This window comes from Pristiophorus japonicus, unplaced genomic scaffold, assembly GCF_044704955.1.
Source record: "Pristiophorus japonicus isolate sPriJap1 unplaced genomic scaffold, sPriJap1.hap1 HAP1_SCAFFOLD_1519, whole genome shotgun sequence".
Lineage (NCBI taxonomy): Eukaryota > Metazoa > Chordata > Chondrichthyes > Pristiophoridae > Pristiophorus > Pristiophorus japonicus.
Genome location: NW_027251195.1, coordinates 1 through 60,668, shown reverse-complemented (window position 1 = coordinate 60,668; position 60,668 = coordinate 1). Strand labels below are relative to the sequence as shown.

Here is a 60,668-nt window from a genome sequence, read left to right as displayed (position 1 = left end):
TGGAAGCGGGGGGTCACGGCCCTAGTGAACGTGGAGATCGGTGATTCCAGTCTGTGTGGCCTCGGTGTGGTCAGTGGGAGAGAGGACGCGGGTAGGCGAGGGTCCCTCAATACGTGGATGGATATCGTGTACCCAGGCCTCATGTCCCTCCGGCCTTGTTCAGCTCCCAGCCTCAACATGCGCGAGCCCAGACACTGGGAGCTGGCGAGCTATTCGACCGTGGGAAGCATCGCATCCTCACCCTACCTGCTGCCCATCGGCCCGCCCAATCGCATCCCAGCAGGGAGTCGCTGGCCTGCGGGCTGGAGCAGGGACCACTCACCAACGCCCCAACGTCCCGGGATAGTCGTGGGTGCCACGTACAGGCCCAGGGACTGCCCCTCGACTCACAGGCTCAGGAAATGGGTTGGCCATTCGGCACAGAGGAGAATTTCTTCAATCGGAGAGGCAGTACTGAGGGAGCGCCGTACTGTCGGAGGGGCAGTACTGAGGGAGTGCCGCACTGTCGGAGGGGCAGTACTGAGGGAGCGCCGCACTGTCGGAGGGGCAGTACTGAGGCAGCGCCGCACTGTCGGAGGGGCGGTACTGAGGGAGCGCCACACTGTCAGAGGGGCAGTACTGAGGGAGCGCCGCACTGTCGGAGGGGCGGTACTGAGGGAGCGCCGCACTGTCGGAGGGGCGGTACTGAGGGAGCGCCGCACTGTCGGAGGGGCGGTACTGAGGGAGCGCCGCACTGTCGGAGGGGCGGTACTGAGGGAGCGCCGCACTGTCGGAGGGGCAGTACTGAGGGAGCGCCGCACTGTCGGAGGGGCAGTACTGAGGGACCGCCGCACTGTCGGAGGGGCAGTGCTGAGGGACCGCCGCACTGTCGGAGGGGCAGTACTGAGGGACCGCCGCACTGTCGGAGGGGCAGTGCTGAGGGACCGCCGCACTGTCGGAGGGGCAGTGCTGAGGGACCGCCGCACTGTCGGAGGGGCAGTGCTGAGGGAGTGCCGCACTGTCGGAGGTGCCGTCTTTCGGTGAGATGTTAAACCGAGGCCCCGTCTGCCCTCTCAGGTGGATGTAAAAGATCCCGGGGCCACTATTGGAAGAAGAGCAGGGGGAGTTCTCCCCGGTGTCCTGGGGTCAATATTTTTCCCTCAACCAACATCACAAACAGATGATCTGTGCTATTATCACATTGCTGTGTGTGGGAGCTTGCTGTGCGCAAATTGGCGTTTCCCACATTACAACAGTGACCACACTCCAAAAGTACTTCATTGGCTGTAAAGCGCTTTGAGACGTCCGGTGGTGGTGAAAGGTGCTATATAAATGCAAGTCTTTCTTTGGAATTCTCTGCCCCGGAGGGCTGTGGAGACTCAGACGTTGAGCATATTCGATATGCGATATGTGTGCGAACTGAGACCCGGGAGAGGCGCGAGTTCGGGGGCCCAGGAGAGGCGAGGGCCCTGGGGCAGCACGGGCCCAGCCCACACTGTGCGATATGTGTGCGCACTGGGTCCGTGCAGCAGAGCTGGTCTCCAGTCGTCCTGGTTAACCCTTGCCCCTGGACCGAGGCCTCGCTCTGTCAAGCCCCGTGTGGTGGCTGGTGTACAACGGTCACCCCACGTTAAAAAAATCCACCCACAGGCATCTCCCACCCTTCAGGATGTAGTTCGGGATCCGGAATATTAGGTCCTTCATTGGAACACGGTGAACTTTTTGGCGTGGAAACAAGTTATCCTCGACTCGAGGGACTGCCTATGATGATGACATTCAAGGCCCGGATCGATAGATTTTTGGACTTGGGTGGGAATCAAGCGATTTGGGGATGTTGTAAAAGACTTGTATTTATACATCATCATCATCGGCAGTCCCTCGGAATCGAGGAAGACTTGCTCCCACTCTGAACATGAGTCCTCAGGCGGCTGAACAGTCCAATACGAGAGCCACAGTCCCTGTCACAGGTGGGACAGACAGTGGTTGAGGGAAGGGGAGGGTGGGACTGGTTTGCCGCACGCTCCTTCCGCTGCCTGCGCTTGGTTTCTGCACGCTCTCGGCGACGAGACTCGAGGTGCTCAGCGCCCTCCCGGATGCACTTCCTCCACTCAGGGCGGACTGGTCTTTGGGCCCAGGGACTCCCAGGTGTCGGTGGGGGATGTTGCACTTTATCAGGGAGGCTTTGAGGGTGGTCCTTTGTAACGTCTCTGCCCACCTTTGGCTCGTTTGCCGTGAAGGAGTTCCGAGTAGAGCGCTTGCTTTGGGAGTCTCGTGTCTGGGGACATGCGGACAATGTGGCCCTGCCCAGCGGAGCTGGTCGAGTGTGGTCAGTGCTTCGATGCTGGGGATGTTGGCCTGGTCGAGGACGCTAACGTTGGTGCGTCTGTCCTCCGGGGGGATTTGCAGGATCTTGCGGAGACATCGTTGGTGGTATTTCTCCAGCGATTTGAGGTGTCTACTGTACATGGTCCATGTCTCTGAGCCATACAGGAGGGCGGGTATCACTACAGCCCTGTAGACCGTGAGCCTGGTGGTGGATTTGAGGCCCTGGTCTTCAAACACACTGTTATATAGCGACTTTCACGACCACCGGACGTCCCAAAGCGCTTTACAGCCAATGAAGTACTTCTTGGAGTGTGGGCACTGTTGTATTGTGGGAAACGCAGCAGCCAATTTGCGCACAGCAAGCTCCCACAAACAGCAATGTGGTAGTGACCGAGATAACCTGTATTTTCTTAGTGATGTGGGGTTGAGGGATAAATATTTTGGCCCGGGACACCGGGGAGATCAGCCGTGATCCCTTTGAATGGCGGAGCAGGCTCGAGGGGCCGAGTGGGCCTCCTCCTGCTCTGATTGGTTGTGTGGTTGCCGGGCTGGCCCGTGTGGCCCGGCGACCGGAGGGGTTGGGAACAGTCGGGGGGGGTGATAGGTACTTGCCTCTCCTGGGCCGTGTGCCCCTCCCTCAGCCGGTGGTCCCGATCGATGGCCATCCTCTCCAGCTGGTGTCGCAGGTTGTCGGCCTCGTTGCTCAATTGTTGGGCCTTCAGCTTCTCGTTCATCAGCTCCTGCGGGGGGGGGGGGGGGGGGAGGGACAAGACGGGTCAGGGGAGGGGGCTCGGGGGTGGGGGGGGGTGTCAGCTGTGGGGTGTACAGTGCCCTCTGACCCCCGGGTCCCTAACCCCCCCTCCCCTGTCACAGAGCTGCCCGCAGTGCCCTCTGACCTCCGGGTCAGTGACCCCCCCCCTTCCTCGTCACAGAGCCCCCCCGCACTGCCCTCTGACCTCCAGGTCCCTGACCCCCCCATCCCCCTGTCACAGAGCCCCCCCGCACTGCCCTCTGGGTCCGTGACCCCTGACTCAGAGCACCCCCCCCCACCCCCGGCAGTGCCCTCTGACCTCCGGGTCCGTGACCCCCCCCGCCCTCCCCCGTCATAGAACTGCCCGCAGTGCCCTCTGACCTCTGGGTCCGTGACCGCCCCCTTCCCCTGACAGAGTCCCCTGCACTGCCCTCTGACCCCTGGGTGTGTGACCCTCCCCCCCGACACAGTGACTCCCCTCTGACCCCTGATACTGTGACCCCCCCCCCCACCACCCACCCTGACACACTGCCCCCCGCACCCCCCAAGTCCCGGGTCCTCCCAACCCCCTCCCCCCAACACACTACCCCCCCACACCAGTCCCCTGTATAAAACATTGGTTACACCACAGCTGGAGTACTGCGTGTAGTTCTGGTCACCACATCACAGGAAGGATGTGATTGCACTGGAGAGGGTGTGGAGGAGATTTACCAGGATGTTGCCTGGACTGGAGAATTTTAGCGATGAGGAAAGATTGGATAGGCTGGGGTTGTTTTCTTTGGAACAGGGGAGGCTGAGGGGAGACCTGATTGAGGTGTATAAAATGATGAGGGGCCTGGATAGAGTGGATAGGACGGACCTGTTTCCCTTGGCAGAGGGGTCAACAACCAGGGGGGGCACAGATTTAAAGTAATTGGGGGGAGGTTTAGAGGGGATTTGAGGGGAAATTTCTTCACCCAGAGGGCGGTGGGGGTCTGGGGCATAACTCACTGCTTGAAAGGGGGGGTAAGAGGCATGCAATACCGTCAGGGCGCGCGCCCCGGCAGGAAGCCTTGATTTCACTCTCCGCTTCCTCCCGGGCGTGCGAGAGCGAATTCTTTGGGACGGGTGGGATGTGGAGTAAACGTTAGGGCCTAACCCTGACCACCGCAGCCCCCCACCCCGCCCGCAAAACGGGCGCGGTTAACCGGCATTCCGCGGCACATACCTCGCGCAGAGCGGCCAAGGCCTTCTTGTCGGCGCTCAGCTGTTGCAGCAGCTCCCTGCTCTCCGCTTCCAGCTCCTGCAGGCTTTCCTGGGCCTGCTGGGCCCGGCCGGCCTCCAGGCCCAGCTGCCGGTTCTCCTGCTCCAGCCTGGCCAGCTGGAAGTTGCGTTCGTCCAGCGCGCAGTCCCGCTCCACGGCCTGCTGTCTGAGCCGCCGGGCCTCCTTCTCCAGCCGCCGGTGCTCCTTCTCGGCCTGGCCCAGCCGGCCCTCCAGGGCCTCCTTGTCCTGCTCCAGCCGCTCCTCGCCCGCCTTGCGCTGCGCGAGCTGCCCGCGCTGGGCCTCGAGCCGGGCCTCCCGCTCGCCCGCCTCCCGCTCCAGCTCCTGGGCCTTGCGCAGGGCCCCCTCCAGCCTCTGGCCCAGCGCCCGGCTCTCCGCCCGCAGGCCCTGGTGGGCCGCCTCCAGCTCCTCCGCCCGCTGGGCCGCCCCCCGCTGCCGCTCGGCCCCCCGCTGCCGCTCGGCGGACAGCTCCCGGTTCTCCCGCTCCAGCTGACACATCAGCGCCCCCTCCGTCTCCTGCAGCTCCACCGCCCGCCGCAGCTGCAAGTTCTCCTGGTCCAGCCGGGCGTTCTCCCGCTCCAGCTCTTCGGCCGCGGCAGCCCTCGCCCGGCACCGCTCCAGCGCCTCCAGGGCCAGCTGCCGCTCCGCCTCCAGCGCGCCCTGCCTCTGGCTGGTCTCCGCCACGGCCTGGTGCAGCATCCTGTTCTCCATCTCCACGTCCTTCACCCGCAGCTCCGTTCCGGCCTGAGAGCGCCGCCGCCAGGAGGCCAGGCTCTGGCTCAGGTGCTCGTTTTCCAGCTTCAGCGCTGCCACCTGCAACAGAGGGAGCCATCGGTCAAGCAGCCGGACAAAGATGCGAGGAACAGCAGCGTGCGAGGAGGACACATAAAATCGGCAAAGGGACACAGACAGGCTAAGTGAACGGACAAGCATTTAGCAGATGGAGTACAATGTCGGAAAGTGCGAGGTCATGCACTTGGGCAGAAAAAAAACTCAAAGGGCAAGTTATTATTTAAATGGAGAGAGATTGCAAAGTGCCGCAGTACAGCGGGACCTGGGGGTACTTGTGCCTGAAACACAAAAGGATAGTATGCAGGTACAGCAAGTGATCAGGAAGGCCAATGGTATCTTGGCCTTTATTGCAAAGGGGATGGAGTATAAAAGCAGGGAAGTCTTGCTCCAGTTATACAGGGTATTGGTGAGGCCACACCTGGAGTACTGCGTGCAGTTTTGCTCTCCGTATTTACGAAAGGCTATACTTGCTTTGGAGGCAGTTCAGAGAAGGTTCACTCGGTTGATTCCAGGGATGAGGAAAGGTTGAGGAGGTTGGGCCTCTACTCATTGGAGTTCAGAAGAATGAGAGGTGATCTTATCGAAAGGTAAAAGATTATGAGGGGGCTCGACAAGGTGGATGCAGAGAGGATGTTTCCACTGATGGGGGAGACTAGAACTAGAGGGCATGGTCTTAGAATAAGGGGCCGCCCATTTAAAACTGAGATGAGGAGGAATTTCTTCTCTGAGGGTTGTAAATCTGTGGAATTCACAGCCTCAGAGAGCTGTGGAGGCCGGGACATTGAATATATTTAAGGTGGAGATAGACAGTTTCTTGAACGATAAGGGGATAAGGGGTTATGGGGAGCGGGCGGGGAAGTGGACCTGAGTCCATGATCGGATCAGCCATGTTCGTATTGAATGGCAGAGCAGGCTCGAGGGGCTGTATGGCCAACTCCTGCTCCTGCTCCTATTTCTTATGTTCTCAACACTTTCCCGCCTGATCCCCATATCCCTCGATTCCCTTAACATCCAAAAATCTATCGATCCCAGCCTTGAATATACTCAGAGACTGAGCCTCCACAGCCCTTAGGGGCAGAGAATTCCAAAGATTCACACCCCTCTGAGTGAAGAAATTCCTCCTCATCTCAGTCCTAAATGGCCGACCCCTTATCCTGAGACTGTGTGACCCCTGGTTCTAGACTCCCCAGCCCCGGGGGGAAACACCCTCCCGGCATCTACCGTCAAGCCCTGTAAGAATTGTGTGTGTTTCAATGAGATCACCTCTCATTCTTCTAAACTCCAGAGAATATCGGCCCAGTCTGCTCAATCTCTCCTCATAGGACAATGCCCCCATCCCAGGAATCAGTCTGGTGAACCTTCGCTGTACTCCCTCAATGGCAAGTGTATCCTTCCTTAGGTAAGGAGACCCAAACTGTACACAATACTCCAGGTGCGGTCTCACCAGGGCCCGATATAATCGCAGGAAGACGTTTTTACTCTGATACTCAACTCCTCCCGTAATAAAGGCCAACATACCATTTGCTTTCTGAATCACTTGCTGTACCTGCAGGTTAACTTTCAGTGATTGGTGTACAAGGACACACAGGCCCTCTGAACACCAACACTTCACAGTCCCTCGCCGTTTATACAATACTCTTCATCAGCGCAGTGACCACTTCGAGAGTGGCATCAGTGTGTGTCGCTCTCTCTCTCTCGCCTCCGAGCCATAAGGTCATGGGTTCAAGTCCCATTCCAGAGACTTGAGCACACAATCCAGACCGACACTCAGTGCAGTGCTGAGGGAGCGCCATACTGTCGGAGGGGCAGTACTGAGGGAGTGCCGCACTGTCGGAGGGGCAGTACTGAGGGAGCGCCGCATGTCGGAGGGGCGGTACTGAGGGAGCGCCGCACTGTCGGAGGGGCGGTACTGAGGGAGCGCCGCACTGTCGGAGGGGCGGTACTGAGGGAGCGCCGCACTGTTGGAGGGGCAGTACTGAGGGAGCGCCACACTGTTGGAGGAGCAGTACTGAGGGAGCGCCGCACTGTCGGAGGGACAGTACTGAAGGAGCCCCGCACTGTCAGAGGGGCAGTACTGAGGGAGCCCTGCACTGTTGGAGGGGCAGTACTGAGGGAGCGCCGCACTGTCGGAGGGGCAGTACTGAGGGAGCACCACACTGTTGGAGGGGCAGTACTGAGGGAGCGCCGCACTGTCGGAGGGGCAGTACTGAGGGAGCGCCGCACTGTCGGAGGGGCAGTACTGAGGGAGCGCCGCACTGTTGGAGGGGCAGTACTGAGGGAGCGCCACACTGTCGGAGGGGCAGTACTGAGGGAGCCCCGCACTGTCAGAGGGGCAGTACTGAGGGAGCCCTGCACTGTTGGAGGGGCAGTACTGAGGGAGCCCCGCACTGTCAGAGGGGCAGTACTGAGGGAGCCCCGCACTGTTGGAGGGGCAGTACTGAGGGAGCGCCGCACTGTCGGAGGGGCAGTACTGAGGGAGCGCCGCACTGTCGGAGTTCTCCGCAGTGTCCTGGGGCCAATATTTCACTCTCGACCGAGATCCCGAAAACAGGCGATCTGGGTCATTGCCACAATGCTGTTTGTGGGAGGTTTGCTGTGCGCCGATTGGCTGCCCCGCCTTGCCCACGTTACAACAGCGACCACACTTCGAAAAAAAGTGGCTGCGAAGCTCTATGGGGACGTCCCGAAGGGAGCTAAATAAATGCAAGTCTTTCCATTGAGCAATGGGGGAGGGGGCGGCCGCTGACCTCTGACCCGCCGAGGGCTCCGGCGCGGAGGTCCCCCTCGTGTAGATCAAGACACGAGACCCCGACGGCCCCCCGAGGGGGGGGGAACGCAGTGGGCCGGGTCTGGCTGGGGTTACGGGGACACAGCAGAGCAGGCCCAGCCAGCGGAGCCTCCGAGACCCCGGGGGAGGGGGGCTGCACTCTAACCACCCCCCCCCGACCCCCCCCGACCCACCCCTCCCCCGCCCGTACTTCTCGCTCGTAGTTCTCCCGAACTGTGCGCACGGTGCACTCCAGTCTCTCCTTCTCCTTCATCAGGTCGGTGCTGAGACCTTCCACACTCCGAGAATTCTGTTCCTCATCGTCAATCCGTGTTCGCAGTCTCTCCAGCTACAGCGACAGGCAGCAAGTCAGCGCGTATTTAGTAACGTACAACCGTACCCCAGTGAGAGTCAATGTGTGTGGGACCCGTACCCCAGTGAGAGTCAGTGTGTGTGGGACCCGTACCCCAGTGAGGGTCAATGTGTGTGGGACCCATACCCCAGTGAGAGTCAGTGTGTGTGGGACACGTACCCCAGTGAGAGTCAGTGTGTGTGGGACCCGTACCCCAGTGAGAGTCAGTGTGTGTGGGACACGTACCCCAGTGAGAGTCAGTGTGTGTGGGACCCGTACCCCAGTGAGAGTCAGTGTGTGTGGGACCCGTACCCCAGTGAGAGTCAGTGTGTGTGGGACTGTACCCCAGTGAGAGTCAGTGTGTGTGGGACCCGTACCCCAGTGAGAGTCAGTGTGTGTGTGGGACCCGTACCCCAGTGAGAGTCAGTGTGTGTGGGACCCGTACCCCAGTGAGAGTCAGTGTGTGTGTGGGACCCGTACCCCAGTGAGAGTCAGTGTGTGTGGAACCTGTACCCCAGTGAGAGTCAGTGTGTATGGGACCCGTACCCCAGTGAGAGTCAGTGTGTGTGGGACCCGTACCCCAGTGAGAGTCAGTGTGTGTGGAACCTGTACCCCAGTGAGAGTCAGTGTGTATGGGACCCGTACCCCAGTGAGAGTCAGTGTGTGTGGGACCCGTACCCCAGTGAGAGTCAGTGTGTGTGGGACCCGTACCCCAGTGAGAGTCAGTGTGTGTGGGACCCGTACCCCAGTGAGAGTCAGTGTGTGTGGGACCCGTACCCCAGTGAGAGTCAGTGTGTGTGGAACCTGTACCCCAGTGAGAGTCAGTGTGTGTGGGACCCGTACCCCAGTGAGAGTCAGTGTGTGTGGGACCCGTACCCCAGTGAGAGTCAGTGTGTGTGGGACCCGTACCCCAGTGAGAGTCAGTGTGTGTGGGACCCGTACCCCAGTGAGAGTCAGTGTGTGTGGGACCCGTACCCCAGTGAGAGTCAGTGTGTGTGGGACTGTACCCCAGTGAGAGTCAGTGTGTGTGGGACCCGTACCCCAGTGAGAGTCAGTGTGTGTGGGACCCGTACCCCAGTGAGAGTCAGTGTGTGTGGGACCCGTACCCCAGTGAGAGTCAGTGTGTGTGGGACCCGTACCCCAGTGAGAGTCAGTGTGTGTGGGACTGTACCCCAGTGAGAGTCAGTGTGTGTGGGACTGTACCCCAGTGAGAGTCAGTGTGTGTGGGACCCGTACCCCAGTGAGAGTCAGTGTGTGTGGGACCCGTACCCCAGTGAGAGTCAGTGTGTGTGGGACCCGTACCCCAGTGAGAGTCAGTGTGTGTGGGACCCGTACCCCAGTGAGAGTCAGTGTGTGTGGGACTGTACCCCAGTGAGAGTCAGTGTGTGTGGGACCCGTACCCCAGTGAGAGTCAGTGTGTGTGGGACCCGTACCCCAGTGAGAGTCAGTGTGTGTGGGACCCGTACCCCAGTGAGAGTCAGTGTGTGTGGGACCCGTACCCCAGTGAGAGTCATTGTGTGTGGGACCCGTACCCCAGTGAGAGTCAGTGTGTGTGGGACCCGTACCCCGGTGAGAGTCAGTGTGTGTGGGACTGTACCCCAGTGAGAGTCAGTGTGTGTGGGACCCATACCCCAGTGAGAGTCAGTGTGTGTGGGACCCGTACCCCAGTGAGAGTCAGTGTGTGTGGGACCTGTACCCCAGTGAGAGTCAGTGTGTGTGGGACTGTACCCCAGTGAGAGTCAGTGTGTGTGGGACTGTACCCCAGTGAGAGTCAGTGTGTGTGGGACTGTACCCCAGTGATGGTGCAGAGGGTTGTGGATTGAGATTGGCGTCTAGCGCTTACAGCCCTCTGTAGCTGATGGTTCTCCTGCTCCAGGCCGAGGATTTTGCCGGTGGTGCTGGTGTCTGCCTCCGCACTACTGCACCGCAGCTGTTCCTCCTTCCGCCTCAGCTCCTGGTTCTCCCGCTCGAGTTTCAGGAGTTGACCTGACGTCACCTCATGCACTTCGTAGCTCAGAGGCTTCTGGGTAACTGCGGAAACAGCGCACAGATCGTTAACCGCACGGTCCGGGAGCCTCACCCCGAGGGGAAAGAAACAAAATATATCCATACAGCCGCTCTCGCCCTGCAGGCCCCTGAATCGAGAGGCCTAACTGTAGGCCCCAGGCCCACGAGGAGAGCGAACCGCACTCCGTGTCTCACCCCGTGCTGTATCTGCCCTGGGAGTGTTTGATGGGACGGTGTAGAGGGAGCTTTACTCTGTATCTAACCCCGTGCTGTACCTGCCCTGGGAGTGTTTGATGGGGACAGTGTAGAGGGAGCTTTACTCTGTATCTAACCCCCTGTACCTGCCCTGGGAGTGTGTGATGGGACAGTGTAGAGGGAGCTTTACTCTGTATCTAACCACGTGCTGTACCTGCCCTGGGAGTGTTTGATGGGGACAGTGTAGAGGGAGCTTTACTCTGTATCTAACCCCGTGCTGTACCTGCCCTGGGAGTGTTTGATGGGACAGTGTAGAGGGAGCTTTACTCTGTATCTAACCACGTGCTGTACCTGCCCTGGGAGTGTTTGATGGGGACAGTGTAGAGGGAGCTTTACTCTGTATCTAACCCCGTGCTGTACCTGCCCTGGGAGTGTTTGATGGGACAGTGTAGAGGGAGCTTTACTCTGTATCTAACCCCCTGTACCTGCCCTGGGAGTGTTTGATGGGACAGTGTAGAGGGAGCTTTACTCTGTATCTAACCCCGTGCTGTACCTGCCCTGGGAGTGTTTGATGGGACAGTATAGAGGGAGCTTTACTCTGTATCTAACCCAGTGTTGTACCTGCCCTGGGAGTGTTTGATGGGACAGTGTAGAGGGAGCTTTACTCTGTATCTAACCCCATGCTGTACCTGCCCTGGGAGTGTTTGATGGGACAGTGTAGAGAGAGCTTTACTCTGTATCTAACCCCCTGTACCTGCCCTGGGAGTGTTTGATGGGACAGTGTAGAGGGAGCTTTACTCTGTATCTAACCCCGTGCTGTACCTGCCCTGGGAGTGTTTGATGGGACAGTATAGAGGGAGCTTTACTCTGTATCTAACCACGTGCTGTACCTGCCCTGGGAGTGTTTGATGGGACAGTGTAGAGGGAGCTTTACTCTGTATCTAACCCCTTGCTGTACCTGCCCTGGGAGTGTTTGATGGGACAGTGCAGAGGGAGCATTACTCTGTATCTAACCCCGTGCTGTACCTGCCCTGGGAGTGTTTGATGGGACAGTGTAGAGAGAGCTTTACTCTGTATCTAACCCCCTGTACCTGCCCTGGGAGTATTTGATGGGACAGTGTAGAGGGAGCTTTACTCTGTATCTAACCCTGTGCTGTACCTGCCCTGGGAGTGTTTGATGGGACAGTGTAGAGGGAGCTTTACTCTGTATCTAACCCCATGCTGTACCTGCTCTGGGAGTGTTTGATGGGACAGTGTAGAGAGAGCTTTACTCTGTATCTAACCCCCTGTACCTGCCCTGGGAGTGTTTGATGGGACAGTGTAGAGGGAGCTTTACTTTGTATCTAACCCCGTGCTGTACCTGCCCTGGGAGTGTTTGATGGAACAGTGTAGAGGGAGCATTACTCTGTATCTAACCCCGTGCTGTACCTGCCCTGGGAGTGTTTGATGGGACAGTGTAGAGGGAGCTTTACTCTGTATCTAACCCCATGCTGTACCTGCTCTGGGAGTGTTTGATGGGACAGTGTAGAGAGAGCTTTACTCTGTATCTAACCACGTGCTGTACCTGCCCTGGGAGTGTTTGATGGGACAGTGTAGAGGGAGCTTTACTCTGTATCTAACCCCCTGTACCTGCCCTGGGAGTGTTTGATGGGACAGTGTAGAGGGAGCTTTACTCTGTATCTAACCCCGTGCTGTACCTGCCCTGGGAGTGTTTGATGGGACAGTGTAGAGGGAGCTTTACTCTGTATCTAACCCCCTGTACCTGCCCTGGGAGTGTGTGATGGGACAGTGTAGAGGGAGCTTTACTCTGTATCTAACCCCCTGTACCTGCCCTGGGAGTGTTTGATGGGACAGTGTAGAGGAAGCTTTACTCTGTATCTAACCCCCTGTACCTGCCCTGGGAGTGTGTGATGGGACAGTGTAGAGAGAGCTTTACTCTGCATCTAACCCCCTGTACCTGCCCTGGGAGTGTTTGATGGGACAGTGTAGAGGAAGCTTTACTCTGTATCTAACCCCCTGTACTTGCCCTGGGAGTGTTTGATGGGACAGTGTAGAGGGAGCTTTACTCTGTATCTAACCCCCTGTACCTGCCCTGGGAGTGTTTGATGGGACAGTGTAGAGGATAAGTCCGATGTGTCGCTTACGTTCGAAGTGTGGAATCTCCTCCGATATCGGCTCCATATTCCAGTCGAGTTTCTCCGACTCGCTCAGACTCTGCTTGAGCTCAGATTCCAGGCTCAAGTTCTCCTCCAGAAGCTCCTCAACCCTTTGTCTGTCCGCCTCTCGCTCCTGTTGCGGGGAGTAAATCGCTCATCAGCAAGACACAGTTGATCAAAGGAGGATGAGGAGACTGTTAATCCGCCACAAGAGTCACACCTTCATCCTCAATCTGCCCCTGCGCCAACATGCTGGGGGTCACCATTGACCAGAAACTCAACTGGACCAGCCACATAAATACTGTGGCCACAAGAGCGGGTCAGAGGCTGGGTATTCTGCGAGTGTCTCACCTCCTGACTCCCCAAAGCCTTCCCATCATCTACAAGGCACAAGTCAGGAGTGCGATGGAACACTCCCCACTTGCCTGGATGAGTTGCAGCTCCAACAACACTCGAGAAGCTCGACACCATCCGGGACAAAGCGGCCCGCTCGATGGGCCATGCTACCCACCACCTTCAACACTCACTCCCTCCATCACCGGCGCCCCCTGGCTGCAGTGTGCACCGTCTACAAGATGCACTGCAGCAACTCGCCATGGCTTCTTCAGCAGCACCTCCCAAACCCGCGGCCTCTACCCGCCTAGAAGGAAACTGGGGAATGGTGGAAGAGAGAGACTGGGGAATGGAGGGAGAGAGAGAGAGAGAGACAGAGAGAGACTGGGGAAAGGAGGAGAGAGAGAGAAAGAGAGACTGTGGAATGGGGGGGAGAGAGAGAGAGAGAGAGAGACTGGGGAAAGGAGGAGAGAGAGAGAGAGAGAGAGACTGGGGAATGGGGGAGAGAGAGAGAGAGAGAGAGAGAGAGAGACTGGGGAATGAGAGGGAGAGAGCGAGAGAGAGAGAGAGAGACTGGGGAAAGGAGGAGAGAGAGAGAGAGAGAGAGAGAGAGACTGTGGAATGGGGGAGAGAGAGAGAGAGAGAGAGAGACTGGGGAATGGGGAAGAGAGAGAGAGAGAGAGAGAGAGACTGGGGAATGGAGGGAGGGAGAGAGAGAGAGAAAGAGAGAAAGAGAGAGAGAGAGACTGGGTAATGGGGGAGAGAGAGAGAGAAAGAGACTGGGTAATGGGGAGAGAGAGAGACTGGGTAATGGGGGAGAGAGAGACTGGGTAATGGGGGAGAGAGAGAGAGAGAGAGAGAGAGAGAGAGACTGGGTAATGGGGGAGAGAGAGAGAGAGAGAGACTGGGTAATGGGGAGAGAGAGAGAGAGAGAGAGAGAGAGACTGGGTAATGGGGGGAGAGAGAGAGAGAATGGGGAATGGAGGGAGGGAGAGAGAGGGAGAGAGAGAGAGAGACTGAGGAATGGGGGGGGGAGAGAGAGAGAGAGAGACTGGGGAAAGAGAGAGAGATAGAGACAGAGAGGGAGAGAGAGAGAGAGAGACAGAGAGGGAGAGACAGAGAGGGAGAGACAGAGAGGGAGGGGGGGAGAGAGAGAGAGAGAGAGAGAGAGAGAGGGAGAGACAGAGAGAGAGGGAGACTGAGGAATGGGGGGGAGAGTGGAGAGAGAGAGAGAGACTGAGGATAGAGACAGAGAGGGAGACAGAGAGGGAGAGAGAGAGAGAGAGAGAGAGAGAGAGAGAGAGAGAGAGAGGGAGAGAGAGAGAGGGAGAGACAGAGACGAGGGAGAGACAGAGAGGGAGAGACAGAGAGAGAGAGAGAGAGAGAGAGAGGGAGAGACAGAGAGAGAGGAAGACTGAGGAATGGGGGAGAGTGGAGAGAGAGAGAGAGGCTGAGGATCGAGACAGAGAGGGAGAGAGAGAGGGAGAGAGAGAGGGAGAGAGAGAGAGGGAGAGAGAGAGAGAGAGAGAGAGAGAGAGAGAGGGAGAGACAGAGAGAGAGGGAGACTGAGAAATGGGGGGGAGAGTGGAGAGAGAGAGAGAGACTGAGGATAGAGACAGAGAGGGAGACAGAGAGGGAGAGAGAGGGAGAGACAGAGAGAGAGATAGAGACAGAGAGAGAGAGAGACAGAGAGGGAGAGACAGAGAGGGAGACAGAGAGAGAGAGAGGGAGAGACAGAGAGGGAGAGACAGAGACAGAGAGAGAGAGAGAGAGGCAGAGAGGGAGAGACAGAGAGAGAGAGGGAGAGGGAGACTGGGGGACGGGGGTTCGGGGGACAGAGAGGGAGACGGGGCGATGGGGGCTCACTGACACATGATGAAACCAGGAGGTCCCGGGGGGGGGGGTGGATTGTGGGGGCACAGACACAGGATATAATCACACCCCGGACCCCGGGTCGAGCAGCGATTGAGACGGAGTTTGATGCTTGGGGCCGTCGCTCGCTAAGCGAAGGCTGTCTACCCCCAACGCCCCCCCCCGACCCCACCCAACCCCCGCCCCTCGCTCCCCCCCCTTGATATCACACCTCCCCCCGTGCGGGTGACATTGTTCACACGTGGACCTCAGTCTCTCGCTCACACACACACACCGAGCGGCAGCAACACATGGGGTGCGAAGGGGTTGTTCTATTTCTGTCGTTCCCCCCCCTCCGCCCCCCACAAAGCCTCGCTTACCATCTCGAGCTCCTGCAGCGCTGATCGCAGCAGCAGATTCTCCTTCTCCAGCTCGTGCAGCTTATCGCAGCGGCCTCGAGCGGCCTCCAGCTGCCCCTCCAGCAGGGCCTTGGTCTCCAGCAGGGCCTGGCTGTACTCCCGCTCCTCCTACAGGGCAAACCAGGGGGGGGGGCAAGGGGGCAAGGGGAGCAGGTTACAGGCAGGGTCACTGATCGGGCTATTCCCCCCCCCCCATCCCCTGATCCCCACTCCACCCCCACACCACTCCCCTCCCCAAGACCAACCCCTCCCCCCTCGCACCCCAGCCCCCCTCCCCCCTCCCCCTCTGGCCGCTCTTCCTGCGTCATTCCACACCGTGCAGCCATTCGGCCATGAAGGCCGTCAACACCCAGGTCCGTGCGGTGCTCCCTCAGTACTTCCCCTCCGACAGTGCGGCGCTCCCTCAGTACCGCCCCTCCGACAGTACAGCGCTCCCTCAGTACCGCCCCTCCGACAGCGCAGTACGGCGCTCCCTCAGTACAGCCCCTCCGACAGTACGGCGCTCCCTCAGTACAGCCCCTCCGACAGTACGGCGTTCCCTCAGTACCGCCCCTCCGACAGTACGGCGTTCCCTCAGTACTGCCCCTCCGACAGTGCGGCACTCCCTCAGTACTGCCCCTCCGACAGCGCAGTACGGCGCTCCCTCAGTACTGCCCCTCCGACAGTGCGGCGTTCCCTCAGTACCGCCCCTCCGACAGTACGGCGTTCCCTCAGTACTGCCCCTCCGACAGTGCAGTGCGGCGCTCCCTCAGTACAGCCCCTCCGACAGTACGGCGTTCCCTCAGTACCACCCCTCCGACAGTACGGTGCTCCCTCAGTACCGCCCCTCCGACAGTGCGGCGCTCCCTCAGTACAGCCCCTCCGACAGTGCGGCGCTCCCTCAGTACTGCCCCTCCGACAGTGCGGCGCTCCCTCAGTACTGCCCCTCCGACAGGGCGGCGCTCCCTCAGTACTGCCCCTCCGACAGTGCGGCACTCCCTCAGTACTGCCCCTCCGACAGTGCGGCGCTCCCTCAGTACTGCCCCTCCGACAGTGCGGTGCTCCTTCAGTACCACCCCTCCGACAGTGCGGCGCTCCCTCAGTACTGCCCCTCCGACAGTGCGGCGCTCCTTCAGTACTACCCCTCCGACAGTGCGGCGCTCCCTCAGTACCGCCCCTCCGACAGTGCGGCGCTCCCTCAGTACTGCCCCTCCGACAGTGCGGCGCTCCCTCAGTACTGCCCCTCCGACAGTGCGGCGCTCCCTCAGTACCGCCCCTTCGACAGTGCGGCGCTCCCTCAGCACCGCCCCTCCGACAGTGCGGCGCTCCCTCAGCACCGCCCCTCCGACAGTGCGGCGCTCCCTCAGTACTGCCTCTCCGACAGTACGGCGCTCCCTCAGTACTGCCCCTCCGACAGCGCAGTACGGCCCTCCTCACTCCCCCCGACCCTCACCCTCCTGGACCTACCTCGGCCTTCCCTTTGTAGAACTCGATGCTGTTGAGCCGCTCCTTGTAGGCCTTGACCTCGCTCTGCAGCCTGTCCACGCGCGTGGCCTTTTCCCGCAGGATGTCCACCTCGTCCCGATAGGTCCTGGCAGCCCGAGCCTCCAGCACCAGCTCCCGGTTCTGAAGGGAGCGAATCGGATTGGCTCAGCCCGCTGACCCCGGATTGGAGGGCAGCGCCGCGGGTCGAGGTTTATCTCGCTCTCTGGGCAACTCCGCCCGATGCCCCCAGCGCTTCTCGCCCGCCGCAGAAGCGCAGTATCGCGAGAGCGGCGACACGCGGGCATCTGTGCGCCGGGTGACGTCACCTTGCTCGTGGCGTTGGAGGGCGCAGCGTGACCTCATGGCTCCCCCGCCAACGCCCGACTCAATCGCCACGGAGGGATAGCCACCGCTCACCGCCAGCGTTAACCGGGCGGCGCGATCACCGGGAATTTCAGCCCCTTACTCTGTATCTAACCCCCTGTACCTGCCCTGGGAGTGTTTGATGGGACAGTGTAGAGGGAGCTTTACTCTGTATCTAACCCTGTGCTGTACCTGCCCCGGGAGTGTGTGATGGGACAGTGTAGAGGGAGCTTTACTCTGTATCTAACCCCCTGTACCTGCCCTGGGAGTGTTTGATGGGACAGTGTAGAGGGAGCTTTACTCTGTATCTAACCCCCTGTACCTGCCCTGGGAGTGTTTGATGGGACAGTGTAGAGGGAGCTTTACTCTGTATCTAACTCCCTGTACCTGCCCTGGGAGTGTTTGATGGGGCAGTGTAGAGGGAGCTTTACTCTGTATCTAACCCCCTGTACCTGCCCTGGGAGTGTTTGATGGGGCAGTGTAGAGGGAGCTTTACTCTGTATCTAACCCCCTGTACCTGCCCTGGGAGTGTTTGATGGGGCAGTGTAGAGGGAGCTTTACTCTGTATCTAACCCCCTGTACCTGCCCTGGGAGTGTTTGATGGGGCAGTGTAGAGGGAGCTTTACTCTGTATCTAACCCCTTGTACCTGCCCTGGGAGTGTGTGATGGGACAGTGTAGAGGGAGCTTTACTCTGTATCTAACCCCTTGTACCTGCCCTGGGAGTGTGTGATGGGACAGTGTAGAGGGAGCTTTACTCTGTATCTAACCCCTTGTACCTGCCCTGGGAGTGTGTGATGGGACAGTGTAGAGGGAGCTTTACTCTGTATCTAACCCCTTGTACCTGCCCTGGGAGTGTTTGATGGGACAGTGTAGAGGGAGCTTTACTCTGTATCTAACCCCATGCTGTACCTGCCCTGGGAGTGTTTGATGGGGACAGTGTAGAGGGAGCTTTACTCTGTATCTAACCCCCTGTACCTGCCCTGGGAGTGTTTGATGGGACAGTGTAGAGGGAGCTTTACTCTGTATCTAACCCCCTGTACCTGCCCTGGGAGTGTTTGATGGGACAGTGTAGAGGGAGCTTTACTCTGTATCTAACCCCCTGTACCTACCCTGGGAGTGTTTGATGGGACAGTGTAGAGGGAGCTTTACTCTGTATCTAACCCCCTGTACCTGCTCTGGGAGTGTTTGATGGGACAGTGTAGAGGGAGCTTTACTCTGTATCTAACCCCCTGTACCTACCCTGGGAGTGTTTGATGGGACAGTGTAGAGGGAGCTTTACTCTGTATCTAACCCCCTGTACCTGCCCTGGGAGTGGTGAGACTAGGTGCTGTCTTTAAAATGTGCTGATTATTTCAGGCTGTGTAAGAAAGTACGAACTGCGATATTGCACCACACGGACAAGCCTGTTCACTTCACCTTCACCGGACAGGTTGTGGGCCTGTGTGAACCTTGCAGGGACACACACACACACTCTCACACGCTCTGACACACACACACACACATACACACACACGTTCTGACACACACACACACTATCTCTCACACACACACACACAATCTCTCACATACACACACAATCTCTCACACACACACACACACTCTCTGACACACACACACACACTTTCTGACACACACACACACACACACTCGTTCTGACACACACACACACACACACAATCTCTCACACACACTCTGACACACACTCTCACACACACACTCTCTGACATACACACACACACTTTCTGACACACACACACACACACACACACTCTGACACACACTCTCACACTGTCTCTCACACACACACAATCTCTCTCTCTCACACACTCCCACACACACACTCTGACACACACATACACACACACACACACTATCTCTCTCACACACACACTCTCTGACACACACACACACTTTCTGACACACCCACACACTCGTTCTGACACACACACACACTACCTCTCACACACACACACAATCTCTCACACACACACACAATCTCTCACACACACACACAATCTCTCACACACACACTCACACACACACACTCTGACACACACACACACAAACACACTCTCTGACACACACTCTCACACACACTTTCTGACACTCACACACACACTCTCTGATACACACACACACACACACACACTCTCTGACACACACTCTCACACTGTCTCTCACACACACACACTATCTCTCTCTCTCTCACACACTCCCACACACACACACTCTCCCACACACTGACACACACATACACACACACACTGACACACACACACTATCTCTCTCACACACACACACTTTCTGACACACACACTCACACACACACACACACACACACACACACACTCTCTGACACACACACACACACACACTCTCTGACACACACACACACACACACACTATCTCTCTCACACACACACACTCTCTCTCACACACACACACTCTCTCTCACACACACACACTCTCTCTCACACACACACACACTCCCACACACACACTTTCTGACACACACACACAATTTCTCACACACACTCACACACACACACTCTGACACACACACACTCTGACACACACACACACACTATCTCTCTCTCACACACACACACTCTGACACACACACTCTCTCTCTCTCTCTCACACACTCTGACACATACACACTCTCACTCACACACACACACACACACTCTCTCTCTCTCTCTCTCTCTCACACTCTCACACACACTCTCTCACACACACACACACACACACACACACTGGACCAGTTTGGACTAGTTCGAGGCCACGTTGTCATCAAAGATTGAATGCAGCAAATTGTTGGCCATCCCGGAGAGCTTAGGGTTGATCGGGGGACTTCTTTGTATGTTGGAGCAACAGGCTTCCCGATGGAGGGTGGGGGCAGGATTTGGTGTTGCCAGGGGCAACGGTGTGGGGCCGCTAACTTTAGCGGCGGGCGATGTCTGCCGCGTCAAAGCGCAATATTGAGATGTTTCACCCCGGGGGGGCGGGCGGGGGGGGGGAGCAGAGTGCTAGGAGAAACCTTCCACACGAGCGTTGACCGAGCGGGGGAACAAGAGGCCGATTCAATCATTGGCCGCTCAAAACGCCGGCATGAAGACGGGAATCAAAAGCAGGGAAGTCTTGCTCCAGTTATACAGGGTATTGGTGAGGCCACACCTGGAGTACTGCGTGCAGTTTTGGTTTCCATATTTACGAAAGGATACACTTGCTTTGGAGGCAGTTCAGAGAAGGTTCACTCGGTTGATTCCGGGGATGAGGGGGTTGACTTATGAGGAAAGGTTGAGGAGGTTGGGCCTCTACTCATTGGAATTCAGAAGAATGAGAGGTGATCTTATCGAAACGTATAAGATTATGAGGGGGCTCGACAAGGTGGATGCAGAGAGGATGTTTCCACTGATGGGGGGAGACTAGAACTAGGGGGCACGGTCTTAGAATAAGGGGCCGCCCATTTAAAACTGAGATGAGGAGAAATTTCTTCTCTCAGAGGGTTGTAAATCTGTGGAATTCGCTGCCTCGGAGAGCTGTGGAAGCCAGGACATTGAATATATTTAAGACAGAGATAGACAGTTTCTTGAGCGATAAGGGAATAAGGGGGCGGGCGGGGAAGTGGAGCTGAGTCCATGATCGGATCAGCCATGATCGTATTGAATGGCGGAGCAGGCTCGAGGGGCCGAATGGCCGACTCCTGCTCCTATTTCTTAAAATCACCGAACAGTATCGATGCAGTTAGGGGGAGGCTGGACGAGTGTACGCGGGAGACGGGAAGCGAGGGTTATGCGGACGGGGTTAGATGAGGAGAGACGGGAGGAGGCTCGAGTGGCGCATAAACCGCTGGGGCCCAGTGGCCTGTTTCCCGCGTGTTGATTGGGTGTCGGCGTTGGCAGGGCGAGGGACCGCGTCTGAAGGCGCGCGCGGCCTGGCCACCAAACCCGAGCGCCCGTTACCTGCTTCTGCAGCCGCTTGTAGTCATCCTCCAGCTCGTGCAGTGCCTGCTGACTGTCCTGCCATTGTTCGCTCTTCTCCTCCCTGCCCACGGAAACACCGCCGTTAGACTCCGCCTTCGCCGCCGCCGCTGGGACCGGCAGAACGAGGCGCTCGAGGTTCCCCCGCCACCGCGCCCTGTGCTCCCCTCCCACCCCCCCACCGTTCCAGCCACACACCGCCCCCCCCCCACCACCGCGCCCTGTGCCCCCCTCCCACCATTCCAGCCACACCCCCCCCCCCCACCACCGCGCCCTGTGCCCCCCTCCCACCCCCCCACCGTTCCAGCCACACCCCCCCCCCACCACCGCGCCCTGTGCCCCCCTCCCACCCCCCCACCGTTCCAGCCACCCCCCCCCCCACCACCGCGCCCTGTGCCCCCCTCCCACCGTTCCAGCCACCCCCCCCCCCCACCACCGCGCCCTGTGCCCCCCCCCCACCGTTCCAGCCACCCCCCCCCCACCACCGCGCCCTGTGCCCCCCTCCCACCATTCCAGCCACACACCCCCCCCCCCACCACCGCGCCCTGTGCTCCCCCCCCACCCCCCCACCGTTCCAGCCACACACCCCCCCCCCCACCACCGCGCCCTGTGCTCCCCTCCCACCCCCCCACCGTTCCAGCCACACCCCCCCCCCCCCACCACCGCGCCCTGTGCCCCCCTCCCACCCTCCCACCATTCCAGCCACACACCCCCCCCCCCACCACCGCGCCCTGTGCCCCCCTCCCACCCCCCCACCGTTCCAGCCACACACCCCCCCCCCCACCACCGCGCCCTGTGCCCCCCTCCCACCATTCCAGCCACCTCCCCCCCCCCCACCACCGCGCCCTGTGCTCCCCTCCCACCATTCCAGCCACCTCTCCCCCCCCCCCACCACTGCGCCCTGTGCCCCCCTCCCACCCCCCCACCGTTCCAGCCACACACCGCTCCCCCCCCACCACCGCGCCCTGTGCCCCCTCCCACCCCCCCACCGTTCCAGCCGCACACCGCCCCCCCCCACCACCGCGCCCTGTGCCCCCCTCCCACCCCCCCACCGTTTCAGCCGCACACCGCCCCCCCCCACCACCGCGCCCTGTGCCCCCTCCCACCCCCCCACCGTTCCAGCCACACACCGCCCCCCCCACCACCGCACCCTGTGCCCCCCTCCCACCATTCCAGCCACCTCCCCGCCCCACCCGCCACCGCGCCCTGCCATACTCACAGGTCCTGCCTCAGCCGCCGGAGCTTGGCCTTGGAGTCCGCCAGCTGGACGCTCAGGTGTTGCCGGTTGTCCCCCGGGCCGAGGGCAGGCGGGCCCTCCCGACTCACCGCGCCCCACGCCTCCCGCTCCTGGCTCAGCTCCGCCAGCCGCTGCAGAGGGGGGGCAGGGGGTGGGGAAAAGAGAGAAACCGCTGGGTGAGTCAACGTCCGACGGGCGGGAGAGCCTGCACAGGGGCCGGCGGGGTCAGCCGGGGTCGTCCGCGGTCATCTGGGGTCGAGCGGGGGTCAAGTGGGTTCAGCCGGGGTCAACTGGGGTCGACCGGGTCGTCTGCGGTCATCTGGGGTCGAGCAGGGGTCAAGCGGGGTCAGCCAGAGTCAACCGGGGTCAACCGGGGTTGTGCGGGGTCAGTCAGGGTCATCCGAGGCCGGCTGGCGTTGAGCGGGGTCATCCGGGGTCAGCCGGATTGAGCCGGGGTCAGCCATGGTCAACCAGGGTCATCTGGGGTCGGCCAGGGTCTTTCAGGGTCAACCGGGTTTGAGCGAGGACATCCTGGGTCAGTCGGGGTCAGCTGGGGTCGAGCGGGGTCATCCAGATTAGGCCATGATCAACCGGGGTCAACTGGGGTCAGCCGGGGTCAGCCAGGGTTGGTGGGGTCAACCGGGGTCAGTCAGGGTTGATGGTGGGGTCGAACGGGGTCAGCTGGGGGTTTCAGGGCCTGTGGATCACAGGAGGGGGAGCAGGGGGCAGGGAGAGAAGGGGGGGTTAATGGGAGGGAAGCGGTGATTCCCCAGTCTGCAGGTGCTGGGACAGAATGAGATGGAGACAGAGATGGTTCGATAAGTCTCACAGTGAAAGGGGGAGAGAGAGTTACAGACAGCGAGAGAGAGACAGAGACGGATAGAGAGATGAAGAGAGAGAAACAGACAGGGAGATAAAGGCAGAGAGGGAGAGATTAAGTAAAAGATATTTAAAAAGGAAGAGCAAGGGATAGAGTGTAGGAGAAAGAGAGCGAGAGACAGAGAGTGAAAGTGAGAGAGAGAGAGAGAGAGAGAGAGAGAGTGAAAGTGAGAGAGAGAGAGAGACAGAAAGAGAGACAGAGAGAGACAGACAGACAGAGAGAGAGAGACAGAAAGAGAGAGAGAGACAGAGCGAGAGACAGAAAGAGAGACAGAGAGAGAGAGACAGAAAGAGAGAGAGAGAGACAGAAAGAGAGACAGAGAGACAGAGACAGAGACAGAGAGAGAAGGGATGAGAGAGAGCGTGTGGCCTGGGGCTGTGAGGAGCTGTGTTGGTGGGCTGAGTATTTATTCGATGCGGTGAGTGGGGGCAGTGTGTGATAGGGGAGCAGGAGTTGGGTGGATAGCTGTATGAGGGAGCATGGAGTGTGTGTGACTGGGCCGATGGGTGTATTCCCCAGGGAGAGCTGTTCCCATTACCCAACCCCCTCCCATCCTGATCATTCGGCAAGGGCGACCACAGGGAGGGAGAGAGAGCAAGCCTTGCCCAACGGAACTAGCACAGGCAGCCAATCAGACTGTGTGGAAATCCAGACAGGCTGCAAATTCCGCTTGCTGACAGGCCCCGGAGGTAGGGTCTAGCTGGCGTGCAGGCCTCATCCCCGGTCTGGAGTAGTGCTGGGGACCCTAACACAGGCCTCCATCCCCCCACCCGGTCCATCCGGGCCTCCGTATCCCCGGGGCGAGGAGAGGAGTCAGAGAATCACGGAAATTTACAGCACGGAAGGAGGCCGACCAAGAGCTACCCGGCCTAATCCCACTTTCCCGCTCTCGGTCCGTAGCCCTGTAGGTTACAAGTGCACATCCAAATCACAGAGATAGGGAGGGTATAGGGGCTGGAGGGGGTTACAGAGATAGGGAGGGGTGTAGGGACTGGAGGAGGTTACAGAGATAGGGAGGGGTTTAGGGGCTGGAGGGGGTTACAGAGATGGGGAGGGGTGTAGGGGCTGGAGGAGGTTAGAGAGACAGGGAGGGGTGTAGGGCTGTAGGCGGTTACTGAGATAGGTCAGGGTGTGGTGGCTGGAGGAGGTTACGCAATAGGGAGGGGTGTAGGGGCTGGAGGAGGTTACAGAGATAGAGAGGGGTGTAGGGGCTGGAGGGGGTTACAGAGATAGGGAGGAGTGTAGGGGCTGAAAGAGGTTACAGAGATGGGGAGGGGTGCAGGGGCTGGAGGAGGTTACAGAGATAGGGAGGAGTGTAGGGGCTGAAAGAGGTTACAGAGATGGGGAGGGGTGCAGGGGCTGGAGGAGGTTACAGAGATAGGGAGGAGTGTAGGGGCTGAAAGAGGTTACAGAGATGGGGAGGGGTGCAGGGGCTGGAGGAGGTTACAGAGATAGGGAGGAGTGTAGGGGCTGAAAGAGGTTACAGAGATGGGGAGGGGTGTAAGGGCTGGAGGAGGTTACAGAGATAGGGAGGAGTGTAGGGGCTGAAAGAGGTTACAGAGATGGGGAGGGGTGTAGGGCTGGAGGAGGTTACTGAGATAGAGAGGGGTGTAGGGGCTGGAGGGGGTCACAGAGATAGAGAGGGGTGTAGGGGCTGGAGGGGGTCACAGAGATAGAGAGGGGTGTAGGGGCTGGAGGGGGTTACAGAGATAGGGAGGGGTGTAGGGGCTGGAGGGGGTTACTGAGATAGAGAGGGTGTCGGGGCTGGAGGGGGTTACTGAGATAGAGAGGGTGTAGGGGCTGGAGGGGGTTACAGAGATAGGGAGGGGTGTAGGGCTGGAGGAGGTTACTGAGATAGAGAGAGGTGTAGGGGCTGGAGGGGGTCACAGAGATAGAGAGGGGTGTAGGGGCTGGAGGGGGTTACAGAGATAGGGAGGGGTGTAGGGGCTGGAGGGGGTTACTGAGATAGGGAGGGGGTTACTGAGATAGAGAGGGTGTAGGGGCTGGAGGGGGTTACTGAGATAGGGAGGGGGTTACTGAGATAGAGAGGGTGTAGGGACTGGAGGAGGTTACAGAGATAGGGAGGGGTGTAGGGGCTGGAGGGGGTTACAGAGATAGGGATGGGTGTAGGGACTGGAGGGGGTTACAGAGATAGGGAGGGGTGTAGGGCTGGAGGAGGTTACTGAGATAGAGAGAGGTGTAGGGGCTGGAGGGGGTCACAGAGATAGAGAGGGGTGTAGGGGCTGGAGGGGGTTACAGAGATAGAGAGGGGTGTAGGGGCTGGAGGGGGTTACTGAGATAGAGAGGGTGTCGGGGCTGGAGGGGGTTACTGAGATAGAGAGGGTGTAGGGGCTGGAGGGGGTTACTGAGATAGAGAGGGGTGTAGGGGCTGGAGGGGGTCACAGAGATAGAGAGGGGTGTAGGGGCTGGAGGGGTTTACAGAGATAGAGAGGGGTGTAGGGGCTGGAGGGGGTTACAGAGATAGGGAGGGGTGTAGGGGCTGGAGGGGGTTACTGAGATAGAGAGGGTGTCGGGGCTGGAGGGGGTTACTGAGATAGGGAGGGGTGTAGGGCTGGAGGAGGTTACTGAGATAGAGAGAGGTGTAGGGGCTGGAGGGGGTTACAGAGATAGGGAGGGGTGTAGGGGCTGGAGGAGGTTAGAGAGATAGTGAGGGGTGTAGGGGCTGGAGGGGTTTACAGAGATAGAGAGGGTGTCGGGGCTGGATGGGGTTACAGAGATAGGGAGGGGTGTAGGGGCTGGAGGAGGTTACAGAGATAGGGAGGGGTGTAGGGGCTGGAGGAGGTTACAGAGATAGGGAGGGGTGTAGGGGCTGGAGGGGGTTACAGAGATAGGGAGGGGGTTACTGAGATAGAGAGGGTGTAGGGGCTGGAGGAGGTTACTGAGATAGAGAGGGTGTAGGGGCTGGAGGAGGTTAGAGAGATAGTGAGGGGTGTAGGGGCTGGAGGGGTTTACAGAGATAGAGAGGGTGTCGGGGCTGGATGGGGTTACAGAGATAGGGAGGGGTGTAGGGGCTGGAGGAGGTTACAGAGATAGGGAGGGGTGTAGGGCTGGAGGAGGTTACAGAGATAGAGAGGGGTGTAGGGACTGGAGGAGGTTAGAGAGATAGTGAGGGGTGTAGGGCTGGAGGGGGTTACAGAGATAGGGAGGGATGTAGGGGCTGGAGGAGGTTAGAGAGATAGTGAGGGGTGTCGGGGCTGGAGAGGGTTACAGAGATAGAGAGGGTGTCGGGGCTGGAGGAGGTTAGAGAGATAGTGAGGGGTGTAGGGGCTGGAGAGGGTTACAGAGATAGGGAGGGATGTAAGGGCTGGAGGGGGTTACAGAGATAGAGAGGGGTGTAGGGACTGGAGGAGGTTACAGAGATAGGGAGGGGTGTAGGGCTGGAGGGGGTTACAGAGATAGGGAGGGTGTAGGGGCTGCAGGGGGTTACAGAGATAGGGAGGGGTGTAGGGCTGGAGGGGGTTACAGAGATAGGGAGGGGTGTAGGGGCTGGAGGAGGTTACAGAGATAGAGAGGGGTGTCGGGGCTGGATGGGGTTACAGAGATAGGGAGGGATGTAGGGACTGGAGGGGGTTACAGAGATAGGGAGGGTGTCGGGGCTGGAGGGGGTTACAGAGATAGAGAGGGTGTAGGGACTGGAGGAGGTTACAGAGATAGGGAGGGTGTAGGGACTGGAGGAGGTTACAGAGATAGGGAGGGGTGTAGGGGCTGCAGGGGGTTACAGAGATAGGGAGGGGTGTAGGGTCTGAAGGGGGTTACAGAGATAGGGAGGGTGTCGGGGCTGGAGGGGGTTACAGAGATAGGGAGGGGTGTCGGGGCTGGAGGAGGTTACAGAGATAGGGAGGGGTGTAGGGGCTGGAGGGGGTTACAGAGATAGTGAGGGGTGTCGGGGCTGGATGGGGTTACAGAGATAGCTCACGACCGTCTGACTCAGGCCAGAGTGCTACACACTGAGCCACGACTGGGTCTTAATCGATTTTTGATCAAAGAGAGGCAGGGTACCTCCATGTTCTCGTCCCTTTGGTTGGCCAAGTCTTTCAAGTTGTAGACCATGTTGTGGAAGAGAAGCTCGAGGTCATCAAACGAGGTAGAGGAGACATCAGGCCAGTGCAGAGCCAGCACGTTCTGCTGGTTTTGAGTTATCTGGACGCGAGGGGAACAACATAATGTTTGAGGACAGCAAAGGTTACAGGCCTCTTTTCAAATAATTCATTCATGGGTTGTGGTCAGTGCAACACGTCGCTATTAAGAACTAGTTGGTTTATTAGCAAAAGTTTTAACAATCACACGACACATTACCGGTTCATCCACCAGGCTCACAACCACCTGCTCCATCGTGGATCCCCCGAACCCAACTGGCCGGGGTTTTATTGAGTCTTGTGAACATCACGTGACTGGCTAAGCCCCTCCCCACTCAACAGCTCTACAACTATTTTTAGTAAAAACTTAAATCAAATGCCCCCCCTTTGACAAGGGCACCAGAACCCACAAATTAACAATTTAAACTTGAACTAAAACCTTAAATCAGATCAAAATTTGGTTGCCGGGGGCTCCATCTCCAGGGACACCCTGGCTCGGATGTAACCGCGGAAGAGAGGCAGGCAGTCGGGCTGAACGACCTCCTCGACCGCCCGCTGCCTGGACCGGCTGATGGCCCCCTTGGCCAGGCCCAGGAGCAGGCCCACGAGGAGGCCCTCGGACCTGCCCGCTCCCCTCCACGCTAATGTCCTTCCTAACTATTGCATTAATCTCCTCTTTAACCAGCAATGCTACCCCACCTCCTTTTCCTTTTATTCTATCCTTCCTGAATGTTGAATACCCCTGGATGTTCAGTTCCATGACCATCAACAAGTCTGCGGGCTGCGCCACCATCAACAAGTTTTCAGGCTGCGCCATTTCCACCCCCGTGGTGGGCAATGGTAGCCAACTGAGAGCATCCACACAATTCTCGGTGCCTGGCCTGTGGCGGATGGTCTAGTTATACGCTGATAGTGCAAGTGCCCACCTTTGTATGCGGGCTGAGGCATTAGTATTTATCCCCTTGTTTTCAGCGAACAGGGATATGAGGGGCTTGTGATCGGTTTCCAGCTCAAATTTGAGGTACTGATGCATTTTCTTTACCCCGAACACACACACACTAATGCCTCTTTCTCAATCATACTGTCGGCCCTCTCGGCCTTAGACAAGCTCCTGGAAGCTTAGGCGACAGGTTCCAACTTCCCCGCAACGTTAGCTTGTTGTAATACACACCCGACTCCGTACGACGACGCATCACATGCTAGCACAAGTCTTTTACAGAAGTCTTTTACTCTCTCTCTCTCTCTCTCTCTCGCGCGCGCGCGCGCACACTCTCTCTCTCTCTCTCTCGCGCGCGCACACTCTCTCTCTATCTCTCTCTCGCGCGCGCGCGCACACTCTCTCTCTCGCTCGCGCGCGCGCGCACACTCTTTCTCTCTCGCTCGCGCGCACACACTCTCTCTCTCTCTCTCTCTCGCGCGCACACTCTCACTTTCTCGCTCGCGCGCGCACACTCTCTCTCTCTCGCTCGCGCGCGCACACTCTCTCGCTCGCGCGCACACTCTCTCTCTCTCTCTCTCGCGCGCACACTCTCACTTTCTCGCTCGCGCGCGCACTCTCTCTCTCTCGCTCGCGCGCGCACACTCTCTCTCTCTCGCTCGCGCGCGCACACTCTCTCTCTCTCGCGCGCACACTCTCACTTTCTCGCTCGCGCGCGCACACTCTCTCTCTCTCGCTCGCGCGCGCACACTCTCTCTCTCTCGCTCGCGCGCGCACACTCTCTCTCTCGCGCGCGCACACTCTCTCTCTCTCTCGCTCGCGCGCGCACACTCTCTCTCTCTCGCTCGCGCGCGCACACTCTCTCTCACGCGCGCACACACTCTCTCTCTCTCTCGCGTGCACTCTCACTTTCTCGCTCGCGCGCGCACACTCTCTCTCTCTCGCTCGCGCGCGCACACTCTCTCTCTCTCTCGCTCGCACGCACACTCTCTCTCTCTCTCTCTCACGCGCACACTCTCACTTTCTCGCTCGCGCGCGCACACTCTCACTTTCTCGCTCGCGCGCGCACACTCTCTCTCTCTCGCTCGCGCGCGCACACACTCTCTCTCTCTCGCGCGCACACTCTCACTTTCTCGCTCGCGCGCGCACACTCTCACTTTCTTTCTCGCTCGCGCGCGCACACTCTCTCTCTCGCTCGCGCGCACACTCTCTCTCTCTCACGCGCACACTCTCACTTTCTCGCTCGCGCGCGCACACTCTCTCTCTCTCGCTCGCGCGCGCACACACTCTCTCTCTCTCTCACGCGCACACTCTCACTTTCTCGCTCGCGCGCGCACACTCTCTCTCTCTCGCTCGCGCGCGCACACTCTCTCTCGCGCGCGCACACTCTCTCTCTCTCGCTCGCGCGCACACTCTCACTTTCTCGCTCGCGCGCGCACACTCTCTCTCGCTCGCGCGCGCACACTCTCTCTCTCTCGCTCGCGCACGCACACTCTCTCTCTCTCTCGCGCGCGCACACTCTCACTTTCTCGCTCGCGCGCGCACACTCTCACTTTCTTTCTCGCTCGCGCGCGCACACTCTCTCTCTCTCGCTCGCGCGCACACTCTCTCTCTCTCACGCGCACACTCTCACTTTCTCGCTCGCGCGCGCACACTCTCTCTCTCTCGCTCGCGCGCGCACACTCTCTCTCGCGCGCGCACACACTCTCTCTCTCTCTCTCACGCGCACACTCTCACTTTCTCGCTCGCGCGCGCACACTCTCTCTCTCTCGCTCGCGCGCGCACACTCTCTCACTCGCGCGCACACTCTCACTTTCTCGCTCGCGCGCGCACACTCTCTCTCTCTCTCGCTCGCGCGCGCACACTCTCTCTCTCTCGCTCGCGCGCGCACACTCTCTCTCTCTCGCTCGCGCGCGCACACTCTCTCTCTCTCTCGCGCGCGCACACTCTCACTTTCTCGCTCGCGCGCGCACACTCTCACTTTCTTTCTCGCTCGCGCGCGCACACTCTCTCTCTCTCGCTCGCGCGCACACTCTCTCTCTCTCACGCGCACACTCTCACTTTCTCGCTCGCGCGCGCACACTCTCTCTCTCTCGCTCGCGCGCGCACACTCTCTCGCGCGTGCACACACTCTCTCTCTCTCTCTCACGCGCACACTCTCACTTTCTCGCTCGCGCGCGCACACTCTCTCTCTCTCGCTCGCGCGCGCACACTCTCTCGCTCGCGCGCACACTCTCACTTTCTCGCTCGCGCGCGCACACTCTCTCTCTCTCTCGCTCGCGCGCGCACACTCTCTCTCGCGCGCGCACACTCTCTCTCTCTCGCTCGCGCGCACACTCTCTCTCTCTCTCTCACGCGCACACTCTCACTTTCTCGCTCGCGCGCGCACACTCTCTCTCTCTCGCTCGCGCGCGCACACTCTCTCTCGCTCGCGCGCACACTCTCTCTCTCTCTCACGCGCACACTCTCACTTTCTCGCTCGCGCGCGCACACTCTCTCTCTTGCTCGCGCGCGCGCACACTCTCTCTCGCGCGCGCACACACTCTCTCTCTCTCTCTCGCGCGCGCGCACACTCTCTCTCTCGCGCGCGCGCACTCTCTCTCTCTCGCGCGCGCGCACACTCTCTCTCTCTCTCGCGCACACTCTCTCTCTCTCGCTCGCGCGCGCACACTCTCTCGCTCGCGCGTGCACTCTCTCTCTCTCGCGCGCACTCTCTCTCTCTCTCTCTTGCTCGCGCGCGCACACTCTCTCTCTCGCGCGCACACTCTCTCTCTCTCTCTCGCTCGCGCGCGCACTCTCTCTCGCTCGCGCGCGCACTCTCTCTCTCTCACGCGCGCGCACACTCTCTCGCTCGCACGCGCACACTCTCTCGCTCGCGCGTGCACTCTCTCTCTCTCTCTCGCGCGCACTCTCTCTCTCTCTCTTGCTCGCGCGCGCACACTCTCTCTCTCGCGCGCACACTCTCTCTCTCTCTCTCGCTCGCGCGCGCACTCTCTCTCGCTCGCGCGCGCACTCTCTCTCTCTCGCGCGCGCGCACACTCTCTCTCTCTCTCGCTCGCGCGCGCACACTCTCTCTCTCGCGCACGCGCGCACACTCTCTCTCTCGCGCGCGCGCGCACTCTCTCTCTCGCGCGCGCGCGCACTCTCTCTCTCGCGCACGCGCACACACTCTCTCTCTCGCGCACGCGCACACACTCTCTCTCTCGCGCACGCGCAATCTCTCTCGCGTGCGTGCGCACTCTCTCTCTCTCACGCGCGCGCACACTCTCTCACTCTCGCGCGCGCGCACACTCTCTCACTCTCTCGCTCGCGCGCGCACACTCTCTCTCGCGCGCGCACACTCTCTCTCTCTCGCTCGCGCGCACACTCTCTCTCTCTCTCTCTCACGCGCACACTCTCACTTTCTCGCTCGCGCGCGCACACTCTCTCTCTCTCGCTCGCGCGCGCACACTCTCTCTCGCTCGCGCGCACACTCTCTCTCTCTCTCTCTCACGCGCACACTCTCACTTTCTCGCTCGCACACTCTCTCTCTTGCTCGCGCGCGCGCACACTCTCTCTCGCGCGCGCACACACTCTCTCTCTCTCTCTCGCGCGCGCGCACACTCTCTCTCTCGCGCGCGCGCACTCTCTCTCTCTCGCGCGCGCGCACACTCTCTCTCTCTCTCGCGCACACTCTCTCTCTCTCGCTCGCGCGCGCACACTCTCTCGCTCGCGCGTGCACTCTCTCTCTCTCGCGCGCACTCTCTCTCTCTCTCTCTTGCTCGCGCGCGCACACTCTCTCTCTCGCGCGCACACTCTCTCTCTCTCTCGCTCGCGCGCGCACTCTCTCTCGCTCGCGCGCGCGCACTCTCTCTCTCTCGCGCGCGCACACTCTCTCGCTCGCGCGCGCACACTCTCTCTCTCTCTCTCGCGCGCACTCTCTCTCTCTCTCTTGCTCGCGCGCGCACACTCTCTCTCTCGCGCGCACACTCTCTCTCTCTCTCTCGCTCGCGCGCGCACTCTCTCTCGCTCGCGCGCGCACTCTCTCTCTCTCGCGCGCGCACTCTCTCTCTCTCTCTCTCTCTCGCTCGCGCGCGCACACTCTCTCTCTCGCGCACGCGCGCACACTCTCTCGCGCGCGCGCGCACTCTCTCTCTCGCGCACGCGCACACACTCTCTCTCTCGCGCACGCGCACACACTCTCTCTCTTGCGCACGCGCAATCTCTCTCGCGTGCGTGCGCACTCTCTCTCTCACGCGCGCGCACACTCTCTCACTCTCGCGCGCGCGCACACTCTCTCACTCTCTCTCGCGCGCGCGCACACTCTCTCTCTCTCTCCCGCGCGCGCACACTCTCTCTCTCTCTCTCTGTCTCGCGCGCGCGCGCGCACACTCTCTCTCTCTCTCTCTCTCTCGCGCGCGCGCACACTCTCTCTCTCTCTCTCTCTCTCTCTCTCGCGCGCGCGCACACTCTCTCTCTCTCTCTCTCTCTCTCTCTCTCTCTCGCGTGTGCGCACACACTCTCTCTTTCTCTCTCTCTCTCTCGCGCGCACACACACACACTCTCTCTCTCTCTCTCTCTCTCTCCCGCGCACACACTCTCTCTCTCTCTCTCTCTCTCGCGCACACACTCTCTCCCTCTCTCTCGCGCACACACTCTCCCTCTCTCTCTCTCTCTCCCTCTCTCTCTCTCTCTCTCTCTCTCTCGCACTCTCTCTCGCACTCTCGCGCGCGCGCACTCTCTCTCTCTCGCGCGCGTGCACACACTCTCTCTCTCTCTCTCTCTCGCGCGCGCACTCGTGCGCACTCTCGGGCGCGCACTCTCTCGCGCACACATTCTCGGGCACGAGTCTCTGGGCAGCGATCACGAGCAGGGGAAACCCTGGTTGATTTTATCCTGCCTCGCCCCTCCCGCAGAAGCCGGGACCCCCTCGATTCCCCACCCAGACACACACGGCGGCACTAAGCGGCCTGGTTGCATTTGCGGCAAACCCGGGATGAAATCCCGAGGGAAGGACAATGAGGGCTCGGGGCGGATGTGATGCCTTACCTCCTGGATGTGAGCAGCGACCGAGGCCTGAGTATCCAAATCCAGGGTCTGGATCTGCTCGATGAATTCCTCCTTGCCCTCGCTCTGCAACAACAACAACAACAACCACCTGCATTTATATAGCGCCTTTAGTGAAACGTCCCACAGCGCTTCACAGGAGTATTACGCGATAAAAATGTGGCCCGGAGCCGCATCAGTAGAAGGTAGCGCATGTGAGCAAGAGCTCGGTCAAAGAGTTGTGTGTAATGTACGCTCAAAGGGTTTGTGGAGCTGTTGAAACCTGGGGGGGGGGGGCGTCAGGACCACCGTCCAGGGGCTGCCTGTCCTTTACCAGGAACCCTTCGGGGTCTGGAACAGAGTCGCCACCGAGCGCAGCTCTCCGCCGGCTGGAGTGGCGGCCGTCCTGCGGGAGCCGCTGCTCGGGAATCCGTACCTCCACGACCGAGGTTTCAGGTGGCGGTCGGGCGAGAGGGCTGTGGCTGGTGAGGTGACCGGGGTCGGGGACCTGCTCGACGGCGGAGGAGCGGGCTGGTTGGCCAACGTCCGGCGCGCGGCCGATGCCATCGAGTCGCTAAAAAAACAGCGCCGGGCCCTGACTCCGTTAGGTGCGTCGAGGAGGCTCGAGCACGTGGGGGAGATCCCGCCCGAGCTGATCCCCCCCCCCGTCCGGACGGAATTCCTCGTCGGCGCCAAGCCCCGGAACCTCCCTCGGGAGCCGGCCCCTCACAACTTGAGCCTCCTCCGGGGGGACATCCCCTCCGTGCCTTTCAGTTCTGCGCGGAGGGAGGGGTTTCCTGCACGGGCTGCTCCTGCGCACTCTCCACCTTGCCATCCTCGTCTGCCGTCCGGACACGCCACGGCGTGCCGTCTTGCCGTCCGGAGGAGGCGGGGGTCCCCGATGGAGGGCTCCCTACGCGGGAGTCCTCCCACTGTTTATCGGGGACTTGGCCTGGAGGCTGGTGCACGGGGCAGTCCCGTGCAATCGGTTTTTAAGTCGGTTCACGGGCTCCCAGGCCGCCTGCAGTTTCTGCGGTCTGGAGGAGTCCGTGTCCCACGTGTATGTTCAGTGTGTGAGGGTTGCAGCCCCCTCTTCCAATATCTGAAGGGGCCGCTCCTCAAATTCTGGCTGCACTTCAGTCCCCACGCTCCCGATCTTTGGGCACCCTGTGCGGAGGGGAGCGGGCAGGTCCGAGGGCCTACCTCGCGGGCCTGCTCCTGGGGCCTGGCCAAGGGGGCCATCAGCCGGTCCAGGCAGCGGGCGGTCGAGGGGGTCGTTCAGCCCCGACTGCCTGCCTCTCTTCCGCGGTTACATCCGAGCCCGGGTGTCCCTGGAGATAGGAGCACGCGGTGTCCACCGGTACGCTCGCGGGCCTTCCGCGAGAGGTGGGCGCCGGAGGGACTGGAGTGCATCGTCGCCCCCGGCAACCAAATTCTGATTTGATTTGATAAAGTTCCCAAGTTAATTTGGATTTAATGAGTTGTAGTGCCCTTTATAAAAAAAAAAGGGAGTACTTGATTTAAACGTTCAACTTAAAATAGTTGTAGAGCTGTTGAGTTGGGGAGGGGCTTAGCCAGTCACGTGACGTTCACAAGACTCAATAAAACCCCGGCCAGTTGGGTTCGGGGGATCCACGATGGGGCAGGTGGTTGTGAGCCTGGTGGATGAACCGGTAATGTGTCGTGCGATTGTTCAAGCTTTTGCTAATAAACCGACTAGTTCTTAATAGCAAATGTGTTGCTCTTAAGCAAAGAACCCACAAAGCAGATGCGTTAGTGGGTTTTAAGGAGAGTCTTAAATGAGGACCAAGAGGCGGAGAGGCAGGGAGCTGTGCGTTCCCGCTGGGGGTACCCGTCGGTCCGTGGGGTGCTGGACAATTCCCCCCCCCCGCCCACATCCTTCCCCCGATAGGAAGTGATGCGTGGGATTTAGCACCTCACTTCCGGTCGGGGGAGGGGCGGTAAGCTCGAGGGTTGGGACAACGGCGGCAGGAACTCACGCCCCGCGGTGTTACCGGGCGACTCTGAACTCTCAGCCCACCGACTGCCGTTGACGCAGAGCCTGTGAACTCTGTTCAAAGGGATCTAGCTGCTTGAATAACAGAAACATTAAAGGGTACGGGGAGTGAGGGGGAGGGTGGGGTTAGACTGGGTGGGATATTAAAGGGGGGAGTGAGGGGGAGAGTGGGATTAGACTGGGTGGGATATTAAAGGGGGGAGTGAGGGGGAGGGTGGGATTAGACTGGGTGGGATATTAAAGGGGGGAGTGAGGGGAGAGTGGGATTAGACTGGGTGGGATATTAAAGGGGGGAGTGAGGGGGAGAGTGGGATTAGACTGGGTGGGATATTAAAGGGGGGAGTGAGGGGAGAGTGGGATTAGACTGGGTGGGATATTAAAGGGGGGAGTGAGGGGAGAGTGGGATTAGACTGGGTGGGATATTAAAGGGTGCGGGGAGTGAGGGGAGAGTGGGATTAGACTGGGTGGGATATTAAAGGGGGAGTGAGGGGAGAGTGGGATTAGACTGGGTGGGATATTAAAGGGGGAGTGAGGGGGAGAGTGGGATTAGACTGGGTGGGATATTAAAGGGGGGAGTGAGGGGAGAGTGGGATTAGACCGGGTGGGATATTAAAGGGGGGAGTGAGGGGAGAGTGGGATTAGACTGGGTGGGATATTAAAGGGGGAATGAGGGGGAGGATGGGATTAGACTGGGTGGGATATTAAAGGGGGGAGTGAGGGGAGAGTGGGATATTAAAGGGGAGAGTGGGATTAGACTGGGTGGGATATTAAAGGGGGGAGTGAGGGGAGAGTGGGATTAGACTGGGTGGGATATTAAAGGGGGGAGTGAGGGGAGAGTGGGATTAGACTTGGTGGGATATTAAAGGGGGGAGTGAGGGGGTGAGCGGGATTAGACTGGGTGGGATATTAAAGGGGGGAGTGAGGGGAGAGTGGGATTAGACTGGGTGGGATATTAAAGGGGGGAGTGAGGGGAGAGTGGGATTAGACTGGGTGGGATATTAAAGGGTGTGGGAAGTGAGGGGAGAGTGGGATTAGACTGGGTGGGATATTAAAGGGGGGAGTGAGGGGAGAGTGGGATTAGACTGGGTGGGATATTAAAGGGGGGAGTGAGGGGGAGAGTGGGATTAGACTGGGTGGGATATTAAAGGGGGGAGTGAGGGGGAGAGTGGGATTAGACTGGGTGGGATATTAAAGGGGGGAGTGAGGGGAGAGTGGGATTAGACTGGGTGGGATATTAAAGGGGGGAGTGAGGGGAGAGTGGGATTAGACTGGGTGGGATATTAAAGGGTGCGGGGAGTGAGGGGAGAGTGGGATTAGACTGGGTGGGATATTAAAGGGGGAGTGAGGGGAGAGTGGGATTAGACTGGGTGGGATATTAAAGGGGGAGTGAGGGGGAGAGTGGGATTAGACTGGGTGGGATATTAAAGGGGGGAGTGAGGGGAGAGTGGGATTAGACTGGGTGGGATATTAAAGGGGGGAGTGAGGGGAGAGTGGGATATTAAAGTGGAGAGTGGGATTAGACTGGGTGGGATATTAAAGGGGGGAGTGAGGGGAGAGTGGGATTAGACTGGGTGGGATATTAAAGGGGGGAGTGAGGGGAGAGTGGGATTAGACTTGGTGGGATATTAAAGGGGGGAGTGAGGGGGAGAGCGGGATTAGACTGGGTGGGATATTAAAGGGGGGAGTGAGGGGAGAGTGGGATTAGACTGGGTGGAATATTAAAGGGGGGAGTGAGGGGGAGAGTGGGATTAGACTGGGTGGGATATTAAAGGGGGGAGTGAGGGGAGAGTGGGATTAGACTGGGTGGGATATTAAAGGGGGGAGTGAGGGGGAGAGTGGGATTAGACTGGGTGGGATATTAAAGGGGGGAGTGAGGGGAGAGTGGGATTAGACTGGGTGGGATATTAAAGGGGGGAGTGAGGGGGAGAGTGGGATTAGACTGGGTGGGATATTAAAGGGGGGAGTGAGGGGGAGAGTGGGATTAGACTGGGTGGGATATTAAAGGGGGGAGTGAGGGGGAGGGTGGGATTAGACTGGGTGGGATATTAAAGGGGGGAGTGAGGGGAGAGTGGGATTAGACTGGGTGGGATATTAAAGGGGGGAGTGAGGGGGAGGGTGGGATTAGACTGGGTGGGATAGTAAAGGGTGTGGGGGAGCGAATTAACTCTTTCTGTCCGGGAATGTTGCAAGAACTGATCTCCCTGGGTCACTCTCTGCCCAGACTGGGATCGAGCCTTGGTCCAAAGGCTGAAGGCCCACACTGCCCAGGTCCCAGTCACAGGAGGGTGTCCCACTCCCTGGGGGCAGGGCGTGGATCTGAGGCCTACCTGCACAGCACAGCCTAACAGGAGGAGCAGCACCTTGGTCACCTCCTGCAGTCCCGCATCTGAAATGCAAGGGGAGCGATCGTCATCACTCAATCAAATACAGCCAGCCGGCAAACACACCCAGACAGGAGGGAGACAGAGGCCAGCCAGGAGGGAGACAGTCCCCAGACAGGAGGGAGACAGAGGCCAGACAGGAGGGAGACAGTCCCCAGACAGGAGGGAGACAGAGGCCAGACAGGAGGGAGACAGAGGCCAGACAGGAGGGAGACAGAGGCCAGACAGGAGGGAGACAGAGGCCAGACAGGAGGAAACAGTCCCCAGACGGGAGGGAGACGGAGGCCAGACAGGAGGGAGACAGTCCCCAGACGGGAGGGAGACGGAGGCCAGACAGGAGGGAGACAGTCCCCAGACAGGAGGGAGACAGAGGCCAGCCAGGAGGGAGACAGTCCCCAGACGGGAGGGAGACAGAGGCCAGACAGGAGGGAGACAGTCCCCAGACGGGAGGGAGACGGAGGCCAGACAGGAGGGAGACAGTCCCCAGACAGGAGGGAGACAGAGGCCAGACGGTAGGGAGACGGAGCCCAGACGGGAGGGAGACGGAGCCCAGACGGGAGGGAGACGGAGCCCAGACGGGAGGGAGACGGAGCCCAGACGGGAGGGAGGCCCAGACTGGAGGGAGAGGGAGGCCCAGACTGGAGGTAGAGGGAGGCCCAGACTGGAGGGAGAGGGAGGCCCAGACTGGAGGGAGACGGAGGCCCAAACTGGAGGGAGACGGAGGCCCTGATTGGAGGGAGACAGAGGCCCTGATTGGAGGGAGACAGAGGCCCTGACTGGAGGGAGACAGAGGCCCTGACTGGAGGGAGACAGAGGCCCTGACTGGAGGGAGACAGAGGCCCAGACTGGAGGGAGACAGAGGCCCAGACTGGAGGGAGACAGAGGCCCAGACTGGAGGGAGACAGAGGCCCAGACTGGAGGGAGACAGAGGCCCAGACTGGAGGGAGACGGAGCCCAGACTGGAGGGAGCCGGAGCCCAGACGGGAGGGAGACGGAGCCCAGACGGGAGGGAGACGGGGCCCAGACGGGAGGGAGACGGGGCCCAGACGGGAGGGAGACGGGGCCCAGACGGGAGGGAGACGGAGCCCAGACGGGAGGGAGACGGAGCCCAGACGGGAGGGAGACGGAGCCCAGACGGGAGGGAGACGGAGCCCAGACGGGAGGGAGACGGAGCCCAGACGGGAGGGAGACGGAGCCCAGACGGGAGGGAGACGGAGCCCAGACGGGAGGGAGACGAAGCACAGACAGGGTAGCAGCACGCTAATCCTGCACTGGGGCACCCGCCTGGCTGGCTATTCAACTGTGTGAAGCAGCGTGAGCCTGTCCATCCGCGACCTGTGGGTTGGGCGATGACTGGCCCGCTAAGGTCAGTGGTGGGTATGTCGGGGGTCGTGCCTCCCTCCCACGGAGGGGTTACACCCCGGGGCCGCCGGGGGGGGGGCGCCGGGGATGGGGGGAGAGTTTCAACGAATGTGTACGTTTCTGAAGCCCAGAGATATTGTGCCGAATTCTCCGGCGGGGGCAAGAGAACTGGCCTCAGAACCTCTGGGGCAGGGGTAACCGGGCGAGGCCCCCCAATCCTGATCGCTGTATAAACGCAGGGGTGGGGAGGGGGGGCCTGGAGGACAGCATCAGTCTGCCTCATGCGGCCGAATAGCCTGGGCTCACACACACACTTGCGGAGGGCGGGCGGTGTCTCTGGGACCAGGACCCCAGCACCTTCGGGTGCGGAGTGGGGGGGAGAAATTAGATGGGGGGGGGTGTTGGGGGCACAGAATAACGGGCAGATTAAAGCCAGGATAGCGAGGCCCCTCATGCAATCGCAGAGGGCAGGCCGTGCCAGGCCAAAGATTACCAGAGGTGACTCACCGCTCAGGGGATCCCGGCCCAGGAGCTGTACGTTGGGGAGGGCCATCAGAATTAGCTGTTGGAGGTCCTCCTGTGGGCAGAGAACGAGAAATGGTATTCAGTACAGAGAGGGAGGAGTGGACAACGGGTGTTAGATACAGAGGGAGCGCCGCACTGTCGGAGGGGCAGTACTGAGGGAGTGCCGCACTGTCGGAGGGGCAGTACTGAGGGAATGCCGCACTGTCGGAGGGGCGGTACTGAGGGAGTGCCGCACTGTCGGAGGGGCAGTACTGAGGGTGCGCCGCACTGTCGGAGGGGCAGTACTGAGGGTGCGCCGCACTGTCGGAGGGGCAGTACTGAGGGAGCGCCGCACTGTCGGAGGGGCAGTACTGAGGGAGCGCCGCACTGTCGGAGGGGCAGTACTGAGGGAATGCCGCACTGTCGGAGGGGCAGTACTGAGGGAGCGCCGCACTGTTGGAGGGGCGGTACTGAGGGAGCGCCGCACTGTCGGAGGGGGGGTACTGAGGGAGTGCCGCACTGTCGGAGGGGCAGTACTGAGGGAGCGCCGCACTGTCGGAGGGGCGGTACTGAGGGAGCGCCGCACTGTCGGAGGGGCGGTACTGAGGGAGCACCGCACTGTCGGAGGTGCTGTCTTTTGGATGAGACATTAAACCGAGGCCCCGTCTGCTCTCTCAGGTGGATGTAAAAGATCCCGGGGCCACTATTGGAAGAAGAGCAGGGGGAGTTCTCCCCGGTGTCCTGGGGCCAATATTTATCCCTCAACCAACATCACTAAAACAGATGATCTGGGTCATTATCACATAGCTGTGTGTGGGAGCTTGCTGTGCGCAAATTGGCTGCTGCGTTTCCCACATTACAACAGTGACTACACTCCAAAAGTAGTTCATTGGCTGTAAAGCGCTTTGGCTCGCCCGGTGGCCGTGAACGGCGCTATATAAATGCAAGTCTTTCATTCTAAGAGCAATGTGTTGCTGCGAATTCTTAAGCAAAGGACCCGTGAAGCAAATACATTACAAAATGGCATAGCCTCCCCTGGTAGAATTGCCTCCCCTCCCCCTCAGGGGCTTGCGGTAAGCCTGGAGGTAGGGGGGTGATGGGGGGGGGGGGCGTCAGAGAGCTGGGCCGGCGTTGACTCCTGCGAGGCGATTTAGATCGGTTGAGTGAGTGGGCAAACACATTGGTAGGAAAAGCATAAGGACAAAGTATTATTTTAATGGTGATGGCTTGGGAAGTGTGGATGTACAGAGGGACCTGGGTGTCCTTGTGCACCAGTCAGTGAAAGCAAACATGTAGGTGCAGCAAGCAGTTAGGAAGGCAAGTGGTATGTTGGCCTTCATTGCAAGAGGGTTTGAGTACAGGAACAAGGATGTCTTTTTTTTTTAAATTCGTAGCCAATCGTTCCAATTCTTTGTCAAATACAAACGCCAGAGGTCACCTTGCACATGCCAAGGATCACTCTGCGCCAATGCTCTTAGCCAAAAGGCCTAGAGCCACTGCACCGTTCCTGGAAGTACTGCAATACCAGGTTCGTGCCATGGAGGTGGATGGGTCAGGTCCCCCACACACCTCCAGCAAGGATGTCTTACTCCAGTTATACAGGGCCTTGGTGAGACCGCACCTGGAGTAGTGTGTGCAGTTTTGGTCTCCTTACCTAAGAAAGGATACACTTGTCACAGAGGGAGTGCAGCGAAGGTTCACCAGACTGATTCCTGGGATGGCAGGACTGTCGTATGAGGAGAGATTGGGTCGACTGGGCCTGTATTCACTGGAGTTTAGAAGACTGAGAGGGGATCTCATTGAACCGTATAAAATTCTGATTGGGTTGGATAGACTGGATGCGGGGAGGATGTTTCCCCCGGGGCTGGGGAGTCTAGAACAAGGGCTCACACAGTCTCAGGATACGGGGTAGGAAATTTAGGACTGAGATGAGGAGAAATGTTTTCACTCAGAGGGTGGTGAACCTGTGGAATTCTCTACCACAGGAGGCTGTGGAGGCCAAGTCATTGAATATATTTAAGAGGGAGATAGATAGGATGCTAAGAGGCTGCAGGGTGATTTGGACAGGTTAGGTGAGTGGGCAAATGCATGGCAGATGCAGTATAATGTGGATAAATGTGAGGTTATCCACTTTGGTGGCAAAAACAGGAAGGCAGAATATTATCTGAATGGTGACAGATTAGGAAAAGGGAAGGTGCAACGAGACCTGGGTGTCATGGTACATCAGTCATTGAAAGTTGGCATGCAGATACAGCAGGCGGTGAAGAAGGCAAATGGCATGTTGGCCTTCATAGCGAGGGGATTTGAGTACAGGAGCAGGGAGGTCTTACTGCAGTTGTACAGGGCCTTGGTGAGGCCTCACCTGGAATATTGTGTGCAGTTTTGGTCTCCTAATCTGAGGAAGGACGTTCTTGTTATTGAGGGAGTGCAGCGAAGGTTCACCAGACTGATTCCCGGGATGGCAGGACTGACATATGAAGAAAGACTGGATCGACTAGGCTTATATTCACTGGAAATTAGAAGAATGAGAGGGGATCTCATAGAAACATATAAAATTCTGACGGGACTGGACAGGTTAGAGGCAGGAAGAATGTTCCCGATGTTGGGGAAGTCCAGAACCAGGGGTCACAGTCTAAGGATAAGGGGTAAGCCATTTAGGACCGAGATGAGGAGAAACTTCTTCACTCAGAGAATTGTGAACCTGTGGAATTCTCTACCACAGAAAGTTGTTGGGGCCAGTTCGTTAGATATATTCAAAAGGGAGTTAGGTGTGGTCCTTACGGCTAAAGGGATCAAGGGGTATGGAGAGAAAGCAGGAATGGGGTACTGAAATTGCATGATCAGCCATGATCGTATTGAATGGTGGTGCAGGCTCGAAGGGCCCAATGGCCTACTCCTGCACCTATTGTCTATGTTTCTATGAGAGCCCTAGGGAGCTGGGTGGGGGCAGGGGGGGTGGGGGGGAAGTTCAGTGATGATGCAGTTTCCTGAAATGACAACGAGCTCGCAAACACCAGCCAGCCGCACTGCAGGAAGCAATGGGTTCGGCTTCAGAGCTATGTGAAAACCCATAAATCGACACCGCGTTAGTCATGGGGGTTCCGGTCAAAGTGTGTTGCGTGTAGTGGGGTGGGGTGGGGGTTGGTGGGGGGGAGGGGAGAGCGAGAACAGGAACTGAAGCCACCGTGACCTCAAGAGGAATGGTGAGTCACGGTTCTGACACATTACTCTTCACAAATAAAGCTTACAAGAGGCTTACGTTGGTGGCCCGCTGCAGGCCGGGTGCTTTCCGCGAGCAGCCACGATCCCACCGTTCAGGGTTTTGTCATAGGCAGTTCCCTCGGAATCGAGAAAGACTTGCTTCCGCTCTAAAAGTGAGAGTTCTCAGGTTGGCTGAACAGTCCAATACGAGAACCACAGTCCCTGTGTCAGGTGGGACAGACAGTGGTCGAGGGAAAGGGGTGGGTGGGGAGTCTGGTTTGCCTCAGGATTAACAGCAGCATCGCCGTCGTAAAAACCAGGACCACGTGTGTTTGTACAGCGCCTTTAAAAGGTGGTGAAATGTCCCAAGACGCTTTGCAGCAGCGTGATCAAACACAATTTTGACACCGGGCCCCACAAGGAGATATTCGGGACAGGCGACCAAAAGCTGGGTCAAAAGAGGTGGGTTTTAAGGAGCGTCTTGAAGGAGGAGAGAGAGGCGGAGAGGTTTAGGGAGGGAGTTCCAGAGCTTGGGGCCCAGGCAACAGAAGGCACGGCCACCGATGGTGGAGCGATTATGATCAGGGATGCTCAGGAGGGCAGAATTGGAGGAGGGCAAATCCCCTCCATGGCCCGCGCCCCCTCCCCATCTCTGTAATCTCCTCCAGCCCCACAACCCCCCCCGAGATCTCTGCGTTCCTCCAATTCTGGCCCTCCTGAGCACCCCTGATTATAATCGCTCCACCACCGGCGGCCATGCCTTCTGTTGCCTGGGCCCCAAGCTCTGGAACTCCCTAAACCTCTCCGCCTCGCTCTCCTCCTCCAAGACGCTCCGTAAAACCCACCTCTTTTGACCCAGCTTTTGGTCGCCTGTCCTGAATATCTCCTCATGTGGCTCGGTGTCAAAATTGTTTCCCTTGGTCTTTAAACGCTCCTGTGAAGCGCCGTGGGACGTCTTACTACGTTAAAGGCGCTATATAAATATATGTTGTTTTTGTTGTTGATTGTCCTATGAGCAGAGATTGAGGAGACTGGGCCGATATTCTCTGGAGTTTAGAAGAATGAGAGGTGATCTCATTGAAACAGACACAATTCTTACAGGGGCTTGACAGGGTAGATGCAGGGAGGGTGTTTCCCCCCCGGGCTGGGGAGTCTAGAACCAGGGGTCACACAGTCTCAGGATAAGGGGTCGGCCATTTAGGACTGAGATGAGGAGGAATTTCTTCACTCAGAGGGGGGTGAATCTTTGGAATTCTCTGCCCCAGAGGGCTGTGGAGGCTCAGTCGTTGAGTGTATTCAAGGCTGAGGTCGATAGAATTTTTGGACTCTCGGGGAATCGAGGGATCGGGCAGGAAAGTGGAGTTGAGGTCGAAGGTCAGCCGTGGTCTCATTGGATGGCGGAGCAGGCTCGAGGGGCCGAATGGCCGGCTCCTGCTCCTAATTCTTATGTTCTCATGTAACCCAACCCCCTCCCCCAAACCCACCAGGATGGGTGGGTTGCTCATCCTGCTAGGATAGCCAGGAATTGATCTCCTGGACACGGTTGTGACTAACTCCCAGCAGAAAATTCACAGGGGCCTTTGACAATGACGTGGTTATTTTCATTTCTCTTTCCTGCACCGCTTTCGGTTATTAGTTATAAAAATATTGGAAATGGGGAGGTTGAAGGTCATAGGAACAGGAGGAGGCCCATTCAGCCCCTCAGGCCTGTTACCATAGGAACAGGAGGAGGGCCATTCAGCCCCTCAGGCCTGTTACCATAGGAACAGGAGGAGGGCCATTCAGCCCCTCGGGCCTGTTACCATAGGAACAGGAGGAGGCCCATTCAGCCCCTCGGGCCTGTTACCATAGGAACAGGAGGAGGCCCATTCAGCCCCTCAGGCCTGTTACCATAGGAACAGGAGGAAGCCCATTCAGTCCCACAGGCCTGTTACCATAGGAACAGGAGGAGGGCCATTCAGCCCCTCAGGCCTGTTACCATAGGAACAGGAGGAGGCCCATTCAGCCCCTCAGGCCTGTTACCATAGGAACAGGAGGAGGCCCATTCAGTCCCACAGGCCTGTTACCATAGGAACAGGAGGAGGCCCATTCAGTCCCACAGGCCTGTTACCATAGGAACAGGAGGAGGCCATTCAGCCCCTCGAGCCTGTTACCATAGGAACAGGAGGAGGCCCATTCAGCCCCTCGAGCCTGTTACCATAGGAACAGGAGGAGGCACATTCAGCCCCTCGGGCCTGTTACCATAGGAACAGGAGGAGGCCCATTCAGCCCCTCGAGCCTGTTACCATAGGAACAGGAGGAGGCACATTCAGCCCCTCGGGCCTGTTACCATAGGAACAGGAGGAGGCACATTCAGCCCCTTGGGCCTGTTACCATAGGAACAGGAGGAGGCCCATTCAGCCCCTCGGGCCTGTTCCGCCACGATGGTCCGAAATGGCCTCCTTCCGTGCCATAAACGTCTGTGATTCGATGAAAGTGCTTTTGCCGTAGTTTAGCCCGTTCAGTTCATCCGTCGCCATCTTCCCTCTTTGTCATTTTGTGCTTCCAGGTGAAGAAGCCTCCGGGGGGGGGGGGAGCGGACGTAAGGGTCCCAACCAAATTGGCGACCTGACCTGGCCATGACCCCGGACGGGGGAATGGCCGCCCCTAGGCTGGCGGGGGCCCTCTCCCTCGGCACCCTCCCCCCCGCACGCGGCCCGGGTTACCTGGTAGAAGGTTTTGACGTGCTGGATCAGGATGGTGAGGTTCTGCACCCTCAGTACCTCGTCGCTGGCCTCGTTGCGATAGATGCGCTGGGTCTGGGGGTGCGGGTCGCTGGAGGGGGGAGAAGAGAACGTACAAGGGAGAGAGAATGTGAGCAGGAGAATGGTTTTATGAGCCCCCCCACAAACTCCCCCCCCCCCCCCCCCCCGAAGTCTAGCACCAAGCTCATTGCCCGATTTTTGGTCCCCTGTCCAAATATCTCCTTACCGCCTCGGGGTCAAGTTTTGTTTGATTTACACTCCCGTGAAGCGCTTCAGGACGTTTTAGAGAGAAAAAAATGACTTGCATTTATCTAGCGCCTATCACGACGAGACCTGGGTGTCATGGTACATCAGTCACTGAAGGTTGGCATGCAGGTACAGCAGGCGGTGAAGAAGGCAAATGGCATGTGGGCCTTCATAGCGAGAGGATTTGAGTATAGGAGCAGGGAGGTCTTACTGCAGTTGTACAGGGCCTTGGTGAGGCCTCACCTGGAATATTGTATACAGTTTTGGTCTCCTAATCTGAGGAAGGACGTTCTTGCTATTGAGGGAGTGCAGCGAAGGTTCACCAGACTGATTCCCGGGATGGCAGGACTGACATATGAAGAAAGACTGGATCGACTAGGCTTATATTCACTGGAATTTAGAAGGATGAGAGGGGATCTCATAGAAACGCATAAAATTCTGATGGGATTGGACAGGTTAGATGCAGGAAGAATGTTCCCGATGTTGGGGAAGTCTAGAACCAGGGGACACAGTCTAAGGATAAGGGGTAAGCCATTTAGGACTGAGATGAGGAGAAACTTCTTCACTCAGAGAATTGTGAACCTGTGGAATTCTCTACCACAGAGAGTTGTTGAGGCCAGTTCGTTGGATATATTCAAAAGGGAGTTAGATGTGGCCCCTATGGTTAAAGGGATCAGGGGGTATGGAGAGAAAGCAGGAATGGGGTACTGAGGTGAATGATCAGCCATGATCTTATTGAATGGTGGTGCAGGCTCGAAGGGCCGAATGACCTACTCCTGCACCTATTTTCTATGTTTCTATGTCCCAAACGCTTCCCAGCCAATGAAGCACTTTTTGAGGTGTGGTCACTGTTGAAATGTGGGAAACACGGCAGCCAATTTGTGCACAGCAAGCTCCCACAGCTCTCTGGGGCAGAGAATTCCACAGATTCACGACCCTCTGAGAGAAGAAATTCCTCCTCATCCCAGTTTTAAATGGGCGGCCCCTTATTCTGAAACTATGTGCCCCCTAGTTCTAGATTCCCCCCACGAGGGGAAACATCCTCTCTGCATCTACCCTGTCCAGCCCTCTCAGTATCTTATTCATTTCAATAAGATCACCTCTCATTCTTCTGAATTCCAATGAGTAGAGGCCCAACCTCCTCAACCTTTCCTCATAAGTCAATCCCCTCAAGAACATAAGAATTAGGAACAGGAGTAGGCCATCTAGCCCCTCGAGCCTGCTCCGCCATTCAACAAGATCATGGCTGATCTGGCCGTGGACTCAGCTCCACTTACCCGCCCGCTCCCCATAACCCTTAATTCCCTTATTGGTTAAAAATCTATCTATCCGTGATTCATCCCTGGAATCAACCGATTGAACCTTCTCTGAACTGCCTCCAAAGCAAGTATATCCTTTTGTAAATACGGAGACCAAAACTGCACGCAGTACTCCAGGTGTGGCCTCACCAATACCCTGTATAACTGTAGCAAGACTTCCCTGCTTTTATACTCCATCCCCTTTGCAATAAAGGCCAAGATTCCATTGGCCTTCCTGATCACTTGCTGTACCTGCATACTAACCTTTTGTGTTTCATGCACAAGTACCCCCAGGTCCCGCTGTACTGCAGCACTTTGCAATCTTTCTCCATTTAAATAATAACTTGCTCTTTGATGTTTTTCTGCCAAAGTGCATGACCTCACACTTTCCAACATTATACTCCATCTGCCAAATTTTTGCCCACTCACTTAGCCTGTCTATGTCCTTTTGCAGATTTTTTGTGTCCTCCTCATACATTGCTTTTCCTCCCATCTTTGTATCATCAGCAAACTTGGCTACGTTACACTCAGTCCCTTCTTCCAAGTCGTTAATATAGGTGGTAAATAGTTGGGGTCCCAGCACTGATCCCTGCGGCATCCCACTAGTTAGTTTGCCAACCGGAAAATGACCCATTTATCGCGACTCTCTGTTTTCTGTTAGTTGGCCAATCCTCTATCCATGCGAATATATTAACCTCAACCCCGTGAACTTTTATCTTGTGCAGTAACCTTTTATGTGGCACCTTGTCAAATGCCTTCTGGAAATCCAAATTCATATAGAAACATAGAAAATAGGTGCAGGAGTAGGCCATTCGGCCCTTCGAGCCTGCACCACCATTCAATATGATCATGGCTGATCATGCAACTTCAGTACCCCATTCCTGCTTTCTCTCCATACCCCTTGATCCCTTTAGCCGTAAGGGCCACATCTAACTCCCTCTTGAATATATCCAATGAACTGGCCTCAACAACTCTCTGCGGGAGGGAATTCCACAGGTTAACAACTCTCTGAGTGAAGAAGTTTCTCCTCATCTCAGTCCTAAATGGCTTACCCCTTATCCTTAGACTATGTCCCCTGATTCTGGACTTCCCCAATATCGGGAACATTCTTCCCTCATCTAACCTGTCCAGTCCCGTCAGAATTTTATACGTTTCTATGAGATCCCCTCTCATCCTTCTAAACTCCAGTGTATAAAAGCCCAGTCGATCCAGTCTCTCCTCATATGTCAGTCCTGCCATCCCAGGAATCAGTCTGGTGAACCTTCGCTGCACTCCCTCAATAGCAAGAACGTCCTTCCTCAGATTAGGAGACCAAAACTGAACACAATATTCCAGGTGAGGCCTCACCAAGGCCCTGTACAACTGCAGTTAGACCTCCTTGCTCCTATACTCAAATCCCCTCGCTATGAAGGCCAACATGCCATTTGCCTTCTTCACCGCCTGCTGTACCTGCATGCCAACTTTCAATGACTGATGAACCATGACACCCAGGTCTCGTTGCACCTCCCCTTTTCCTAATCTGCCGCCATTCAGATAATATTCTGCCTTTGTGTTTTTGCCACCAAAGTGGATAACCTCACATTTATCCACATTATACTGCATCTATATATTCACCTAACCTGTCCAAGTCACCCTGCAGCCTCTTAGCGTCCTCCTCACAGCTCACACCGCCACCCAGCTTAGTGTCATCTGCAAACTTGGAGATATTACACTCAATTCCTTCATCTAAATCATTAATGTATATTGTAAAGAGCTGGGGTCCCAGCACTGAGCCCTGCGGCACTCCACTAGTCACTGCCTGCCATTCTGAAAAGGACCCGTTTATCCCGACTCTCTGCTTCCTGTCTGCCAACCAGTTCTCTATCCACGTCAGTACATTACCCCCAATACCATGTGCTTTGATTTTGCACACCAATCTCTTGTGTGGGACCTTATCAAAAGCCTATTGAAAGTCCAAATACACCACATCCACTGGTTCTCCCTTGTCCATTCTACTAGTTACATCCTCAAAAAATACATGACAACAAAGATTCACCACCCTCTGAGTGAAGAAATTCCTCCTCATCTCAGTCCTCAATGGCCGAGCCCTTATCCTGAGACTGTGTGACCCCTGGTTCTAGACTCCCCAGCCCCGGGGGGAAACATCCTCGCTGCATCTACCCCGTCAGACCCTGTAAGAATTGTGCAAGAAATTGAGGGAGGCCTCGGCGGACGCTAGGCCCGATTCTCCACACCTACATTTGCCTCATGACCCTGTTCAGGAAGACCCCATCCACCAGCTTCAGGTACTCGGCCTGACAGTCCTTCCGGCCGGGAGTCTTCACCTCCATGTAGGGGGCATATCCCCCTCCGCCCGATTCCAGGGCAGCTCCAAATGTCTTCACCTGGGGAGAAAGGATGGCGAGAGATTAGCAAGGCCAGGCGGTGGGGAAGGGCAGTACTGAGGGAGTGCCGCACTGTCGGAGGGGCAGTACTGAGGGAGTGCTGCACTGTCGGAGGGGCAGTACTGAGGGAGCGCCGCACTGTCGGAGGGGCAGTACTGAGGGAGCGCCGCACTGTCGGAGGGGCAGAACTGAGGGAGTGCCGCACTGTCGGAGGGGCAGTACTGAGGGAGTGCCGCACTGTCGGAGGGGCAGTACTGAGGGAGCGCCGCACTGTCGGAGGGGCAGTACTGAGGGAGCGCCGCACTGTCGGAGGGGCAGTACTGAGGGAGCGCCGTACTGCGCTGTCGGAGGGGCAGTACTGAGGGAGTGCCGCACTGTCGGAGGGGCAGTACTGAGGGAGCGCCGTACTGCGCTGTCGGAGGGGCAGTACTGAGGGAGTGCCGCACTGTCGGAGGGGCAGTACTGAGGGAGCGCCGTACTGCACTGTCGGAGGGGCAGTACTGAGGGAGTGCCGCACTGTCGGAGGGGCAGTACTGAGGGAGCGCCGTACTGCACTGTCGGAGGGGCAGTACTGAGGGAGCGCCGCACTGTCGGAGGGGCAATACTGAGGGAACGCTGCACTGTCGGAGGGGCAATACTGAGGGAACGCCGCACTGTCGGAGGGGCAGTACTGAGGGAGCGGCGCACTGTCGGAGGGGCAGTACTGAGGGAGCGCCGCACTGCGCTGTCGGAGGGGCAGTACTGAGGGAGTGATGCACTGTCGGAGGGGCAGTCTTTCGGATGAGACATTAAACCGAGGCTCCGTCTGCCCTCTCGGGTGGATGTAAAAGATCCCGGGGCCACTATTGGAAGAGGAGCAGGGGGAGTTCTCCCCGGTGTCCTGGGGCCAATATTTATCCCTCAACCAACATCACTAAAACAGATGATCTGGGTCATTATCACATTGCTGTGTGTGGGAGCTTGCTGTGCAAAAATTAGCGTTTCCCACATTACAACAGTGACCACACTTGATTAAAAAGTACTTCATTGGCTGTAAACCGGGTTGGGATGTCCGGTGGGTCGTGAAAGGCGCTATATAAATGCAAGTCTTTCTTTAAAGGCTGAAGAAAAGGTGTCAATTCTGTGAGCCAGACGTCTTTTTTTTAAAAACGTGCCTCGTGTTGGGTGTCAACCAGGAAACAGAGCCCTGGAAAAAGTGACGTCAGGCTGAGGAGGAGGAGGTATGTGGTGAAGAGCTGCCTCTGATGGTATTTGTACTCCTGCGGCAGGCTGTGTGTGTCACCGCAAGGCCTTGGCTTCCAGCTCCTGTTGGTGGTGAGGCCTCTGCAGGTGTGAAGGCCCCACTCTCGCCCCCGTTCCCTCCGCCGCTGTGTGAGCCGCAACGGCCCAGCCTCCGGGAATAGGCTTGGGGGAGGGGGCCTTCCAAACTGGCCCGGGACTGGGGGCTTAGCAACGGGTCCTGAACCAGCAGGCTCAGAATGGCAACTCACCGAACAAAATGGCTGCCGGCCGCTCAAAATGGCCGCCAGCCGCTCAAAATAGCCACTGACTGGACTCGCGATCGCTTTCCAGCGAGATTCACCGCATCGCGATCAGGACCGAGAAGGCCCCCTCATCGCCTCCCCTCCCTCTCTCCCCCGGAGTCTGCGGGAACCCAAGATTCAGCTCCGGGGCCCAGTGCCGTGAGCAACCGCTCCCAGGGAGGCAAAAGCCTTGCGTAGGCCCCGTCACAAAACTGCTTTTTTTGTTTCTAAACAGCTTTCGTTTATCAGGTGTGAACGAACCGAAGAAGGGATGGAGTTTGATTCCAGCGACAGTCAAGATTAAGAGCATAAGAATTAGGAGGCCGCTTGGCCATTCAGTGAGATCACGGCTGACCTTCGACCTCAACTCCACTTTCCCGCCCGATCCCTCGATTCCCCGTAGACTACAAAAATCTCTCGATCCCAGCCTTGAATATACTCAGAGACTGAGCCTCCACAGCCCTCTAGGGCAGAGAATTCCAAAGATTCACCTCCCTCTGAGTGAAGAAATTCCTCCTCATCTCAGTCCTCAATGGCCGAGCCCTTATCAACGACAACCAACATTTATACAGAGTCCGCCTTTAACGTAATGAAACGCCCCAAGGTGCTATAAATAAATAAAAATGACATTTGACGCCGAGCTGCGTAAGGCGAAATTAGCACAGGTTGTTCAAAGAGGTGGGTTTTAAGGAGCGTCTTGAAGGAGGAGAGAGAGGCGGAGAGGTTTCGGGAGGGAGTTCCAGAGCTTGGGGCCCAGGCAACAGAAGGCACGGCCACCGATGGTGGAGCGATTATAATCAGGGATGCTCAGGAGGGCAGAATTAGAGGAGCGCAGAGATCTCGGGGGGTTGTGGGGCTGGAGGAGATTACAGAGATAGGGAGGGGGCGAGGGCCATGGAGGGATTTGTAAACAAGGATGAGAATTTTGAAATCAGGGCATTGCTTAACCGGGAGCCAATGTAGGTCAGCGAGCACAGGAGGTGATGGGTGAGCGGGACTCGGTGCGAGTTAGGACACGGGGCAGCGAGCACAGGGGATGATGGGTGAGTGGGACGGTGCGAGTTAGGACACGGGGCAGTGAGCACAGGAGGTGATGGGTGAGCGGGACTCTGTGCGAGTTAGGACACGGGGCAGCAAGCACTGGGGGTGATGGGTGAGCGGGACTCGGTGCGAGTTAGGACACGGGGCAGTGAGCACAGGGGGTGATGGGTGAGTGGGACTGTTCAGCCACCTAAAGACTCTTGTTTAGAGTGGGAGCAAGTCTTCCTCGATTCCGAGGGACTGCTTATGATGATGATGATCCTCCCAGGGGACCAATCAGCATTCAGGTTTGGTGATCGAGTGGGGTACCCAATCAGAGCTTTTTTTTCTGTTGCAAATAAACACGTTCTACTTCCAACTCAGGATTACAGTGTCAGCCATGGCTCAGTGGGCAGCACCCTCGCTTCTGGTTCAGAAGGTTGTGGGTTCAAGTCCCACTCCAGGGACTTGAGCACTAACATCCAGGCCGACACTCCCAGTGCAGTGCTGAGGGAGTGCTGCACTGTCGGAGGGGCAGTACTGAGGGAGCCCCGCACTGTCGGAGGGGCAGTACTGAGGGAGCCCCGCACTGTCGGAGGGGCAGTACTGAGGGAGCGCCGCACTGTCGGAGGGGCAGTACTGAGGGAGCGCCGCACTGTCGGAGGGGCAGTACTGAGGGAGCGCCGCACTGTCGGAGGGGCGGTACTGAGGGAGCGCCGCACTGTCGGAGGGGCAGTACTGAGGGAGCGCCGCACTGTCGGAGGGGGGCAGTACTGAGGGAGCGCCGCACTGTCGGAGGGGCAGTACTGAGGGAGCGCCACACTGTCGGAGGGGCAGTACTGAGGGAGCGCCGCACTGTCGGAGGGGCAGTGCTGAGGGAGTGCCGCACTGTCGGAGGGGCAGTGCTGAGGGAGCGCCACACTGTTGGAGGGACAGTACTGAGGGAGCGCCGCACTGTCGGAGGGGCCGTCTTTCGGATGAGACGTTAAACCGAGGCCCCGTCTGCGCTCTCATGTGGATGTAAAAGATCCCATGGCATTATTTCGGAGAAGAGCAGGGGGAGGTGTCCTGGGGCCAATATTTATCCCTCAACCAACATCACTAAAACAGATGATCTGGGTCATTATCACATCGCTGTGTGTGGGAGCTTGCTGTGCGCAAGTTGGCTGCCGCGTTGACCACACTCCAAAAGTGTTTCATTGGCCGTGAGATGCTTTGAGGTGAAAGGCGCTATATAAATGCAAGTCTTTATGGCAAACATTTACTATTAAAAAAATTACATCTGTGGGGGAGAGGGGGGCCACATCAGCTTCAGTGCCCCCCCCCCCTCCCACCCCCATGGGGAATTGTTACTGCCGGGGTGGGAACAACACACTTACATAAATAGAGCTGCAGGCTTTAATCTCGGCCTGCCCAAGCCTTCCTAAACGAACGAGACCATTGGGAGTGGCAGAACGAGGCCCATTTCCCTCAAACCACTTCCCCAACCGGGGCAATCCTTTCAAAAACATCAATTTATTTCTACATCGTTTCCTCGGTTGCCGCAGCTGAAAGCATGCTGGGAGGGCCGAGCCCCTGGGAGGGCCCATTCCCAAGATGGCCGCCTTAGCAACAGTGCGGTTCCTCGAATGAGTCACCCAGTTTGAGCCTCCTCCCTCTCCTGGATCCCACCAACATAGAAAATAGGAGCAGGAGTAGGCCATTCGGCCCTTCGAGCCTGCACCATTCAACATGATCATGGCTGAACCTCTATCTCAACGCCATATTCCCGCTTTTTCCCCATACCCCTTGATGACTTTTGTGTCTAGAAATCTATCTGTCTCCCTCTTAAATATATTCAGTGACTTGGCCTCCACAGCCCTCTGTGGGAGAGAATTCCACAGGTTCACCACCCTCCGAGTAAAAACATTTCTCCTCATCTCGCTCCTAAATTTCCCACCCCGTATCCTGAGACTGTGTGACCCCTTGTTCTAGACTTCCCAGCCCCAGGGGAAACATCCTCCCCGCATCCAGTCTGTCCAACCCCGTCAGAATTTTATACGTTTCAATGAGATCCCCTCTCAGTCTTCTAAACTCCAGTGAATACAGGCCCAGTCCACCCCAATCTCTCCTCATACGACAGTCCTGCCCTCCCAGGAATCAGTCTGGTGAACCTTCGCTACACTCCCTCTATGGCAAGTGTATCCTTCCTTAGGTAAGGAGACCAAAACTGCACACAATACTCCAGGTGTGGTCTCACCAAGGCCCTGTATCATCATTATCATCGTAGGCAGTCCCTCAGAATCGAGGAAGACTTGCTTCCACTCTAAACACGAGTCCTTAGGTGGCTGAACAGTCCAGTACGGGAACCACAGTCCCTGTCACAGGTGGGACAGACAGTGGTTGAGGGAAGGGGAGGGTGGGACAGGTTTGCCGCACGCTCCTTCCGCTGCCTGCGCTTGGTTTCTGCACGCTCTCGGCGACGAGACTCGAGGTGCTCAGCGCCCCTCCCGGATGCACTTCCTCCACTTAGGGCGGACTGGTCTTTGGCCCAGGGACTCCCAGGTGTCGGTGGGGGATGTTGCACTTTATCAGGGAGGCTTTGAGGGTGGTCCCTTGTAACGTTTCCTCTGCCCACCTTTGGCTCGTTGGCCCGTGAAGGAGTTCCGAGTAGAGCGCTTGCTTTGGGAGTCTCGTGTCTGGGGCATGCGAACAATGTGGCCCTGCCCAGCGGAGCTGGTCGAGCGTGGTCAGTGCTTCGATGCTGGGGATGTTGGCCTGGTCGAGGACGCTAACGTTGGTGCGTCTGTCCTCCCGGGGGATTTGCAGGATCTACGGCCCTGCATAACTGCAGTAAGACATCCTTGTTTCTGTACTCAAATCCTCTTGCAATGAAGGCCAACATCCCATTTGCCTTCCTAGCTGCTTGCTACACCTGAACATGTTTGCTTTCACTGACTGGTGTACACCCCAGCCATCAGGCTTACCCTTCGACTGCGAACGGCCCATGGAAATCAAGAACGCGCGGACCTCAAAAATCAAATTGGACACGAAGCTGCTTCCCTGTTGGGGTGTATCAAAGCCTGCCGATACCCGCTGACTGGATCGTGCTGTGCTTTTATAACTCCGCCCTCATTCCATCCCTGTGACTCACTCTCAGCTAGGCTGTTACAGCGAGGTACCCGTGAAATACAGCGGGGTGTGGAGAGGGATTGTGGGGTACCGAGAGGGGGAGCGAGATGGAGGGCAAGAGAGAACATAAGAAACAGGAGCAGGAGTTGGCCATTCGGCCCCTCGAGCCTGCTCCGCCATTCAATAAGATCACGGCCGATCTGATCATGGACTCAGCTCCACTTCCCCGCCCGCTCCCCAGAACCCTTCACTCCCTTATCGCTCAAAAATCTGTCTATCTCCGCCTTAAATATATTCAATGACCCAGCCTCCACAGCTCTCTGGGGCAGAGAATTCCACAGATTTACAACCCTCAGAGAGAAGAAATTCCTCCTCATCTCAGTCTTAAATGGGCGGCCCCTGATTCTGAAACTATGTCCCAAGAGAGAGATGGGGGAGAAAGATGGGGGAAAGGAGAGAGAGATGGAGAGAAAGAGAGATAGGGAGAAAGAGAGAGAGATGGGTGAGAGAGAGAGAGACAGGGTGAAGGAGAGAGTGCGATGGGGAGAAAGAGAGAGAGATAGGGGGAGAAGGTGCGAGAGCGATGGGAGAAGGTGAGAGAGATGGGGGAAGAAGAGAGAGATGGGGGAAGAAGAGAGAGATGGGGGAAGAAGAGCGAGATGGAGAGAAAGAGAGAGAAGCGGGTAGAGAGAGAGATGGGGAGGGAGAGAGACATGGGGAGAGGGAGAGATGGGGAGAGGGAGAGATGGGGGGAGGGAGAGATGGGGGGAGGGAGAGATGGGGGGAGGGAGAGATGGGGGGAGGGAGAGATGGGGGGAGGGAGAGATGGGGGGAGGGAGAGATGGGGGGAGGGAGAGATGGGGGGAGGGAGAGATGGGGGGAGGGAGAGATGGGGGGAGGGAGAGATGGGGGGAGGGAGAGATGGGGGGAGGGAGAGATGGGGGGAGGGAGAGAGAGATGGGGTGAGAGAGAGAGAGAGATGGGAAAAAGAGAGAGATGGGAATGAGAGAGATGGGGAGAGAGAAAGAGACTGGGAGAAAGAAAGAGAGAGAGAGAGATAGGGAGCTGGAAAGAGAGAGACGGGGAAGTGAGAGAGCGATGGGGAGAAAGAGAGGGAGATGGGGAAGGAGAAAGAGAGATGGATAGAAGGAAAGAGATGGGGAGAAGAGAGATGAGGAGAGAGAGAGAGAGAGATGGGGAGAAGGAGAGAGAGATGGGGAGAAGGAGAGAGAGATGGGGAGAAGGAGAGAGAGAGAGATGGGGAGAAGTAGAGAGAAAGAGATGGGGAGAAGGAGAGAGAGAGAGATGGGGAGAAGGAGAGAGAGAGAGATGGGGAGAAGGAGAGAGAGAGAGATGGGGAGAAGTAGAGAGAGAGAGAGATGGGGAGAAGTAGAGAGAAAGAGATGGGGAGAAGGAGAGAGAGGAAAGGGGAGAGCAAGAGAAGGAAAGTGAAGAGCTAGGAGTTGGGGAGGGAGAGGAAGATCCCAGTGTGGGCTTACCCAGGTGACCAGGGCACTGGCCATGAAGGTGTGCAGACTCTGGCTGAGGTGCGACTCACTCCTGAGGACAGAACGCCTCCGGCCACTGAAGTTCCTCCCGAAGTCCATGGTCCGCCCGGTGGTGGGCTGGAGTTTGGGCTGGAGTTGTCCAGGTCAGTCCCAGAGGTGGAGCCCCGCGGGACAGCCCATGGGATGGTCGCGGGGACCAGGAGAGGAGAACAGGGGGAGGCAGAGACTGTGTGCACCAAAGGGGAAGAGACAGAGACACCTCCTCACACACTTGACAAACTTCCGCCAGCAGTTGGTTCGGGCTAAGCCCAGGTCCCGGAGCCGCCTGCTGGTCACAGTCTTCACCCACCGGGCCGGCCACCCCGGCTCCCGGCTCCCCGCTCCCCCGACATACAGCTCCCTCACTGACAGGCTCCCTCCTCACAGGGACGGGGGAGGGGGAAGGGGAGGGGGAGAGGGAGGAGGAGAGAGAGAGGAGGAGAGAGGGAGGGAGGGGGGGGGAGGAGAGAGGGAGGGGGGGGGAGGAGAGAGGGAGGGGGGGGGGGAGGAGAGAGGGAGGGGGGGGGAGGAGAGAGGGAGGGAGGAGAGAGGGAGGGGGGGGGGAGGAGAGAGAGGGAGGGGGAGAGGGAGAGGAGAGAGGGAGGGTGGAGGGGGAGGAGAGAGAGCGGTGTGGGGGGTGAAGAGAGGGGTGGGTGTGGGGGGTGAAGAGAGGGGTGGGTGTGGGGGGTGAAGAGAGGGGTGGGTGTGGGGGGTGAAGAGAGGGGTGGGTGGGGGGGGTGAAGAGAGGGGTGGGTGGGGGGGGTGAAGAGAGGGGTGGGTGGGGGGGGTGAAGAGGGGGGGTGGAGAGAGGGGGGGGTGGAGAGAGGGAAGAGGGAGGGAGGAGGGAGGGGGGAGGAGAGAGAGAGAGAGGGAGGGAGGGGGAGGAGAGAGAGAGGGAGGGAGGGGGAGGAGAGAGGGAGGGAGGGAGGGAGAGAGAGAGGGAGGGAGGGGGAGAGAGAGAGGGAGGGAGGGGGAGGAGAGAGGGAGGGAGGGGGAGGAGAGAGGGAGGGAGGGGGAGGAGAGAGGGAGGGAGGGGGAGGAGAGAGGGAGGGAGGGGGAGGAGAGAGGGAGGGAGGGGGAGGAGGAGAGGGAGGGAGGGAGGGGGAGGAGAGAGGGAGGGAGGGGGAGGAGAGAGGGAGGGAGGGGGAGGAGAGAGGGAGGGAGGGGGAGGAGAGAGGGAGGGAGGGGGAGGAGAGAGGGAGGGAGGGGAGGAGAGAGGGAGGGAGGGGGAGGAGAGAGGGAGGGAGGGGGAGGAGAGAGGGAGGGAGGGGGAGGAGGGAGGGAGGGGGAGGAGAGAGGGAGGAGGGAGGGAGGAGAGAGGGAGGGAGGGGAAGGAGAGAGAGAGAGGGTGGAGGAGAGAGGGAGGGAGGGTGGAGGAGAGAGGGAGGGAGGGTGGAGGAGGGAGGGTGGAGGAGAGAGGGAGGGAGGGTGGAGGAGAGAGGGAGGGAGGGTGGAGGAGAGAGGGAGGGAGGGTGGAGGAGGGAGGGTGGAGGAGAGAGGGAGGGAGGGTGGAGGAGAGAGGGAGGGGGAGGAGAGGGAGGGGGAGGGGGAGGAGAGGGAGGGGGAGGGGGGGGAGGAGGGAGGGGGAGGGGGAGGAGAGGGAGGGGGAGGGGGGGGAGGAGAGAGAGGGAGGGGGAGGAGAGGGAGGGGGAGGGGGGGGAGGAGAGAGAGGGAGGGGGAGAGGGAGGGTGGAGGGGGAGGAGAGAGAGCGGTGTGGGGGGTGAAGAGAGGGGTGGGTGTGGGGGTGAAGAGAGGGGTGGGTGGGGGGGGTGAAGAGAGGGGTGGGTGGGGGGGGTGAAGAGAGGGGTGGGTGGGGGGGGTGAAGAGAGGGGTGGGTGGGGGGGGGTGAAGAGAGGGGTGGGTGGGGGGGTGAAGAGAGGGGTGGGTGGGGAAGAGAGGGGTGGGGGGGGGTGAAGAGAGGGGTGGGTGGGGGGGGTGAAGAGGGGGGGTGGAGAGGGGGGGGTGGGGGGGTGGAGAGAGGGAAGAGGGAGGGAGGAGGGAGGGAGGAGGAGAGAGAGAGAGAGGGAGGGAGGGGGAGGAGAGAGAGAGAGGGAGGGAGGGGGAGGAGAGAGGGAGGGAGGGGGAGGGAGAGAGGGAGGGAGGGGGAGGAGAGAGGGAGGGAGGGGGAGGAGAGAGGGAGGGAGGGGGAGGAGGGAGGGAGGGGGAGGAGAGAGGGAGGGAGGGGGAGGAGAGAGGGAGGAGGGAGGGAGGAGAGAGGGAGGGAGGGGAAGGAGAGAGAGAGAGGGTGGAGGAGAGAGGGAGGGAGGGTGGAGGAGGGAGGGTGGAGGAGGGAGGGTGGAGGAGAGAGGGAGGGAGGGTGGAGGAGGGAGGGTGGAGGAGAGAGGGAGGGAGGGTGGAGGAGAGAGGGAGGGGGAGGAGAGGGAGGGGGAGGGGGGAGGAGAGGGAGGGGGAGGGGGAGGGGGAGGAGGAGGGGGAGGAGGAGGGGGAGGAGGAGGAGGGGGAGGAGGGGGAGGGAGGGAGGGAGGGGGAGGAGGGGGAGGGAGGAAGGGAGGGGGAGGAGAGGGAGGGAGGGGGAGGAGGGGGAGGAGAGGGAGGGAGGGGGAGGAGAGGGAGGGAGGGGGAGGAGGGGGAGGAGAGGGAGGGAGGGGGAGGAGAGGAAGGGAGGGGGAGGAGGGGGAGGAGGGGGAGGAGGGGGAGGAGAGGGAGGGAGGGGGAGGAGAGGGAGGGAGGGGGAGGAGAGGGAGGGAGGGGGAGGAGAGGGAGGGAGGAGGAGGAGAGAGAGGGAGGGGAGAGGGAGGGGAGAGGGAGGGAGGGAGGGGGAGGAGAGAGAGGGAGGGGGGAGGAGAGGGAGGGGGGAGGAGAGGGAGGGAGGGGGAGGAGAGAGAGAGGGAAGGAGGGGGGAGGAGAGAGAGAGAGAGGGAGGGAGGGGGGAAGAGAGAGAGGGAGGGAGGGGGGAAGAGAGAGAGGGAGGGAGGGGGGAAGAGAGAGAGGGAGGGAGGGGGGAAGAGAGAGGGAGGGAGGGGGGAAGAGAGAGAGGGAGGGGGGAAGAGAGAGAGGGAGGGGGGAGGAGAGAGAGGGAGGGGGGAGGAGATAGAGAGGGGGGGAGGAGAGAGAGAGGGGGAGGAGAGAGAGAGGGAGGGAGGGGGGAGGAGAGAGAGAGGGAGGGAGGGGGGAGGAGAGAGAGAGGGAGGGAGGGGGGAGGAGGGAGGGGGAGGAGGGAGGGGGGAGGAGAGAGAGGGAGGGAGGGAGGAGAGAGAGAGGGAGGGGGAGGAGGGAGGAGAGAGAGAGGGAGGGGGGAGGGGGGAGGAGAGAGAGAGGGAGGGAGAGAGGAGAGAGAGAGGGAGGGGGGAGGAGAGAGAGAGGGAGGGAGGGGGGAGGAGAGAGAGAGGGGGGGAGAGGAGAGAGGGAGGGGGGGGAGAGGAGAGAGGGAGGGAGGGGGAGGAGAGAGGGAGGGAGGGGGAGGAGAGAGGGAGGGAGGGGGAGGAGAGAGGGAGGGAGGGGGGAAGAGGGAGGGAGGGGGTGGAGAGAGAGAGGGAGGGAGGGGGGAGGAGAGAGGGAGGGACGGGGAGGGAGGGAGGGGGAAGAGGGGGGAGGAGAGAGGGTGGGAGGAGGGAGGAGAGAGAGAGGGGGGAGGAGAGAGAGGGGGGGAGGGGGGAGGAGAGAGAGGGGGGGGAGGGGGGAGGAGAGAGAGAGAGAGGGAGGGGGGAGGAGCGAGAGAGAGAGGGAGGGGAGAGAGAGAGAGAGGAGGGGAGAGAGAGAGAGGGGGGGAGGGGAGGGAGAGAGAGAGAGGGGGGAGGGGAGAGAGAGAGGGAGGGGGGAGGGGGGAGGAGAGAGAGAGAGAGGGAGGGGAGAGAGAGAGGGGGGGAGGGGGGAGGAGAGAGAGAGAGGGGGGGAGGGGGGAGGAGAGTGAGGGAGGAGAGAGAGAGCGAGGGAGGGGGGGAGGAGAGAGAGGGGGAGGGAGGGGGGAGGAGAGAGAGGGGGAGGTAGGGGGGAGGAAGGGGGGAGGGAGGGGGGAGGAGAGAGAGGGGGAGGGAGGGGGGAGGTGAGAGAGGGGGAGGGAGGGGGGAGGAGAGAGAGGGGGAGGGAGGGGGGAGGAGAGAGAGGGGGAGGGAGGGGGGTGGAGAGAGTGGGGGAGGGAGGGGGGAGGTGAGAGTGGGGGTGGGTGGGGGGTGGTGTGAGTGTGGGGGGGGTGGG

At 58.8% G+C, this 60,668-nt stretch overlaps 1 protein-coding gene across 1 annotated transcript; it reads right to left on the bottom strand.

Annotated features, from left to right (window-relative positions):
* Nucleotides 1–2,912: 2,912 nt before the first annotated feature.
* Nucleotides 2,913–56,894, bottom strand: LOC139242890 (girdin-like; the record flags this gene model as incomplete). The annotated part of the gene is made up of 16 exons (XM_070870535.1): nucleotides 56,466–56,894; nucleotides 49,167–49,312; nucleotides 45,346–45,454; nucleotides 39,443–39,512; nucleotides 37,520–37,578; nucleotides 33,179–33,262; nucleotides 27,137–27,277; nucleotides 22,219–22,367; nucleotides 20,982–21,063; nucleotides 16,635–16,793; nucleotides 15,150–15,296; nucleotides 12,574–12,718; nucleotides 10,071–10,258; nucleotides 8,087–8,224; nucleotides 4,263–5,129; nucleotides 2,913–3,044 (listed from the first exon to the last, which is right to left on the bottom strand). Coding segments are annotated over exons 1-16 (2,724 nt in total), but the record flags the coding sequence as incomplete, so codon positions are not given.
* Between the last annotated feature and the right edge of the window lie 3,774 nt (nucleotides 56,895–60,668).